The sequence below is a fragment of the Primulina tabacum genome, chromosome 15 (assembly GCF_025594145.1).
Source record: "Primulina tabacum isolate GXHZ01 chromosome 15, ASM2559414v2, whole genome shotgun sequence".
NCBI lineage: Eukaryota > Viridiplantae > Streptophyta > Magnoliopsida > Lamiales > Gesneriaceae > Primulina > Primulina tabacum.
Window position 1 is genome coordinate 17051552 of NC_134564.1, and position 72089 is coordinate 17123640.

Below are 72089 nucleotides of genomic sequence, written 5' to 3' on the forward strand. Positions count from 1 at the left end.
AGCGCACCACTCCGCACAGAACACAGAACCTGCGCACCCTCACATGCAACTCTCGGGTAGGAGTCCTTGTCAACAAGGACTCCTCCCAGCCCACTTAGCTCGAGCCCTAGCATGGCTAGGGCTCTTCCCTTGACCCTCCCACGGCCCTGGCTAGCTCTGGAACCAATCCATCACCAAGCCCAGCCGTCAAGACCCCAAAACTGAACCCATACTTCCCATGACAGCATGTTGCTTTTCCAATTGTTTCCGATTTGTGTGTGATGTTTAGGTGGTGTCTTAGGAGTCTAAATTCATGTAAAACAATGATTGATCAATACCTATATCATGGCAGCCCTTAAACCATACACAAACATGATTTGAGAATCAAAAACTTTGCTTAAAATTTCATGTGATGTACAAAAACGAAAATACATCAAAGTGTCACTTGTTTTCCATGTTTTTCATGCATAAAAATATAATATGGTGTGATGATGTTTTGAAGGAAAGAATAGGCGTGCCTTTGCGTATTTAACGCACGATTAATCGTTAACGATGGCGAAGAACGGGGCAAGATCTTGGCTTGAATTCTCCTTAAGCTTTCTCGATTTTCTTCTTCAAATTGATGATGTTGTGAGCCGTGTGATGGGGTGAGTTTTTCTTTTCAGAAAAGTGGCGTGTGGTTTGATACGTAGGGTTTGGGGGTGATTAGCTTGTTATATATTAATAAAATCATTAGTTAAGCTTATGCCTATTAAGCTCATAATTTATGCCCATCAGTCTTAATTAGGATTTAATTAAAATATTAAAATAGTTTTGGTAAAAAATAAGTTTGTGAATTTATTAGCCGGGTTGTCAGAAAGTTCGTATTTTTATTGAAAAACAAACACCGATAAAATTTACGTCACGGCATATAAAATCATCTCAAAACTCCTTATTTTCAAAAATATGAAAAACCAACACCCATATTTTAAATAATTAAAACAATTATTTATTAAAAAAATTTTACGTTTTTCAGCCCTCGGTCTCCGTTCTTCGATCGCAACTTGAATAATCCTTAAAAATACAGTTTTATGCATAATGACAATTAAATCATATTTAGCATATAGTCATGCTTGACACATAGTCAAATTAAATCAATTAATGACTTATTTTCATATTTCTAGATTTGCATGCAGTTGGATTACGTCATCTTAATTTTGGACCTTACAATCATATTCTTAAAGAATTTACATAAATTTTATATGTTTCAACAATATTCTTGAAGAATATTGATTCAATATAAATTATAAATGTATTGTTGTTTTGATTCAAGTTTTCTTATTATATCTTGGCTTGCTTGTTTATGATTTATATTATTTAAATTTTGATGATTTAACTAGTCGCTAAATATTGTGTGAATACATGTATTTGATAGATTTATGACAGATTTTGAGTCCAATCACAATACTATGATTGATATTAATTGGACAAAACAATTTTTACTATTTTTTTATATATGTCTTTTCTTCATTTTGAAATTGAAATTGACAGTCCCATTAGTGGAAGAGTTATCAGCCAATAACGTGGTCAGAGACATCGATCTCGAACTTCAAGGCCACCTAGTGTATGCCGATCTGATCGTGTTGCCGATACCAGAATTTGATAACATCTTGGGAATGGACCGGTTGACGAAGAACAGAGTTCTTATTGACTTTCAGAAAAGGTCAGTTTTGGTAAGATCGTTGGGCATGGAGCGGTTTCTCTTTGAGCCAGATAGGTGGAGGAGTTTCCTTCGCATGATCTCGTGCATGCAGGCACGAAGACTTATTCATAAGGGTTGCCAGGATTTCTTGGCCAGCATTATTTCCGCACCTGAGGTGCCCACTCCATCTATAGCGGATGTACCAGTAGTCATAGATTTTCCAAACGTCTTTCCAAATGACGTCACAGGCCTTCCACCAGAGAGAGAGGTGGAGTTTTCCAACGACCTTTTGCCAGACACCGTGCCAATCTCAAAGGCACCGTACCGGTTAGTTCCAGCTGAGATGTTAGAACTCAAACAGCAGATTCAGGAGCTTCTAGATAAAGAATTCATCCACCCTAGTTTCTCGACGTAAAGAAGAAAGATGGGAGCATGAAGATGTGTATCGACTACCGAGAATTGAACAAGCTAACGATCAAGAATAAATACCCATTTCCAAGGGTCGAGGACTTGTTTGATCAGTTGCAGGGAGCGACAATGTTCTCTAAGATAGATTTACGATCAGGTTATCATCAGCTGAAGGTAAAAGATGCAGATGTTCATAAGACAGCCTTCAGAACCATGTATGGGCACTACGAGTTCTTAGTAATGCCGTTTGGACTAAAAGATGCTCCAGCTATATTAATGGACCTCATGGATCGAGTATTTCAGCCGTACCTAGATCAGTTCGTCATAGTATTCATTGATGACATTTTCCTCTACTCGATGAGCCATGAGGAGCACAGTCAACACTTGGGTACAGATTTGCAGGTCTTGCAGAGTCGCAAGTTGTTTGTAAAATTCAGTAAGTGTAAATTCTGGTTGGAGAAGGTAGCGTTTTTGGGGCATATAATATCAAGCAGTGGTGTCGAGGTGGATCCAACTAAGGTGGCAGCAGTTAAGGAATGGGTTGAGCCGAAGAATGCGTTAGAGATCCACAGTTTTCTAGGCTTAGCACGCTACTACAGGAAATTCATTTAGGGGTTTTCTTCGATAGCAGTGCCACTCACCTCATTGACCAAGAAGAATGCCAAATTTTTGTGGAGTGATGATTGCCAGAAGAGCTTTGATACTTTGAAACAAGCTCTTATCATAGCGCCAGTCTTAGCCATGCCAGCAGGGCAAGGAAATTTTGTGCTATACACCGATGCTTCTAAGCTCGGTTTAGGAGAAGTTTTGATGCAGCATGATCGGGTTATAGCTTATGCCTCCAGACAGTTGAAGTGCACGAGAAGAACTACCCGACTCATGATCTTGAGTTAGCTGCCGTTGTCTTTGCATTGAAGATATGGAAACATTATTTGTACGGCGAGAAATGCCAGATATTTACTGATCACAAGAGTCTCAAATATTTTTTCATGCAGAAAGAGTTAAATATGAGGCAAAGACGATGGTTGAAATTAGTGAAAGACTACGATTGCGAAATTAGCTACCACTCGGGGAAAGCTAATATTGTGGCAGATGCCTTGAGCAGGAAAGTTGCAGTCGTAGCACAGTTGTCAGTGAAGATATCTCTTCGGTCAGAGATTCAGAGATTTGGGTTAGAGGTTTATCCCAAGGGTAGGGCTCCTAAGCTGTCTAAACTGACAGTCCAATCTTCCTTGTTTGACCAAATCCGTAGAGGTCAGCCTTCAGATGAGCAGTTACAGAAATAGAGACTGAAGAATGAAGCCAAGGGCAATGTACTCTACACAATGTCTGATGACATAGTGATATACAGAGGAAGGTTGTGGGTGCCTAGTGTTGATTCGATCAGAGAGGATATTTTGATAGAGGCACATACATCTCCGTACTCTATCCATCCAGGAGGTACCAAGATGTACAAGGATTTTCAAATTTTGTATCGGTGGCCAAGTATGAAGCGAGACATCCGTCGATTTGTGTCTGAATGCCTCACTTGTCAACAAGTGAAAGCAGAGCATCAGAGGCCAGCAGGAATGCTTAAGCCGCTCCCTATCCCCGAGTGGAAATGGGAGAATATCACCATGGACTTCGTTGTTGGTTTGCCGAGGTTAGTCAGATGATCCAATGCCATTTGGGTTATAGTGGATCGACTTACTAAGTCAGCGTATTTCTTACCGGTGAAGACGACTTTCTCCATGACTCAGTATGCTCAGCTCTATATCAGGGAGATAGTTCGGTTGCACGGGATTCTGATTTCCATTGTGTCCGACAGAGACCCAAGATTCACATCGTATTTTTGGAAGAGTTTACATGCAGCCATGGAGACGAAGTTGCTATTCAGTACTGCATTTCACCCTCAGACAGATGGTCAATCTGAGCGAGTGATCCAGATTTTGGAGGATTCGTTGAGAGTTAGCGTGATCAATTTCCGTGGGAATTGGGAATCAAAGTTACCTCTATTGGAGTTTACCTACCACAACATCTTCCAATCGTCTATAGGTATGGCTCCCTATGAGGCACTGTATGGGAGGAAGTGCAGATCTCCGATTCATTGAGATGAAGTTAGTGAGAGATCAGAACTTGGTCCAGAGATTGTTTAGCAGACTGCAGATGTGGTGGTCGAGATTCGAGATAGGATGAAGATCGCCCAGAGTCGCCAAAAGAGTTATGCTGACAAGAGGAGGAGAGATCTTGAGTTTGCAATAGGTGATTACGTTTTCGTAAAGATAGCACCTATGAAGGGTGTTATGAGATTTGGGAAGAGAGGCAAGCTCAGTCCGAGATTTATTCGACCATTCGAGATTCTTGACAGAGTTGGGACACTAGCCTATGGTGTAGCCCTTCCGCCGAATCTTGCTGGTGTACACAATATGTTCCACGTCTCGATGGTGAGGAAATACCTAGCGAATCCTTCGTATGTTTTGAGCTATGAGCCGTTACAGCTTGCTCTAGATCTGTCGTAGGAGGAAAGACCTGTCCAAATCCTAGACAGACAGGAACGAAGACTTTGGAATAAAGTAAGCAAGCTGGTCAAAGTCCGGTAGCAAAATCAATCAGTGGAGGAGGCCACTTGGGAGACCAAGGCAGATATGAGAAACCGCTACCCGGAGTTGGTTGGTAAGACTTAATTTCGAGAACGAAATTTATTTAAGTGGGGAGGAATTGTAGAGCCCAAATTTAGTACACGTAAAACTCTTACATTTATTTAAATTGTTTATTTAAGTTAAATTCATTTTTAGCGATGCATGATTTATTCAAATGCATTATTTTAAATTATTTATGTTTATGTGATGCACGTTAAATCGTTTTCTCGAGTTTCATGTTTCAGGCGATTATGCGATGCGGGATCGAGGAAAATAGACCGCCGACGATTTCGATTTTTGGAGATTTTAAAATGTATTATTTTATTTTAAGTTAGGATTGGGGTATTTTAAATGATTTATTTAGTTTTTGCATTTTAAAGCCTAAATTATTTATTTAATGATTTCAGGATTTTAAAACTTTTCAAGTTTAACAAGTGTGCATTTTATTTTAAATTAAGTGATTTTATTAGAGGTGAGTACGGAGTTGGTATTTTAATTACCCTGTTAATTATGTAATTAAGAAATTTTTATTTCCCCTAATTATTTACTCAAACACACACGCACACACACATATACACACAAATATCGCCTAACTCACACACACACTTCATTGGCCTTCAATTAATTTTCTTTGAACAATAAAACCTAGGGTTCTTATTGCTTTCAGCATCAGCCACCTTCCCTTGTCAAAGTTCTGTAGATTCACGTTGGTTTCTTCAAGAAAATCGAGCCACAAATCGTTCCGGATCAACCCTCGCATCTTTCCCGCTTCGGTATCGTCGTTTCGGTAATTTCAAAGATCAAAAGGCATGTATATTCTTTCGTTTATGCATCGATCTCGTTATAATACATGTTCTTATGTTTATTATGTGTAAAAATTCATGAATGTTGTGCAAAGTTTGAGCGAAAAATTGGTTGGATCGATTTTGAAACGATTTTAGATCTGAAAACTCGAATTTTGCTGTCATTTCGATTTTTACGAAAATTCGGTCGACTTTCTGGAAAAAGTTTCAAAATATAAAACGTAGTAATTTTTTATATCTTTGATTTGACAATAAATTCGTAATTTTTGGAGAAGAAACGAGTGGGTTATTATCGTTTTCGTGGGACTTATCAAACTACAATTTTCTGAAAATGTGTTTTTGACGTGTTCTTGAAGTTTATTTGTTGCAGGCTTCGTTGGGAACCGTTGGGTGATCGCTGATGCATTTAAGTATTGTGAGTATGATGTTGGGATGATTTTTGGTGCTTCGTTTTGTGTCGATAGGCAATTGGTTGCATTAGAAGTCGTAGGAAGCATTTTGGTGTCAAAATAGCGTGTTCACGGTTTGAGTTGCGTTGTACGATTTGTATCGTTGTTTGAGGCTTCCTGGGAGTTTAAATCATTGTCATAGAATCCTAGGATGGGTCTCGAGGTGTTGGTTCACGGTCCGCACGTTCGAGTTAGGAGGATTAAGCCACAAGTGTAGTGATTTCCGTTGGTTTACCATTTTCAGAGTCTACACGGACCCGGAGCCGCACCCTGACACGGGATTCGTGCCTTTGTTAAATCCGTAGGTTAAGTTTGCCGAGGCTACAGGACCTAGACCCGGATGTGTACACGGGGTCCATGTTTTCCATGTTTGGAAAAATATAGGGATTGTTTTGGGGTTCGATGTCATGGTTTAGTACGATAATTAAACGAGATCGAGTTCCGAGAGATTTAGAACGTCATAAGAAATTTGTCATTTTTGAGTGTGAGCATGATTAATATGTCTAATTTATGAAAGATAAGTGCTTGAACTCATATTAGTATGTGCAGCAGTGGCCCCAAGCGAGATCCAACGAATGCCTCAACGCCATGTAAGTATGTTCGACGTGCAAAATGACAAAATATTTTATTTTTGAGGTATGCTAAATGTCTTGTGACCAATTATGAACGGTTTTGGAAGTCGGTGAACGTGGCCGAGTACCTTTCCACCCCGGTAAAGCATGACCGGGTTTAGATCAGGATTGAAAAGCGGTAAAACATGACCAGAGATCAATCCACCCGATAAAGCATGATCGGGGATCTCATGTATGTGGTAGTGGATTTTCCCTGCCATCCCAGTACTGTGGTTTAGTCTGATCAAGTGCATTTATGTATGAATCACTTGCTTTGAAACATATCTCTACGCAAAATGATAATGTTATGCATGTTCAAGTATGTATAATACAAGTATGTTTATGAAAAGTTTTATGATGATGACACGTCTATGATTACGTTATTATGTTCAAGTTTCAAGTATGTACGCTCTACTTTAAAGATGCATGTGGTTTTATTACGTATTACATATTATATCCAGTTTATACGTGTTGACTCTTTAGACTCACTAGACTTGAACGATGCAGGTGAGGAAGACTTTGAGGAGACGTGGGGTAGGGACCAATGAACCGACTGCGACTCTGCAGAAGGCTAAACCCGAGGACCGTCCATGTTTTAAGACTTTATGCATGTTCAAATACATGATTTTCATGAGTTGTGTTGACGATGTTTAAACGTTCCCTTTTTGCAAACTTTGATGGTAGTTGTTTTATTCCAAATATTTTAGACGGTCAAATATTTGTTAACACAATTTGATGATACGATTTATTTAAGAAAATTTTTATTTTTCTGCCAATTTTAAAATAGTTTAAAATTACAGCTCTTTACATGAAGAGTTCAACTGATGAAGAGCCTAGCTGACTAGTTCAACTGAAAGAGTGAAATCAGTTCAACTGACGAGTCAATTGATTTCACCAGCCCAACTGAAGATCAGTTCCGATGACCAGTTTAGAGCATCAGTTAGAACCAATCAATTTCAGAACACGACAAGCTTATTCAATGGAATTCAACTGTGCACAAAGGTACAGAAGCTATTGTCTAGTAAAAAGAGAATAATAGACGTTGCATCAATGTTTAAAGCCAAAACGTTCCAGAATGGCTGTCGGAAAGTACAGACATATTTCGAGGAACAGATTCAAAATGCAATGGATACAATAATTGAGTTTCACTGTACGATCAAACTTCGCGCCTATAAATAGAAGATGAAGATCAGTGAATAAAAAAGAACAATAAGAGTGTGTGAAGAAGAAGGGCACGGTTAAAGTCTTATCAACTTACAAGAAGAAATCAGCCCAGTTGTGAGGGAACACTTCAACGTGTTATCAGCTTAGTATAGAAGCTCTTTTCCCTCAGTTTGTGAGTACACCTTCGTGTTCTATTCAATGCTTAGTTCTCACACGCACACATACTATCACTCACATATATCAGAGAGTAGAGCTTAAAAGATCAGTTGAGTGAGTCTTGCAAAAGACGTAAAACTTGTGTATGTAGTCTTTGACACATACACGTTAAACAATTGTTGGCTGGAAGGTGCTACCTTCAGTCTAGGCTATGAGTTCAGTTTGGAAGTAGGGTAAGTCCTAGTTTGAGTGGATTTGTTCAAGGCATTGTATAAATCAAAGTCTTCTAGTGGATCCTACCCGAGGTGGTAGAAAGGACGACGTAGGAGCAGTTTAAGTATTTGAATATCCATAAACATATCTTGTGTATTTAACTGCTTAAATTTTGTTTTAAACTGATTTGATAAGTTCAGATGATATCAGTTCAGTTCTCATCATAACTGAACTGATAGAAGCTCGAACCGATTCCCCTTAAATCAGTTAACAAGTTTACACAAGCTAAAAGTCTTTAAAATGTATCAGTTTTCTTAATGAAAGATTACTTCGAGTATTTTCTGCTTGGTTTGTAACCAAACTCGATTTAATTTATCGGTGATTTCATTCTTAGAACATGAGCTATTGCAGCTCATTGAGAATATTGTGTTTAAAGCACCTTCAAAGGTGCCTGAACTGATCCATCAATTGGTATCATAGCTAACATTGTAGTCACTTCTCTCGACTCCGCTTGTTGTTATTTTAGCAGCTTACAGGTCTTTAGTTCAAATGACAGCAGAATAGCTAAACTGATCAGTGGACAAGATTTCAGTTGCAAGCCTACCTGTTCAACTGATCAACAGAAGAAACCCAACTACCAGCTGAAACTGATGATTTAAGTGGAGCTTAATCATCAGAAGTGTCGCCGCTTCATTGCCATATCAGATCATAAGAGATGATTAATGCGGTTCAGCAATCAGTTGAGTCCAGTTTGCATCAGCTAGACCAATTAGCCAGCACAGGAGTCAAGTTCAAAGCAGCTAGCTTTTCATCTGGCAAAGGAACTTGAGACTATGCAGTATTTCAAGCATTCAAGGCGACCAGTAGTTGGTACATTTAGTTCTACTTTGTGTAAACTGATTGATAACTGATGTTGTTTAAAATTCAGCTAAGTGTAGTAGCATTTTTCCCTTACATAATTGGTGCGCTTAATTATAATACAAGGGAAGTTTATTCGTTTAAATAAACATCTTGTTATCCCGTTAGTTTAAGTATACCTGAACTGACATTTCCAGTTTTTGTGTAGCCTTAACTGCTTGCATGATAATTGCTGCTGAAAATATTTTAAAATCGCATGACTGTTTATATTTTTAAAGGGGAGTTTTTTATTTTTAAAATGTAGTTTTTTAGGAAGGATTTTTTAATTCAGTTGTTGAGGGGGAGTTTTTCTTTAAAAATTCCCTTGAGCTGAAAAATGTTTTAAACTCGTTTTTAATTCAGTTCTTAAGGGGGAGCATTCTTATCCCTTGAACTGGAATTTTTTTAATTGTTTTTTATTCTCACAAAGGGGGAGAAATCACTTAAATTTTAAAATTTTAAATCGCTTTAGTTGCTCAAGTTTTGTGATCATCAAGAAGGGGGAGATTGTTGGAACATTTCATGTTCACTATCTTGCTTGATTTTGATGTTAACAAAACTTGTTATTTTGTTACTAATGAACTTATGTAAGTGTGCAGTTAGCTGAACGTAACTGAAACTGTCAAAGAATGCAAATTAAAAGTACCAACTGATTAATCGAACTGAACCAGTTAAACTGCTGAATTGTAAACCAGTTCAACTGATTGTCCAGCTGATAGGTGGTTCAGCAGAAGACCTTCATAAGCCTGGCCAGCTGATGAAGAGTTCAACTGATGAAGAGCACATATGACCAGTTCAACTGAAAGAGTGAAACTAGTTCAACTGAAAAGTCAACTAATTTACCCAGCCCAACTGAAGATCAGTTCAGATGACCAGTTCAGAGCATCAGTTAGAAGCAATCAGTTTCAGAACACGACAAGCTCATTCAATGGAATCCAGCTGTGCACAAAGGTACAAAAGCTATTGTCCAGTCAAAGGATAATAATAGACGTTACATCAATGTTTAAACCTAAAGCATTTCAAAATGGCTGTCGGAAAGTACAGATGCATTTCGAGGAAAATATTCAAAATGCAACGGAGACAACAATTGAGTCTCACTATACGATCAAACTTCACACCTATAAATAGAATATGAAGTTATGTGAAGACAAAAGAACAATAAGAGTGTGTGAAGAATAAGGGCACACTTAAAGTCTTATCAACTTACAAGAAGCAATCAGCCCAGTTATGAGGGAGCACTTCAATGTGTTACCAGCTTAGTGTAGAATCTTTTTTCCCTCAGTGTGTGAGAACACATTTGTGTTGTATTCAATGTTCAGTTCTCACATACGCACACACTATCACTCACATATATCAGAGATTATAGCTTAAAAGATCAGTTGAGTGAGTCTTGCACAAAGACGTAAAACTTGTATATGTAGTCTTTGACACATAGACGTTAAACAAGTGTTGGCTGGAAGGTTCTGCCTTCAGTATAGGCTAGGAGTTCAGTTAGGAAGTAGGGTCGGTCCTAAGCTGAGTGGATTTGTACAAGAAATTGTATAAATCAAAGTCTTCTAGTGGATCCTACCCGAGGTGGTAGAAGGGGTTACGTAAGAGTAGTTGATGTCTCCGAACATCCATAAACATATCTTGTGTATTTAACTGCTTAACTTTTGTTTTAAACTGATTTGATCAGTTTAGCTGATATCAATTTAGTTCAGGCAGTTAACCAGTTTACACAATGTAAAGTCTTTAAAATGTATCAGTTTTCTGAACGAAGGATTACTTCGAGTATTTTCCGCTTGGTTTGTAACCAAACTCGATTTAATTCATCGGTGATTTCATTCTTAGAACACGAGATATTACAGCTCATTGAGAATATTGTGTTTGAAGCACCTTCAAAGGTGCCTGAAGCGATCCATCAACATGTATCGTGAGTAAGCATCAATGAAATGAAGTATTTCGGAGTTTGCATGTTCATATCTGGACAACAAATATTTGAATGTATGATTTCTAATATTTCTGTATTCCTCTTGGCACCTTTTTAGACTTATTGGTCTGTTTACCCTTTATGCAGTCCACACATGTCTCAAAATCACTAAAATATAAAGTACTGTGTACTCCATCATTTACTAATCTTTTAATCCTCTCTATATAGATGTGTCACAATCCATGTGCCACAATGTAGAGGAATCTTCATTTATAACACATCTTTTAATACATCTTTGAACATGCATAGTTGTGTTATTATTTTGTAAAGAAATAGAGAAAAGACCATCAATCATTGTGCCATTTCCAACAATATTTTATTTATAAAATACATTTATTGATTTATCCAAAAACAGAAAGGAATAAACAAGGAGTACAAGATTTGAAACCGAAATTAGATTTCTACAAAAACTAAAAACATAAAATATCTTTTTCAATTTTAAAATAAAACCACTATCTAGTATAAGGTAGAAAGTCATAATATCCACCACATGCAAAGACATCTTGTTTCCTAAATAGATGTTCCACTCATTTCCTTGAGGTTCCCTTAGGCTTTGTATACCCTGCAAGGTATTTGTAAGATAGATTGTAGAACCAGAATCAATCCAACATGTGTTATAAATCATATCAACCATATTAGATTCATAACAGATAAATGAAATAGGAATACATTTCTTTTCAAGTCGATCCTTAAATTTATTGCAATCATTCTTCATGTGTCCCGTCTTTTTACAGAAGAAACACTTGGATTCTTTCTTGATGTCAGGTTGGGGTGGAATTATTCCTTTCCCTTTTTCATTAACTTTGGCTTGCTTCTTATACTTTATTTTGTAGTCATAAAAATACTATCACTCTTTTTCATTAACAACATTTCTTCCTCTTGAACGCACATGGTCATTAATTCATTTATTGACCACTTATCTTTATGCGTGTTGTAGAAAATTTTGAAGGGTCCATATTATTGTGGAAGAGTGCATAAAATGTAGTGCACAAGAAAAATTTCAGACATTTCCACTTCAAATGTCTTGAGTCGAGCCGCTATATCTCTCATTTTCATGATGTTCTCTTGCACATCTCTCACACTGGTGAGCCTTAATGAAAAGAATTCCATAATTAAGGTGCTGGCAAGTGCCTTATCTGAAGATTAAAACTGTTCATCAATAGCCTTCAGTAATTCTTTGTGTTGGAAACTAAATTTCGGAAGTTCGAAAAACAGAGTAATTAAAGATTGAACTAACTGATCAAGAAGACTGAGTATAACTGATCCAAATATAACTGAAAATTATTGCGCAGACAAGGCAACTGAACTAAACTAACTGAAATGTGTAATTGATTGGATAATCAGTTGGAACTGATCAGTCTTACTGCAATCAGTTGTGAGATATCAACTAGTTCCAGCGTCTGTGTCAAACTGATAGTTCGACACGTAATCAGTTAAAAAATGTAACTATATACTTGAAACAGTACAAAAGCAGGCTGTAACATGTAATGGGAACGCCGCATATCAACAATGCTACAGTGTATGACTGTCAGAAGGATATTGACGTGGCAAACAACGGATAGAAAGATTCAAACACATTCATTGTTACCGTTGGAAGCAGCTGATAAAGATATAGACACATAGAACCAAGTTGCTATTCTGTTTAAATTCTCACTAAGCTTTCTGTTCATACTCAAAGATTTCAAAAGTCCACAATTAGCATATATATTCATAGCATTCAAAGGCTATACATTGAGCTTACAAGAACAAACATAATCGTTGTATTATTCGATCTTAAAAAGATCAGTTGTGCTAAGTAGTTTCAGATCAGTTGAGAACTAATAAAATCTATTGAAACTAAGAGTTTCAGTTTGGCATTGTTAAGTCCAAAACTGAAGGGGGTCTGTACAAGTCTTGTATTGATCAAAGTCTTTTATGGCATATCCTATCTTATGGATAGAGGTAGTGACGTAGGAGTGATTGAAATCTCCGAACATCCATAAATATTGAGTCTCTAAATCTCAGTTATATTCTATCTTTCAGTCAGTTTATTTCCGCACTTTCATAAGTTAACTGATTGATATTGACATAACAAGATTCTCGAGTTTAGTTTTTCACCAAACTAACTCATCATTTGAAAAAGGTGTTTTAATTGTCAAGTGTTTATTCAACCCCCCTTCTAAACACACTTTCACCTACCAACCGATCCTATCAAGTGGTATCAGAGCAGTTGAATCTTGTTCCTGAATATTCTTATCTACAAAATATGATCATCATGTCTTCTTTCAACAAAATTCCAATGTTCTCAAGAGAAGAGTTCAACGACTGGAAGATTAGAATGCAGACTCATCTAGCTACACAAGATGATGACATGTGGTATGTCATTACTGATGGACCCATGAGAATACTGAAAGCCAATACTGCTCTGGCCATAACTGATGGTGCACCCCATCACATTGAAAATCCAAGAGAAGAATGGACAACAGAGGACAAAAGAAAAGCAAATTTGAACAATGTGGCCAAAGATATCTTGTACCAAACGTTGGATAAAATCACTTTCAGCAAAATAAATATGTGCAAAACTGCAAAAGAAATCTGGGAGAAGCTGATCCAACTCTGCGAAGGAAATGAGCAAACCAAAGAGAATAAACTCTCAGTTGCTGTTAAAAAATTTGACAACATCAAAATGAAGATTGGTGAATATATGCACGAATATGATGAAAGAATCAGTGACATAATGAACGAACTGAATGCACTTAGAAAGGTGTATTCAAATAAAGAAGTTGCACTGAAAGTTGTTCGAGGTCTTCCCAAAGAAAGGGATGTTAAGACCATGGCCATGCGAGAATCAAAGGACCTAAATAAGGTCGAACTTCACGACCTATTTGCTGATCTAAAATCTTACGAGTTTGAGCTACAACCGAGAGAAGGAGGATCTTCCACACCAGCAGCTACAACAGCTCTTAGTGCTGTCAAACTGAAACCAAATGGTTCAGTTAAGAAAACTGCTGATCAATTAAGCAATGATGCAATGTCATTATTTGTCAAAAAATTTGGAAGATTAATGAGAAGAAATCAAGGTTCCTTTCAAAGACAATATCAGAAGAACAACACCAAGGAAGAACCAAATGCTTGCTACAACTGTGGAAAAATTGGACACTTCATTGCTGACTGTCCTAAGATAGTCGAGTATCAGCTGAGAAGGGAAAAAAATCTCATGAGCACAAGAGAAGAACCAAAGATGATAAGAGATCATTCAGAAAGAAACACGAAGTTCTTTTAGCTGAGGAATGTAAATCCAAATGGCTGAACCTGACAGTGATGAATCAGAACCTGAGAGCTTGAGCAGCTCCAGTGATGATGAGGAAGTCAAGTGTCTGATGGCTAATGACATAGAACTAGAATCAACTAGTGAGCAGGAATTTTATTTTAGTTCAACTGACTTTACACGCGATGAACTTATTTCTACATTGCATGACATAGTCATCGAGTATCACAAGCTAGCTCTCTCAGTTGAGAAGGATAAAGCAAAGCATACTGATCCCAACGACGATAAAACTGAAACTGATGAATCAGTTGAACTGTTGAGTCTTAAACGGGAGATTGCTGAGATGAATGCTGAAAGAAGCAAGAATCAATCTATGATTCAGCAATTAATGCTTGAGAATTCAAAGCAAACTAAGCTTATTCAGGCATGAAATAAATCATCAGTTGCACTAACTGAAATACAAGATATGCAAAAATCAGTTACCGATAAAATTGTTTTTGGCTTTATCAATCATGATGAAACTTCTATCAGTGATACTCAGCCAAAACTAAATATATGCAAAGGGAAATACATTCACTTCGTCAAATCGGCTGTGGTACAAGAACAACCTAAGTCAAGTAGACTAGTTGAACAACCTCTTGAAAATAAGATCAAAGTTAAAAGGTATGGAATTGGTTATAGCCCTAAAACTTCAACTCATTCGTGTAGATGGCAACCTAAAAGGTTCAGCAATAAACACCTGATTTCTCAAAATGGCTATTTCAATTACCATAAATGTAAGCCAGTTCAGAAAAGATATCTGATGAACAACCAGTTGAATAAGGCTAAAGCACATATTGTTTCATCTGCACACAACTCACACAAGCTGGGAAAAACCATTTGAACACAACAATTGAAAAGTCAGTTTGACTGATCCAAGCCTGGGTTCCTAAAGGACTAATCAGTTTAGGACCCAAATAGATATAGGTACCAAAATTATTCATTGTGTGTGATTGCAGGTGACAGGTACAAACAAAGAATCAATCTGGTATCTGGACAGTGGTTGCTCGCGGCATATGACAGAGGATGCAAATTTTCCCAACTGATCAATTACACTGGTCCAAAAATCAGTTTTGGAGACAACTCCTATGGTAAAACCGTGGGTAAGGGTAAACTTATCCATGATAACTTTATTATTAAAGATATTTTACTAATTGAGAATTTGAAGTATAACTTGATAAGAATCAGTCAGTTATGCGAGAACAATTTCTCAGTTCAATTCAGCAAACACACGTGCACAGTTAGAAATTCAACTGATGAGATTATCTTAACTGGAAATCATTGTTGAAACACTTACAAAGTAAGTTGAACTGATCAACATAATGCACCAGTTTGTTTTATAGCTTCTAAAACTTCTAAGAACTGGTTATGGCATAAAAGGTTGAACCACCTCAACTTTAAGTCTATTGCTTATCTGAGTAACCATAATCTTATAACTGGTTTGTCCAAAATAGATTTTATCAAAGGATAAAATTTGTTCAGCATGTCATTTTGGTAAACAAATAAGATCTTCATTTAAAAACAAGGGAGTAAATCATCCTCAAGATGCTTAGAACTGCTGCATATGGACATTTTTGGTCTTATACCAGTCATGAGTTTAGGGGGAATGAAATACACCTTGGTGATCGTTGACGATTTTTCAAGATTTACTTGGGTTATCTTTTTAAAATCAAAATACCAAAGTGCTGCACAACTGATTATACTTTTCAAAAGATTATTAAATGAAAAATCAGTTGGTATTGATAGAATACTGTCTGATCGAGGGACTGAACTCATGAATCAAACTCTTTCACAATTTTTATAGAACATTGGGATCAAGCATGAGCTCTCAGCAGCTAGAACACCTCAGCAAAATGGTGTAGCTGAGAGAAGAAATCGAACCCTTAAAGAAGCTGCTAGAACAATGCTTGCTGATTCTGGTATTTCTCAAAGGTTTTGTGCAGAAGTAGTAAATATAACGTGTTACACACAGAACAGATCAATTATTAATAAAAATCATTTGAAAACACCATATGAGATCTGCATGGACGTAAAAGTATGATATCTTATTTTAAAATATTCGGCTGCAAATGTTTTATTCTCGATAATGGGAAAAATCATTTAAAAGCTTTGATGCTAAATCTGTAGAGGGAATATTTCTTGGTTATTCATCAGTTAGTAAAGCTTTCAGAGTATTTAACAAATGCACTTTGAATGTCAAAGAGTCAATTCATGTGGTATTTGATGAAACTGTACTAACTGATAAACCAACTGATCCAGTTGAGCTAGTTGATCGCTTTACAGATATAAGTTTGGAGGATGATAGTGAAGAAGAAAATCACATCAATCAAAATATCCTTCAAACACCAGAACCAGAAGTGCTGGATCAATCAATTAACAAGAAAGTGTTCCAGATAATTAGTTGGTAGAGCAAAATGATAATACTCAAATACCAACTAAGCAGCAGCAATTGAAATGAAGAAAAAATTCAGTTGCCAACTGAAACAGTTGTTGAATTTGTAGGAAATCTGTACTTATGAGAAGAGAACAATCTGGAATGGTTGACACTCTGTGCATTCTTCAATGCATTCAGCTTTATATGTTATGACACTAATGTAATGTTGATCACCTGTTTTATGATATGCTTAAAATCATCATCTTCATCATCAAAGTCTTACTTTCAATGTAGTTGGGATTGGTTTTATTCTGTGCTAGAAATGAGGAATCAATACACTTACAGACAACAAATCGTTGTATGAAACTTTGAATGATATTTTGTAGCAGGTGGTTCGTGAAACCATGTAATCAGCACCCCTGTGTTCCGTTAGGTCAAACTTCCTTGTTTTTTATGGCCAAGCCCTTGTACCAACTCATGAATCTTGCTATAAACTCTGAAGTTGAGAAAAAGAGTGATCAGCGAGACACTGAGCCTTACATTGATACAGAGGTATCAGCAATTATATTTTCCAGTTGAAAAGTAGAGCATTTATAGCGGTATAAAGCTTGTGACTGGACAATTTGGGTTCTTAAAATCAATTTTGGTTGGTGTATATGCAATAATGGAATGCAGATAGATCGAATGACTTTGGACAAAAGTAAATAATCACATTGCCTAAAGCCACACCATGAATAAACTGAGTGCAAGTATGCCACATAAAGAAGTGAAATTTATCATTCCTCATTTCTATGTAGACTTGATGAAATAAGTGTCAGATCAAGCATGTGGTAAACATTTTATCGATTGTATTATAGAATATAATATGATCAAACCCTTAGGACAAAAGCATCATCATGCTACGTATTTGGTTCTCTGTAAAAGGGGAATCGAGTTCTATTTTTCTCTTTACAGTTTCTTCTTTCCCATCCCTGGTTTTCATATATCTTGAAAAGAGTGGTGGTTTCCTTTATTCCTGGAGTTGGAATATTAGGCATTTAACATTGAACCCCAAACCCATGATTCTGAAACTTGTAGAACAAGGTTTTGACACACATCTTTTTTTTATTATCTTTTTCATCGAGCATCTTCTTTTCAGCATTATCCTTCCCAAGAATACTTGCAAAGATTTTATAGTTCCTCATAGATATGGTTTATGTAGTTTTTTAGTTTGGTATTTTTCTGTAAATTTGTTTGTCTGTTATTTCTCATTTTCTGTTTCATAAACTGAGATTCATAATTTAGGAACCTAGTACATTATAGTCCTAAAAAGAGACTATCTCCAATTTCATTGATGTTTTATTATATGGGTACGACCAATATATCTAGATTGAGATGTGGCGATATAAATGAAACTCTTGGATACTTGAAAGAAATGATAATGTGACATGCCATATTTATGTTGGCATTTATGTTTGTTCTCATGAACTTTCTGATACTTAACTTTGGTCGTGACATTTGTAAAATGGGAAGTAATAGAATCCAGCAACAGTGTTCTCAGGTATGGTCTCATCTTTCTTAATCTTGGGTAATAAATATTTTCTACGGAAGGGAAGATCCAGTAATAAATGTTTGTCATATTGATCTCAAGAAATTTCTAATTTTTTGCATCTTGTAATAAATTATTTAGGAAGTTTTGTCCGTCATTAAACTCTATTTATTTTTTTATTTTTTTTGCAAAAAAGTTCTTACGTTATTGAGTGCTGAAGGGATTGCCCCTTGAACATACCATCACATGTTTCATGTGATAATTTCTTACCTTCGATCCTCATGAACTGTTGGACATTTTTTCTTGGATCATTATGCCTCTTACCTCCCTCTTCTTGATGGTTTTCTGGGGCCAGGTACCTTTTAATATCTTGATTTTTCTGGCAATTAGGAATCTGATTAGCCAGTCATTCTGTGATATCTATATTATGACACACAGGTTATAGGATCATGCAAAGAGAAAACTAATTGATTTATCAAGGATTTACCTGATAATCATTGTATAGATTGTTAAATTGTTCCTCTAACTGATCAGGAAGATTCTTTTTAAGTTCTTCGACTATATTCTGCGTAACAAAAAATAGTTTAATACTATTTAAATCATGTATAGTAAATATAAAACCTATATTGTCCTTACTTGGAATAAGTACTCTGGATCTACATTATGCTCTATCAGATTTTGAAGTTCTCCACGGATATTATATAGCCTACGGAGCAGATGGACTCTTAATGTTAGATTTAAGTTTCTTAAGATTGAATCAGTTGTTTACGTATGTGATAATACTTACTGCTTTGGACTTTGCTCTTCTATAACATTTCGTGCAATATCAACGATTTTATCTTCCCAACCAGTTTTAATACTTTGATCTTCCTTCAAGGGAGAACTGCTCATTGAAGTCATAAGGTATGGCATGTGCAACCAGAATCAATTTGTGTGATGTCAAATGGAAAAAACTGTGATTGAAATGTGTTGTGTACATCAATCGTTGAACATACTTGAACTGCCAAGTAGCTTCAAATGAGCGTATAGCTTGTCTTAGGTTGTTCTTGGAATTTTTAGTCATCTGGTTTGCCAACTTTTGAGGTAATTTTATCCCTTCTTGTTTCGCTATAAATGCCAGAACTGCAAGAATCTGTTAAAGACAAGGAATTGTAAGACGAAAGACTTTGAAACTTCTAATTTATGAATCTAATGGGGAATCTGGGATTTTAAAGAACAAGACAGCTACCTCTTCATCAGAAGGTTCGAGGAGTTGAACCAATGTGCAGATTGGCTTTATGGGATAGAGCTTTGCAGAATCTCGGCAGCAAAAGAATACCTTGTTGCATCCTTTGAACTTCTCTAACATCCACTTGATATATGACAGGGCATCAGTAGATAGCTTGTCTGCGTCATTTAGAATTATTGCTGCAACAGTTATATGAACAACATGATATGTTGGATTAATCTTTGAGAGGATATGATTATATTCACATAAAATATTGCAATACCTATGCAGTTCTCACGATCGTGCTGCGAAGTTGGGATAGGCAACTTCTGATTTTTTTCTTTGATAAGTTCAGCAATGACATGCTTTTCATAACCTTTAAGTTCAGAAAGGTTGACTTCAATATGTTGAGATGATACCTTTAAGTTAACGAGGATACTGCTCACTGCTTCTCCCTGTGAAATTAGTAAAAGAGGGAGATAGGTTGATTTTGATGAGCACTTGAGGTGCATCCTACTTTCTTTCATTCATCAATACAGGCTGGTTAAGTGAGTGTGAGGATCACAGGTATCTGGTACACCTTTGTACAATGAGAAGCTTGTGCAGTGCATGTAGAACTCACGAGCGGTATAATCTTTCCTAAGTTCCCAGGTATACCTTACTTTAAGGAGCAATTACAATAGAATGACCATGATTTCTTATGCTCAGGATTAGAGGTGTTGCGGTACTAGTTACTGTTACTATTACAGGTATGTTTTATTTGGATTAATGGATTTCAAATCCATGCAAATGTATTTTTTTGTTTCAGAGAAGCAAGATATGAACTTCGAATCTACATTTTACATGTTTATATAATATTTCATGTTAGTTATGATTAGTTTCAAATTCACCCAATAATGATATCATTTGAAATCTATTATACTATTCTATCTAATTTTTGTAACTAATGTGTAAATAAGTAAGGTATGAATTTAATATTTGATCTATTGTTTCATTGTTATCAATAACTAAAATCGAAGTTCATGAATTTCAAATCAATCTCCTCAAATTATTTAGTTCATGCTCATTTGTTATGAATGTGAATCGTGTGCGTGAACTGTTCCTATATGCAAGTTGAGAATATATGTGGCTTTCATTCCCTGCTTTACTTATTTACTTGACCCTTAATGATCAGCTATACAACAGAAAAAGTATCTATACATATCCTTAAAATCCTACAGTTCTTTCTTTTGTGAATAATAGTTTCATGCTTTCTCCACCTTATTTTTTGTGGGAACAATCGCCTGTTTAATTAGGTGTCCTATACAATTTCCACATGCATGATTTTATTGGTTACATTGTTGGTGTATTTGTAACTGCAATTAGTAGAAGTAAAAACTCCTTCATTATGAGAAGAATCATGTTTACCTATTGAGTAATTTGTATCCAGATGCTGGTGTTGAAGTAGATGCACAGTAATATATAGCTTTTGGAATTATATGAACAAGTGGTGAGTTGCAAAAATTGGCATATGAATTTACCTTCAAATGAAATTCCTTGCATTCTTGTCTTGCCTGTGGATGATAAATACAGAAGATAAAATTTTTAAAAGAAAATAATCTTAAGCAAAAATCTGCAGGTTGCACTTGTATTCTCAAAAAAATGAAAATGATTAACTTGACGATGAGTTCCAGGCTACGTTATCTGGAACATTATTTTTGCTGTTATTATAAGATCCTTGTTAGATTGCTTGATCTTGTTATTCCATGATTTTTATTCTACTGGAGTGTGAATCCGTGTAAAGATTATGGAACTGAATTCATTATGATAATTTTGCAATTGTACCTGTACTTTTTCTGGTCCAAAAGCTTCTCTAAGGAAGGCCCAAATCATTGTTCTCTTTCCCACGCCTGGGTTTCCCTCAAATATGAAATGGCTACATTCTTCTTTTTTATTGCTCCAGTTCCTCACTGTGGTCTGAAGGCTTCGTGCTGTCTCTCTATTGCATAGAAAATCTTGCAACCATAATGGCCTATATCTGTCTGCCCACACATGTTTTCTTTCATTTTCTGTTTTTTCAATCTCATTCGTGAATCCTTCACTAACTGAGGTCTGAGATAGTGGTGCATCTGGGAATGGTATCGAATTCTGTAATGATGCTTGTGCTGGTGGTAACAGTGTTGAGGGAAATGGTTGTGCAGTCGGTAGTATTGTTTGTGGTTGTGGATACGGCAATGATTCTTGCGGTTGTGCAGTGGGTGGCGGCAATGACAGCATGGACGGTTCAAAATCTCTCTCCCTCAATGGCTTCTCCTTTTCTGGTGAACATATATTCTCTTCACTCTTCCTGGTAGGAAAACTGACTTTTTTCCTCCCAGATTCCTTATCATTCGTAGAAACCTTGGTCTTTATTTTTGCTAATATCTCTCCTGTTTCTTTGAGTTTCATGTATGATGATGAAGTCCTGGTACGAGCATCCTGAGAGCTTTTGGTCCACGTAGAACTCAATGACGAAGAGCTCTTCTCATACTTTATCGAGGTAAAGCAAGATGAACCCCATTCTTGCACCTTCACAACAAAACTCGATTTGGAACCAGAACTGATGAAACTGCCAGCATGGCTTTCTCTCCCAGGGCTCAACCCCGACAATTTTTCTCTATTTATAACAAGTGAAAAGTCGGTCAAGCCCTTGTAATACGGACTGCTGGTACTGTACCTTGCTTCTGCATTTCTCCTATTAAACTCCAGGAGACTCTCCTCTGTTAGTTGAGGATTCTTGGCTTTTCTTGTGATTAAGTCGCTCAATTTCTTTGGCCAGACGATTATTGGCGAGCCAGTAGAACGAGTGGTTCGAACTGAATTACTCGTGTGAGAGGGAGATTGTGGGCTGCCAATATCTGGTGCAGATATGGAACGTGGAATCGAGGGACTAGGCATCGGATGCTTGAAGGTGAAAGGATTCCTTTTCTTATGGGATTTGGAGCAGAAAATTTTACCGGCATGTTGTGTCCTATCTGAATGTGAAGGCAAATTTCCATTCTAAGCTATAATTTTATATTTCTTGGCGTTGGATTTGAGGATGAAAATCAAGAAATTGACGTCAAATTCTATGCATCTAGAACGCCTTTGCTAGCAGTTCAAATGGTTGGAAGATTAACAATATTGTTCCCTTTGGTGCTGGCATCAGCTCATTCATAAGGTGAACTTTGTACTTGCCAGTTTTTAATGAGGTTTTATGTTCTGGCCATTGAAAGCGATTAAGTCATTTTCTTCATATAAAGTTTAAGTTATTATTACGAAAATAATCGGTTCGTAAATTTTTCGAATTTTTGAAATCAGATTTTGGAGTTTCCGTCAGGGTTCGTTTTCTGTTAGCTGCAAGTCTAGGACAGTAACAATTTAATGTATTTTGGATTAATAATCATTTGTGATAGTCGGATTCAAAAAACCTATAATTTATTTGCTCAATTCGGAGGTCTAAAAGATTGATAATTGGAGTAGCATGGTATTACGTAACCCTTTCACTTTAATATGTTTGATGCAATTATTACTTCAAAGTGTAAATGAGAACAAATGTATGTTTTCAAAAGGTGAAAGTTTCAAATACTTTTTATTCTATGATCACATTTTTATTTTTTTCAAATACTTTTTATTCTATGATCACATTTTTATTTTTAAAAAATATGCCTGATTATGAGTTTAAAAGGATATTTTTATTAATTAAAACTACAACGTAGCTTTCTTAACAATATTACTCACTATAGTACAAAATGCAAGTCATATTTTACAAATTTGTGGTTTATTAGTTTAGCTTCGTTTCATTTCTTTCCCAAGTCTATTATTTGTAAGTAGGTTCTCTTGTTGCAATATACCAAAGATTCAAAGGCATTTAAACAAATTCTCGAATTAAATTTTACCAAATTTTTTACTTCTCTTTACAAAAGGCAAAAAGTGGGTTTGAATAAAGAAATCACATATATATTTTTTATTATTAAATTTCAGGAATTCGATATGAACAAAGAATTTGAGGAAAAACAAAAAACAAATTCCTCGTAAGTATGGATATCCTTGTAGCTGTCATTACTGATTAAATTAGACGAATACAATAATCTAGCTGACGAAATTATTTTTAAAGTTTGGCCACTGGAATGATATGATCTGATATTCTTTTTAAGTTCAAATATTTGTTGTATGTATAGCGACCATAATGCTTTTAATAAATAAAAAATACATTGTCTTCTATATAATTCCTTTAAAAATAAAAATTGCCTCTACAAGATATAATAAGTTAGCCATTAATTAAATTCGAAGTTCATCATCAATGCTAAGCTCAAACTAGTTAAATAGATATAGTTTTCAACCTTAAAATTAAATATACTTACATAATATTTAGTAAGTTTACTTTAAAAGATTTAAATACATTTCAGATTCTTCTATGATCAACATATGAAATGCTGTTTCATTTTAGTTTTTCCTTTTGGGAGGTCCCTTTAATATATTATTGTTTATTCTAATTTTAAAATACCATATTTTATTCAGGTTATTATGATGAAGCAATCGAATAGATCAGAATATTGAGATGTACAATCGATTTGCTATAATTAATTTTTTTATCATTAAATTATATAGCATAAAGTAAGATTCGAAATTCATTTCCGTAAAAATCATCATAATGTTTGACCATTACTGGGTTTTTTTTAAAAATAATTTAATTTTTAAAATTTATTTCAAAAATAATTTTTTTTAAAAAAAGATGTGCAACAATACTTCAATCCGTGCTTACGAAGCACGGAATGGATTAAGTCTTTCCGGAGGTAGAACTTACGGACTATGATATCTCAATTGAATGTTGTTCATTTTCCTCAACATCATTATGTGGTCATGTACAAGTGCTGTGGACCAACATTAAGCAAATTTGTAAAACTGTGTATGTTCGACCAAGACGGGGTCTGAAAATCCTGCTGACCAAACAAACCAAAGTCAGTCATATCTGAAAAACTTATTTCTTGATGAATTTATTGTCTGTTATTTTCTCTGTCTTCAATACAACAAAAATAGTTTTTTGCAGCGCGCAAATTCTCTTTCCGCATCGCACATTGCACGCTACAAAAATGCAAGCCGTTGAAAGTTCAAGATTATCCGCGGCGTACATGTGCACGCTGTTGATACTATTATCTGCGGCTTGCATTTGTATGCCGTTAATACAATTATCCGCGGCGTGCAATGTACGTCGTTGAAGTTAATACCAAAATTTCGGCATAGCGACGGTTTTTAAACCATCGCTGATTCCATTTCAGCGACGGTTCAAGTTAGCGACGGTTTATGAACCGCCTCTGATTCAATTTTAGCGACGATTTTTGAACCGTCGCCGATTCAAATATAGCTACGGTTTTTTATATATTTTATCGCTAAAATATTCCGTCGCTGATGGAGTGCGGACGTGGAGCATCGTCCGTGCTTACGAAGCACGCACTGCTCCACGTTGCAAATCTTTATTTTATATAAAATTATTTTTAAAATTAATTTTAAAAATTAAATTATTTTTTTAAAAAAAACCCCATTTACTATGTCAAATGTGACGTCAGAAGATATAAAGAATTAATGAAATTTAAAGAATTCGATCCTCACTCCCGAAAAATTTCAAAAACCAAGATTGGCTTGGTTAGCAGACTAACCGCACAGGAGCTAGTGATATATATATATATATATATATATATAGTAGTTTTAAAATTATAAAAAAACAATGCAGATAATAATATTTTAAACAATAAAAGATGGCTAGATATCGCACAAGCTTTTGAAAGCCTACATCCGAGCGTAAGCTTGTGGTCAATCAAGTTCGAGCTTGATTTAGGCTAGATCAAGCCAACTCGACATGCAAAATCCAAAATACGATAATGTAACCCAACAGCATGCAAATCTAGAGAAAATGACTAATTAAATTGTTTTAATAGAACAAAATACTTATGATTCGCATTATCACATGTTTAAAAATAGGGTTTTATGTTAGAATGCATAAAATTGTCTCAAAGATACGCGATCGAGGAACGGAAACCGGGGACCATATAAGAGAAAATATTTTTATTAAATAATTAGTTTTAATTGTTTAATGTGTAGTGTATTTTAAATGGAATTTTCGAAAATGATGTGTTTTGATGTGCTTTTATACGCCAAGTCGTATTTTTAAACGATATTCGATTTTCGAGAAAATATGAACTTTTCGAGAACTCGGCTATTATTTTCACAAAATTTCCTTAACAAAATATTTGAATATTACTTAATGGGCCTATTATACTGGGTTAATGGGCCTAAACTTATACCATGTGGTTTAAATAAAATAAAAGGCTCTAAACCCTACCCATCAACCCCATACCACACGCCCCCTCACCCTCAAACGCACTAGAACTCTTCCTAGCAGCAAGACACACGCACACACGATAAATATTGAAAGGGAAGGTCACGGTTTTGAAGAAAAATCCTATGCTAATTTTTCTTCAAAACCGTGACCTTCCCTTTCAATATTTATCGTGTGTGCGTGTGTCTTGCTGCTAGCAAGGATTTTTTCTTCGTCGAAGTCCTCGCATCACCAAGTTGTTTTCTTGCGTAATAAACGCAAAGACACACCTTAATCTCTTTTTCTCATATATCACATCATACTATGTGTTTGATATATATTTGCATGAAAAATATGATGTTATTACCTTGCTATACCAAAAACTCATGATTTTATGATCCAAAACTCATATTAATATTGCACCAAGGGACTGTCATGGTAGGATCTTTACGTTTTTCCAAGGGTTTTAGAGTCCATAAGGGCACGATCAAGGGCGGCACATAACTCTGATTTCATGTTCTGGATTATGATGTTAAATAAGTGTTTTTAGCAAACTTCATTCACGATCTTTTTATTGCAATTATTTTGGGATGAACAATTTATTTCAAATCGAAATTTGAGAGTTTATTTCTTATGTAAGAAAATTTTTATTTTTCCGCAAATTTCAAGTAGTTCAAAATACGGTACGTTACAATTGTAGTGGTTTGATGATTGACATAATGCACGACTATATGTGTTGTTGTATATGAAACGGCATGTTGAGTGTGATTGTGATACATGCATTGCATATGGGAGAATTACAAGTCGACTGTATTCCTATGTCGTGCAGCAATTATATCTTATTCCTAATGAACTATGGTTGTACACTTGTGTGGAAATTTTTGTGGTGTTAACTAGGTCTAAGAAGGTAAGGAATTTAATTTTCATGATGCTTAATGAGATTTTATTATTTTAATTTTGTATCATTTATTATTTATCATCTGGAACAATACATGAATACATAGAAAAGGCGACCGTGAAATTGGGATTTCCAGTGCGGTTGGAGCGAGCAAATGATAGCACCTACAATCTAGTGTTGAAAGGTATGAATGTTGATAATTTAATTCTTTTTGTTACTAACTACTTTTGTTTTTGCGTAGATAGCCAAATTTGAGGACAAATCTTTTGGAAGAAAGGGGAGTATCATATGAATCTGGCCGGGCATGACGTGCTAAATCTTGCGATTCGAAGCTTCAAAGAATTCGACATGCATAGCAATGAAGTTAGAAGATATTTTAATGTTATTCAAGTGCTAAATCATGAAGAGGAGACCAAATCAAAACCCGGACCCGAGAGCCCTGTGCTAGGGCGGCCAAACATTGCCGCCCCAACGCCAAAGACAGTGTCATGTGCCATGTTTTCCTGAACCCTCCGCGCTAGGGCGGCCAAACATTACTGCCTCAGCGCCAAAAACCCTGTCCCGCACGACTAGTCCAAAAGAGTCCATGCTAGGCCAGCCAAACTTTACCGCCCCAACGCGCCGTCCGTGTGAAGGAATCCTAGTTTAGAGTCCTGATTGTTTAGGTAAATTAGATTTTCATATCTTTTATGATCTTTAAACAATATATGGACGAAAATTGGTCTTTGTAAACAATAGAAACTATATAAATTGAGCATGAATTATGAGCCTTAATTATGCAAAAAAGATAATTAAATCCAAATAAGAATTTTAAGGCTTAAAATTTGAGAAAATCGAGAATAAGGGCATGCATTGTATTTTAAAAAATCTATGGGGACCGAATTGCAAAATTCAAACTTAAGGGGCTTAATTGCACATAACCGAAATTTTTAAAGGCTAATCCGAATATTTGAAGAGTCCAATGACTGAAATTGATATAAACCGAAAATTATAGAATGATTATGGAATTTTTGAAAATTCAGGGACTGAAATACAAATTTTAAAGAGTTTAGGTGTTGTTTTGTAAATCTTGGGTAATTAGGGGTTGTTTTTGCGATTTCCGAAATCCTAAGGGTTAAAACAATAAATTCCAAAAGTTTAGGGCTTAATTTGATGGAATTCGAATTTTTTGGGGCTAAAAGGCAAAATTCGAAAGTTTTAGGGATGAAAATGCTATTTTTGAAATTTAAGGGGTTACACTACATATTTTTAGAGATACTAGTGTCCAAGCATTTGATTTTTCAAAAATTTTGGGAAAATAATGATAGAAATTCCTTGAGCTTCAACACGAATAGATTTAACGGCGTATTCGTCGCAGGAAGGATATTCATTATAGGTGTAGCTACCTAAGCATTGCTGGATTCAAGAGCTACACACTCATTCATATCCGAGACATTCGTCAAGCGACTAAATACTATACCCAAGGATATGGGATTGGGCTTCAAAGTTTCTATTCCTTCCGGTGATCAAATGGTCATTTCGAGCATTGTGAAGAATTTGGAGCTTCGTTTGCAAAAAGATGTGGTTCGGACAGATCTTATCGTACTCCCAATGCCTGAATTCGACATCATTCTTGGCATGGATTGACTATCATTGAAATGGAACTTCTATAGATTTTCGGTAGAGGTCAGTGTATATTCTATCACCCAGCGGGAAATCTTTTATCTTTGAGGTAGCAAGGAACAAGCAAATGACGCACATCATCTCCTGCATCAGTGCGAGGAAACTTATTAAGCGAGGCTGTTGAGGTCATCAGAGACTTTCCTAGTGTCTTTCTTGAGGACGTTTCTGGCATTCTACTGGACCGAGAAGTGGAATTTGCTATTGAGTTGATGTCGGGCATTGTGCCAATTTCTAAGGCACCCTATCGTCTAGCACCAACATTGATGAAAGAGCTAAATGATCAAATTCAGGAATTGATAGACAATGGTTTTATTCTCCCTAGTTGTTCTCCGTGGGGCGCACTGGTATGATTTGTGAAGAAAAAGGATGAAAGTATGCGGCTCCGCATTGATTATCGAGAGCTGAATAGAGTCACCATCAAGAATAAATATCACTTGCCTAGAATCGAAGACTTATTTGATCAATTGCAAGAAAAATCGATTTTCTCGAAGATAGATCTTCATTCGGGTTACCATCAGTTGAAAGTGAAAGAGTCCGATGTTCATAAGACGGCTTTTAGGACTCGATATGGACAATATGAGTTTATGGTCATGCCATTTGGGTTTACCAATGTGCCAGTGATCTTCATGGCTCTCATGAATCGCGTATTTCAGCCATATCTTGATCAATTCATCATAGTCTTCATTGATGACATTCTGATTTACTCAAAGAGCCGAGAGGAGCATAGTCAGCACTTGAGGACGACTCTAGGATTGTTGCAAGATAGAAAGTTATACGCTAAGTTCAGCAAGTGCGAGTTTTGGCTCGAGAGAGTGGCGTTCTTAGGCCACATTATTTCTAGAGATGGAGTTGAAGTTGATCCAAGCAAAGTCGAGCCAGTTAGAGAGTGGCCAGTACCAAAGAGCGTACTCGAAATCTGTAGTTTCTTGGGTCTAGCTGGCTACTATCGGATGTTCATTCAATGATTCTCATATATTGCGGTACCCTTGACCGCGCTGACGAAGAAAAATGCAAAATTTGTTTGGGAACCGAACGTCAAGAGGGTTTCGAGAAGCTAAAGCAAGCCTTGACTTCAACACCAGTTCTGTCAATGTCATTAGGGCAAGGAGAATATGTTCCTTATACGGACGATTCAAAACTTGGTTTGGGCTCAGTTTTGATGCAAAATGATCGAGTTATAACTTATGCATCTAGACAGTTGAAGGTTCATGAAAAGAATTACCCGACTCATGACCTCGAGCTTGCAGCCTTAGTATTTGCGTTGAAGATTTGGAGACATTACTTATATGGGAAGAAGTGCAACATTTTCACCGACTATAAAAGCTTGAAGTACTTCTTCACCCAAAAAGAGTTGAATATGAAGCAACGAAGACGGTTAGAGTTGGTAAAGGACTACGACTGCAATATTAGCTACCATCCGAGAAAAGCTAATGTAGTAGTGGACGCATTGAGTCGAAAGACAGCGGTCATTACTCAATTATCAATTCAGAGACCATTACAGTCTGAGATTCAGCGATTCGAGCTCGTAGTTTATGCTAGTGGCAAGGCCCCCAATCATGCTACTATGACAGTTCAGTCGACTCCGAGGGATAGAATTCGAGAAGGTCAGTCTTCTGAAGAGCAATTACAAAAATGGAGACTGAGAAATAAAGCTAAGGGTCAAAAGCTGTATTATAAGGAGGATGACATAGTTCGATATTGAGATCGACTATGGGTTCCTAGTGGCGATTTACTGTGAGAGATTATTATGAAGGAAGCTCACAATACGCCATACTCCATTCATCCTGGAAGCACGAAGATGTACAAGGATCTTCAGTTGTTGTATCAGTGGCTGGGCATGAAACGAGACATCTTGCGTTTTGTGTCTGAGTGTTTGACATGCCAGCAAGTGAAGGCTGAGCATCAGAGGCCAGCAAGAAAGCTTAAGCCACTTCTTATTCCTGAGTGGAAATGAGAAAATATTACTATGGACTTTGTTGTGAGACTGCCGAGGACTATCAAGGGATACAATGCCATATGGGTGATATTTAACGTCTTACGAAATCAACGCACTTTCTACCTATCAAGACGACATTCACCATCACACAGTATGCAGAGCTGTATATCGGAGGGATAGTCTGACTGCATGGAAATCAAGTGTCTATCGTTTCTGACCGAGATCCGAAGTTCAAATCATCTTCTGGAAGAGTCTACATGCAGCGATGGGGACGAAGTTGTTATTTCGTACAACATTTCATCCTCAAACCGATGGTCAGTCTAAAAGGGTGATTCAAATCTTGGAGGATCTACTCCGAGTTTGTGTGATTGATTTTCAAGGAAGTTGAGAACCAAAATTATCTCTAGTGAAGTTCACCTATAACAATAGTTACCAATCGTCTATAGGAATGGCTTCATACGAGGCACTTTACGGAATGAAGTTTAGATCACCTATACATCGGGACAAGGTTGGTGAAAGAGGGGAATTTGGTACGAACTTTATCAAGCAAACAGCGGAGCTAGTAGTCAAAATCCGAGATAGGACGAAGACTGCACAAAGCCGACAAAAAAGCTACGTCGACAAGCGACGAAGAGAGCAAGAGTTTGCCGTAGGCGACCACGTATTTGTGAAAATAGCACCTATGAAGGGTGTTATGAGATTTGGAAAGAAAAACAAGCTCAGTCCGAGGTTCATAGGACCATTTGAGATTTTGAAAGGATTGGAACACTAGCCTATATAGTAGCGATGCCATCAATGCTAGCAGGAGTACACAATGTGTTCCATATCTCGATACTGCGAAAGTAAATGTCGAACCCTTCACATGTACTGAATTATAAGCCTTTGCAGCTGACTCCAAATATGTCAAACGAGGAAAGACCTATACAAATTTTGGGTAGGCAAGAAAGAAAGCTTCGAAACAAGGTTATTCAAATGGTCAAAGTCAAGTGGGTAAACCACTCGAAGGAAGAAGCTACTTGCGAAACCGAGAGGGACATGAGGAGTCGCTACCCAAAGTTATTCGGCAAGTTCTAATTTCGAAGACGAAATTTCATTAAAGGGATTGAGGAATTGTAATGTCCAAAATACGATAACGTAATCCAACAGCATTCAAATTTAGGAAGAATGAAAATGACTAATTAAATGGTTTTAATGACACGAATTAATTATGATGTGCATGATCACATGTTTAAAAATAAGGTTTTCTGTTAGAATGCATAAAACTGAGTTTTAAAGGTTATTCGAGACGCGATCGAGTAAGAGAAATTGGAGACCATATAAGAGAAAATATTTTTATTAAATAATTAGTTTTAATTGTTTAATGTGTGGTGTATTTTAAATAGAATTTTCAAAAATGGGGTGTTTTGAGTGGCTTTTATACACCGAGTCGTATTTTGAAACGGTATTCGATTTTCGACGAAAATATGACTTTTCGAGAAATCGGCTATTATTTTCACAAAATTTCCTTATCAAAATATTTTAATTATTACTTAATGGGCATATCATACTTGGTTAATGGGCCTAAACTTATACCATGTGTTTAATTAAAATAAAAGGCCCTAAAACCTACTCATCAACCCCATACCACACGCCCCCTGGCCCTCAAACGCACTAGGACTCTCCCTAGCAGCAAGACACACGCACACACGAGAAATATTGAAAGGGAAGGTCACGGTTTTGAAGAAAAATCAACATAGGGTCTTTTATTCGTCGACATCCTCGCATCGCCAAGTTGTTTTTGTACATAATAAACGCAAAGGCACACCTTAATCTCTTTTTTTCTCATCTATCACATCATATTATGTGTTTGATGTATATTTTCATGAAAAATATGTTGCCTTGTAACTATTTTCGTTTTATTACCTTGCTATACCAAAAACTCATGATTTTATGATCCAAAACTCATATTAATATTGCACCTAAGGGCTGCCATGGTATGAGCTTTATCAGGGTCGTTTTTCCAAGGGTTTTAGAGCCATAAGGGCAAGATCAAGGGCTGGACATAACAGGTAGCATGAGGAACGAAAATAGAGTCCTTGGGGGCAAGGTTTGGCTTGGAGTCCTTGATGGCCACGACTTCTAGCTGTTGTTATGGTGTGACCAGGTGACCTAAGGAGGCTGTAGGATGGTTCAAGAGGGGGCTGCATGATGCGAGGTTCGAAGGGCTAGGTGATCACGTGAGGGAAGGGGGAGTCGCGCATGCCTTGGGGAGGGTGTTTGAGGGGCTGTGGGTTTTAGGCTTCTCAAGCTAGGTCCAGTAGGGTCCATATGGATCCAGTAGGGTCCTATGGTGGTCAACTAGGGGCTGGTTGTGGTGGATAAGGGTTAGGGCCGAGGGTTGCATTAGATGGCTAGCATTTTCAAGTTAGGGCAAGGAAAATTCAGTGGCTGGTTTAGGCTTGTCCAATGGTTTAATTGGCTTGAACTGGGTTGTATATGATTTAGTTAGGTGTTAATAAGCTTTGGTTCAAGTTTCATAAATTTTGATTAAGTTTTTCGAGTCCATTGAGTCAAAACCGGGATATACTTTAAGTTTAAAAACGAATTGAGGAATTAATCGAGAAGCTAAATTTTACGTCTAAGAAATATTTATGGGTGTGTTTTAAGGTGATATGTTAAGTTTGGAATAATTTTGGTCGTCGTTTTAAGGTCTAAGGAAAAAGTTGGAAAGTTAGGGTTTTAGGGGCAAAACGGTCATTTTTCACCTGAAAAACGTTGACGTCCTAGCAGTACCCTGAATGCTGTAATAAATGTTAAAACATTATTATAATATTTATGGAATTTTATGATGATGTTTTAATATTAAAAGACATGTTGCATAATTGGTTTAAAAGAAAAATGATTTATATATGGATGAATTACTATAAGTTATGGAAATATGAAATATTGAAGGAGGTGAATTGATTGTGACTAATACGATGATATGTAAGGCTAAGGCTCAGTTGACGGGTGAGACTGTCGTTGATGTCCCCGCCGCCCGGTACCGTGGTAATACGTAGATGGATCCATCGACTTACAGCCAATACGAAAGTCACAATTGAAGATCTGGATTCAATAAAAAGGGAAACGTATATGTATGATGAAAGAAAATATGATATGATATGTTGAAAGGGAAATATTAAAGTTTATGTTCATGAAAAGCTATTTTATTAAAAGTATTTTCATTGATGCTTATAAGTGTATATGTATTACTTGCTATCATGATTAAGGTTTGCTGAGTTAATAGACTAACTAGGTGTGATCGATGCAGGTGAGCATGAGATTGATGTTAATGAAGGTCTTGATGGTTGATCTTGCTGGACTGAAGGTGCATACAACCCGAAGACTGTCGCTAGTTTGTCTAAAATAAAATAAGTTCATGATTTATGATACTTAAAGATTTTTATGACTTATGATGCATTTGAGAGGTTTTTGAGAGTATGTTAAGAGTTTAGTATATTTTGGAAATAATGTTAGTTTATGTTGGTTGACGTGTAAGGTCCAAAATTAAGACGACGTAATCCAACTGCATGCGAATCTAGGAAACCATCGGCTATTCTAGTAAGAAAACCATCGGCTATTCTAGTAAGAAAATTGATAAAATTTACGTCCCGGCGTATAAAATCACTTCTAAACCCCCTATTTTCAAAAATATGAAAAGCATCGCCATATTTTAAATAATTAAAAATAATCATTTAATAAAAACATTTGACATTTTTCAGCCCTCGGTCCCCGTTTCTCGATCGTCACTTTGAATATTCCTAAAAATACAATTTTATGCATGATGACAATAAAAATCTCATTTAACATATGAACAAGTATGTCACATAATTAATTAGCAATTAAAATCAATTATTACTTATTTTATATGCTAGGACTCCACCCGAGAACCATGCACAAGTTGGTGCAGGGTTTACGCACAGGTCCAGGGGATGAGGGGCTCAACTCAGGGTCACGGGCTGGGCTAGGGTGGCTCATTAGGGTCCTAGCGTGGTGCACAATAAGTTTGTTCAGGGGCTGGGGCGTTGGCTTAGGGTCTAGACACCAAAATCGTAGAGTCCATGAAAGCTGAAAGTCTCGGCCAGCATGGGGTTACTTAGGAAGCTGTCGTTTTTGTGGTTTGGGCTGGTTTCTTGGTGAGGTTAGAGTCCAGTAGGGTACTCCAACATGTTGGCCAGGTTCTGGTTCGTTATGGTCCGAGGGTAACTCGATAAAATTAAGGGATGGCTCGGAGTCGAAGTTTAGGTGTCGAATAGGGTGTTTTAAATAATGAAAAATTGGAAAACGGCTCACGGGGGTCGAGTCGTGGTCCATAAGGGCTAAAATAATATAAAAAGACTAAATTTAGAATTTACGAATTTTATATTGAAGTTTGGGATTTTTCGGGATTAAAACACCGTTAAAACAATTATTTAACGATAAATGAAAAAGTCTAAGTTTTAAGACAAATAAAATTATGGGAAAATTAAATTAGGCTTAAATAATTATTTGGGACATGTTAGAGTCATGAAATCAAGATAAAAGTCAAAAACGTAAAATGTCGAGTCTATGGGTAAAACAGTCTTTTTACACCTAAAAATTAGTAAAGGTCATGGCAGTGCCCTAAATGCTATTTTTATGATATTATGGTTATTTTTAAATGTTTATGAAATGTTCATGATTAAATTATGATTTTTAAATGTTTAAGGGATTTTATGATTTAAGCAAGACATTTAAAAGACATGTTGCATGCTTGGTTTCAAAAACAAAATATAATGTTATGCATGATTTTTATAAAGTGGTGAGAATGTAAATGTTGAAGGAAGTGAAGTGATTGTGACTAATTCGTTAATGATGGCGATGTCGTGAGGGTGATGGTCCCAGTGGGAGCCCGACGATCGTGTTTCCATTATTGCGAATATGAGGTTATGAGGATATGAGGTTTGAGTTAAGAATGGAAATATCGTGAGGGGAGAAGGCCCCAGAGGGAGCCCATTTATGGAAAAGGCCCCAGAGGGAGCCCCGACGATCGTATTTCTATTCGATCATGATAGGCCAGGGCCCAGTTGACCGGTGAGAGTGTTGCTGGTGTCCCCCGCCGCCCTAGTACTGTGGTTACATGTAGATGGATCCCATCGACTTTTGAGGTTTGAGAAAAGTCACAATTAACGATATGAATTCAACAAAGGAAAAGGAAAAGAAAAATGTTTATGTTATGCCATGTTGAGGAAAAAGGAAATGTTAAGGTTTATGTTATGCATGTCATGAAAATGTTTATACTTAAAGTTGACGCATCATTATGATAATGTTCCTATTTAAAGTTCATGCATCATAAAAGGTTCACGAAAATGTTCATGTTTGAAGTTTATGCATCTTCATGAAAACGATATTTTAAGTACAAATATTTTTCACTGTTATATGTTGACTGTATTACGTATTACTTGCTATAAAGATGATGGTGTGTTGAGTCTTTAGACTCACTAGGTGTGATGGATGCAGGTGAGTTTGAGGGAGGACTTGACGGGTGATTTGACTGGACTGAAGGCGCACACAACCCGAGGACCAGCGCTTCTACTTTTTTCGCATTATGACTTTTGACTCATGCTTTATGATTAAAGATTTTTAAGATTATTTATTTATGCATTTGAGTGATTTTTGAGAGGTTTAGTATGGGCTATTCTTTTCAAATTATTGCTTTTTAGGTTTGGTAAAATATGCGACGATTTTATTTTATCACTATTGCACTTGGTTTTTCAAAATGCTAGTTGGTTAATGTTTAATTTTAAAGGGTATAATATTTTCATGTGAGAAAGGTACATGGCCGAAAATTGAGTGTTAAAAAAAAATTCTAGTACTTTTAAATCAATAAAAAGGACAGGACGTTTCATGACGTTTTACGACTTTATGCTTTGAATTACTTTTTTTGGATTTTCAAATAATAGTTGGCTGGTTTATTTTTAAATGGTGCAAAATATTCATATTTTAAATGCTTAGTGTTTCGGCCAAATGAATTAGAAAGAAAAAAAACTTCTAGCACTTTTTAAGAAAAACGAGTAGTGGACGTTTCACGACAAGCTAATGAAGACTTTTAACACCCCAACTATGACAAATGGTGAGTGCAAAAATGAGGAGTTGCCATCTTCTCAAGGATTCATGAAGATGGACACTGTGTTACAGAGAGTGTTCAAAGGATCTTGATTTTCATAGGCTGACGCTTTCCAGCTCAGCTCAAAGAACCTCATTTTCGCCCAAACAAGCATAAAACTAAGTTAAATGGCACGTTATACATCAGTTCCAACATTTTCTTGTAACAGCAAGACAGGAATTAATGCAAACAACATAGACCTGAAATCAAGACCTTATGTTATGCTTCATATCTTTCGCAACAGAAGAAACAGCTTCTGGTCGACTTTAAACTTGTGCACCTTCAGGGGATCGCCTCTCAGCAGCAATTGAAGGCCTCCAAATGAAACATAGACAGCCCTGTCACAAATTAAAGATCAGATTGATTGCTCAATGAACAAGAGCTGAACAAATCATAATGCCGATGAAAAAGCAAAGCAGCTGGGTGTTAATGTATAATTTGTTTCATGTAATGCTTGGGTTGAAGGATTAGGTTATTTTCATTAGAAATACTCAATTTTTAAGCTATAGTTATGAATACAGAAAGTATCCTGAGAAATATATAATTATAAATTTCCTATTTAAAATAAGAATATGAAATTCATGACTCCTGTTAAATAAAAAGCACTTGAAATTTTTTTAATATGAGAAACAAAAATTAAAGTTACGAAATACACGTCAAGATCCTTCGATTCAAAGACAACTCAATAAAAAATGAAGCAATTTGGTATCTGACTTCCAACCTCTCACTTAAACATCTGATAGAATAATATGGCAAATCGAAATTTTCTAGCAACACAAGAACTTATTTTGAACAAAGAGGTGCTACAACATACACTTTAGCATCAGTGTTTCCATCATCAGTCTTTACTTGAACTTCTGACATTTTATACAGAAGGCCATGCATCACATACTCAAATTTGTCTGCAAGTGATTTTTGTTTGCCCTGCAAATGGACGATATGACCATAAATGAAAGCAAGAGGCTTGAACAACAACAATGCCCTTGACGATGTTGAGAAATTGTTACTTTAGAATGAATCCAAACAAAGTCCAAGAATAATGTAACAAGAACCACTCTGGATCGCAACTCCTTAAATTTACAGAAAAAGAAAACAAACAAAGGATCACCAAATAAATCAGAAGCCTTGTAACAAACTCTTCTGCCCAGATGTTCGAACGCACAAAATTGATAATTCTGAAGAACCGTCTATTGATGTATATGTTCCCAACTCGAAAATTCGGTAAAACAGTTCTACAAACCAACCACATTTACCATCACGAACAAGAATGCAGCATTCATCCAGCAGATGACAAAATATAAAAGAAATCTGTTCAGATACATTATCTTCGCAGAACTAATATGGTGAAAATATAGAATTTCCTCAACTTTTCCAATCGAGACAGAGTGAGAATCGAACAAGAGTACCTCAGGAAAGTAGCCTGTAACAGCCGAACCATCCATCAACAGAGTGTTAGTTATCACCATTCGGTATTTCTCACCCGGGAGCATAGGATATATTTCTTTGTTCACATCTCTCTAGATAAAACTCCTCAATTTCACTTCTTGCGATGATACGCGAAACTGAAAAATCATTCAAACACATTAGCTAAAACCCAAAGATTTTCTTGTTCCAACATAATTTTTGACAACTTTATGTTCTGCTTTTTATCCTAGCAACTGCAGTAATATATAAAAATCTCATTAACTGAAACAAAATACCACAATCAAAAGTGAAGGTAGAGAATGAGAGAGAAAGCAAAGTTTTCACTACCCTTGTCATATACAACTTGACTATCCACTTTATGGACCTTGATTATCTCGTCAAAGTAAAACTCCGCCATTGCTCTGCAACCTGTAATGCATATCGAAAACGAAGCACAGAAAATTACAACATTTGAAGAGAATATTCTGAATTTTTTCATACGATTTCTTGGAAATAATTAATGTTACTTACAGATGGAAGAGTCTTGCGAGAGAGGGAGGTTCTGAGGTTTAGGGTTTTTAAAGTTTCCCACTTCAAGCTTCGAAAAATCACGGGTGAAGAAGGAATATTTTATTTTATTTTATTTAAAAAAAAGACTTTTAGTGGGGTCGGGTTCCAATGTGATTTTTCCATAATAATAAATTAATAAATTATAACCTGATTTTATTTTTTTAAGAAAAACCCAGTTAACAGCCTAAAGAGTGCTGAAAATATTTTCTCCGGTTTATCTGATTTTCGTTGATTTTCAAGTTATTGCATTGTGTTCGAAGGTTTACCTAGTGTAGATCCGAAGAGGGATTTAAATCAATGAACAATAGTCGAAGTTCATTCCATCATAAAGAGGGATTTCAATCAATGAACCAACAGTCCCAATCTAGCCGTGAGGAACAACATTACATTCCACATTTGAGAAAGGTGAGGAAAAGATAACAGAGGATGCATGCAAACCTTGAAAAATATATATGTCAGAATGTGAAAGCCTGATTTGCTTCGAGGCGATCAAAAAGGAAAAGAAACTAAAGGACTAATGCAAATACTAGAAACATAGCAGGATGGATATTTCGCGCTGCATGCTTTCAAGCAACATCATATTAGTAATCCGATTAGTTTTGAAAATAGATTGCTTGAATACGGTGAAGCTAAATGCATTGCATACTTGTTGGAACACAAGACATATAAGATCATTAGTTTGAAGGTCGAATCCAACGAATTAAAGAAATCATTGAAGGAGGAAAAACAAATATTCTAGAATATCCAAATCCAGAATGTGAGATTCTACTCTTTGGAGAACCTTCACTTTATCGTTCACCGACTGAAAGCATAATAAAAAATCTTAAAAACTCTATTAATATATATGATGCTGCTCGAGAAAATTGTGTGAGCTGGATGGGTAATTTCACGAGCAGAGATATATTTTTTCCCTGTGGGTGTTGCTGAATGGGTAGAATGAGCTCGAGCTGGATAGTGTACACACTTGAAAACAACATATTTTAGTGGAGCAGTAGAAGGGTTTTCGACATGAGCACTCCGATGCTCAAGCTAGTCAAATATCCACGCAAAGAAAAGAAAGTGCTTTTAAGAAAATATAGAGCGGGTGTTTTTGAGAATGGAAGTGAACCTCTCGATTTTATATTTTTTGGGGTATTATAGGGTACCAGATTCGATGAACACTTCGAGATGCTCGGGTATTGGCTGCAATATAGGGACATGGCCCACATCTTGGCTTCCGAATTATCTGAGATCATGGAAGGGAAAATGCCCCTTGATTATCGATGGATAAGTTCTATGATTAATTGACTTAGTCTTCTTATGTTGCCCGATTGAGGCAATGGGGCTGGACTTGTATAAGTTGGAAATGGTCTGATAGGTTTCCTGGGTTTATATGTGCCCATGGTGGTTTAAACAAGGTTCTCTTTCTTTATTCGGGCTGGCTTCCACCTAGTCTGCTCTTGGATTCGTGGTACCACTTCTAGGTTGATGCGTGCCCATGGTGGTTTGAACAGGGTGCTTTTTTTTACCCGGGCTGGATTCCACCCAATATTCTTCTCTTGGCTTCCCGGGACCAGCTCTGGTTATCTGTCTTTCTTTCCCCGCTTGAGTCCAAGGACGACTTGGGCCCTTTCTGGAATATCACCACTCCCTCCTTAAATATCCAGGCTGGAGTCCTACTCGCTTTCCCGAGTGGTCGGACATAAACTAGTGCAGGAAAACATTTATATTTCGAATTTTAGGTAGGCTAAGGCTGACGGAAGAGTGACATCAGCCCTAGAAATTTGAAAGATGGGGGTCATGTCAGACATCGCTTCACCTACCCGACCCTCGTTTTTTTTCCGACAAACTCGTTTCCTCAATTACAGCCACTACTTACTCTTCTCCATTCTCGTAAGTTTTCTTTTCATTTTCAGCATGTCTAATTCTACCCCTTCTATTTTTGGTGACAATGCTCATGGTTCATCAGAGTTAGAGTCTGCCACGTTGCAGTCCAACTCCAACCCCTCCATGTCCCCAGCTATCCTTTCTAGCACCACTTTTAAAAAAAATCAGTTCCTGCCCTTCCCTCCAAAAGTTCAAAAAACCCAAAATTTCCAAGGTTGCCTGGCCTTCTAGTGTGCGGGAGAAGGGAAAAGAAAAAGCTACCCCCAAAACCTTGATCGAGGCTCCCGGTGGTCCATGGTTCTCTACCTTGTCTAGTACCCTGCGCTCCGCAGATGACAAAGAAATTTGTGTCCTCAGGTCTATCCCTTCCACTTTTCTCTATCATTATTCCCTGGTCCCTTGGACCGAGCTGAGCAACCCCATAGGGCTATTGCACCTTCTTCCGGGACCAAGTCCATAGCGGTCTCCAGTTTCCCATTCCTCCTTTCTATCTCGAGGTGATCCACTTTCTCAGGGTTCCCATGAACCAACTTCACCCTAACTCTTTCCGCATAATGGTCTGTTAGAGTAGGTACCCGTCGAGCCAAGTGTTGGTCGAGGGTTCATGTTTAAACTCTATGTATAAATAATCTTTATTTTAATAATATTTGAATGCTTTGACACATCTTTATCTGTATACCCATGCTAGATGCATAGATAAAGTCCTTGAATATACAAATAGTAAAAATAATATGAGATGCTCATATGATGAGTGTCATTAAACTCATATTTGGAATATTGTATATTCTAAATAGTTCCTAGTCGATTCAGCCGCCATTAAGAAAGATAAAGGCCGCTTGAGTTTGAGACTAGTATCAGCGATATATGTGAGTACCATATTTTATTGGTAGGGAACATTGTGATGTCCGAGCATGTAGATAGATTCTCCTTGTAGAGTGCACTGAACAATCCTGCATAAAGGACTTTCCATGTGGTTCTCACTTATCGAGTGGAAACGTCATAGTTTATGATTGTACTACCATTAGTCCTTATGACCCGAGACAACGTTGAGACTCTATATGCTAGCATAGCACTTTGACTTGTTTACTGACTCATATGGGGTCATCAGATGGCAAGGTTGGGTGTTTTGTCGAAAGATATATGAGTCATTTGTATTCGAGGATTCATATCTTACCTTCGGGTATGGATATCCTATGTGATATCATGTGTTTGTAGTTTGAAATCTCTGATTAGAGTGTTGGTGGTAATTAAGAAAGGGGTTTCTTAGATTACACCATCGATGCAACTACGACGAGAGACATAGTATCCATTCTTTGACAGCTCTCGATATACCAATAGTTGTCGAATTGGTCCAGATATATGAGATGACGGGATTTTACTGTATGCTAACCTTGATGAAATGGTTTCTTGCAGGCACCATCATTTGATACCTAGGGAATCATGTAAGCGATGCTGCTAGACATTTAACATGATTGATTGGGTACTATCAGACTTGAGTTCTGACGTTCTTATTATAAAAGAGTTGATAATTAAGAATGGAGCAACTGGAGTATGCTCATATAAAGACATGTTTAGTCCTGAATCACATTGAGATGTGAACCCACTGCTAGTCGTATCAATGAACCATTGAGGGTCAAATTATATTAATTCAAGTGTTGAATATTCATAAACATTATTATGGACTAAATTAAATTAATTCAAGTGTTGGGGCGATTAATCATCCTTGTTAGTTTACTGTTTATAATATATGCATGATATATTATAAATAATGAACAACGCGGTGATGTGAACTACGTGGAACTCTCATTATTTCGGCTCATATTATTGAAGGAACTCATGGCGACCGTCCATTAAGGTTCAATATCGATGGGTAAGGCTTGACACGTAAAGATGAACCACGTCATATTATTGTGTCCTAAACGTGAGACAAAAATTTACGTAAAGGGTTGTATAGAGATGTAATTGGAAACTACCATTTAGGAATTATGATTGGATGATATTATTTGGGATCATAATTTGCTAATTGGACATTACGTACCTACTGAGGAAAGGAGTTTCTCGTTTTCACTGGAGGATAGTGGAAAATGTCAAAACAGTGGAAGTAAAAATTTATGAAGTAAAAGTTCATACTTTATATTTAACTAAATATTTTAAAAATAGTCAATAACATTTATTTGTTTTTACTTTTCATTACAAATTTGACAATGTCTTCGATTCGCAACCCGTTATCTGCAATACTCGACAAACAAATTTTAACCGGACCTAATTATCTCAATTGGCTAAGAAACCTAAAAATCGTCTTGAATTCGGAAAGGATAGCATATACACTGACTGATTCGTCCCCTGTTGGGGCTCCGACTAGCTACTCCTGAGGAATTGTAGACTTACAAGGATTGGTGTGACCATGACTTGAAAGCCAAGTGTTATATACAGGCTTCTATGAATGATGAGCTGCAGAGGCTTTTTGAGGATCCAAAGAGTGACGCTGACATTCATTTGCACCTGAAGGAGATCTTTGGTGAGAAAACATGGCCTCTTAGGCATGCTATCGTCAAGGAACCAATCACTTTACGCATGCGAGATAGGGCCTCGGTCCATTAACATGGCCTAAAGATGATTGGGCTTGTGGACAAGCTCGTTGGCATGGATCTTACGTTGCCATCGGAGTTGACCACTGACGTGTTGCTCTTGTCACTGCCTAGCTCATTTGATCCTTTTATGGTGAATTTCAACATGAACATACTGGAGCCTACCCTTGAGGAGTTGGTGAATATACTTGTTACCTTTAAGTCCACCATCAAGAAAGAGAAGTCGGTTCTTTATGTGGGTTCTTCATCTGGTACGAAGACTGGTCCACATGGGAAGGGAAATAAGAGTTCTTTCCAATGTCCGAATAAGAATGTGCCCTTGAAGAGGCAAGGTCCGAGTTCCGCTGTGGCAGCCATACTAGTTAAAGCTGACAAGACTGTTGATATCTGTCAAGAACCATGTTTCATTGGTAGGGGACATTGTGATGTCCGAGCATGCAGATAGATGCTCCTTCTAGAGTGCACTGAAAAACCCTCCATAAAGGACTTTCCAAGTGGTTCTCACTTATCGAGTGGAAACGTCCTAGTTTATGGTTATATACCATTAGTCCTTATGACCTGGTACAACATTGAGACTCTATATGCTAGCATTGAACTTTGACTTATTTACCGACTCATATGGAGTTATCAGGTGGCAAGGTTGGATGTTTTGTCAAAACATATAGGAGTCAATGCATTGTAGTCGGGGATTCAGCGCTTACCTTCTGGTATGGATATCCTATATGATCTCATGTGTATGTAGTTTGAAATCTCTGATCAAAATGTTGGTGGTAATTAAGAAAGGGGTTTTTTATATTACACTATCGATGCAACTACGACATGACATATAGTATCGATTCTCTGACAGCACTCGATATACCAATAGTTGTAGAATCGGTTGAGATATATGAGATGAAGGGACCGTATTGTACGCTAACCATAATGAAATGGTTCTTGCACGCACTATCATTTGATACCTAGGGAATCGTGTAAGCGATGATGCTAGACGTTTAACACGATTGGTTGGGTACTATCAGACTTTAGTTCTAACGTTCTTATTATCAAGGAGTTGATAATTAAGAATGGAGCAACTGGAGTATGCTCATATAAGGATATGTTTAGTCCTGAATCACATTGAGATGTGAACCCACTGCTAGTCGTATCAATAAACCATTGAGGGCTACACAAGTACCAGCTTTTTATATCCCATTGGGAAGAAAAATAGTTCAATGTATTGAACGGCTTATAAAGGAGTTTATAAGCGCAAAGAAAAATAGAAGTATGAATTCTATAGGAGGATTATGAGGAATGTGACTTTAAATTGTGGAAGTGTTCCTAAATTAAAAGATGGCTCAAATAAATAATGTATTTGAGAATTGTGATTTTCATAAACATTATTATGGACTAAATTAAATTAATTTAAGTGTTGAATTAATTCAAATAATTAAATTAATTCAAGTGTTGAGTTAACTAAATAATTTTGGATCTTGTAGAGCCCAAATGGAAATAATAATTCAACTAGTGGGCTTGAGTAAATTCAAGTAAGATTTTATTTATCTCAAATGTGTTTGAGATATTAAAAATTAGTCAATGGGCTTTGTAAATGTTACAAACCAAAATTGCATGCATGGGGAGGTGAAAGGTTGGAAGCCAACTTTTGAGTTAAAGGCAAGCACGCCTTTGCAAAGCACTTTTTTTCTTTTTCATGCACCAAAAAAACTCTTCCTTCTCTCCTCTATATATGAAGTGGCCGAAATTCTCTCACATTTATTCTTCAACTTTTCTTCTTCATTTTGATGATGAAAGCTTACATTTCTCAATGAAAAATACTTGTGATTGATAGGTAAGTTGTTTAACAACTTAGTTTGAGCCAACATCAATCCTTGTGATTGATAGGTAAATCTCTAAAAACACCATATGTTTGTGTTTATTTTCGTATTTGCTACACACTAAATGGGGTGCTCGATTTTTGCTATTGAAGATATGATTTTCGAAATTTCCATTGCGTATCTGGGCACCATAATAGATCCCCTTTCATGATCGTGATCTTTGTGCTATTTAAAATGCATAACTTCCTGATCAATCCCCTCATTCTCTATTATTAATTTGTCTTTCGCTTTAATGAGTGTGAATTTTCCCTAACTTCCCGATTGAATAATCGGTTTCTTGATGATATCCCTTCTTTCTTGAAGGGTTGGAAAGGCCGGTACTTTTACATCTGACTTCCTTCCGTTCTTTCCTGTTGGATCTGCTTTCTATCCAAACAACCTGCCCAACTCGAGCTTCCTGTGATTATAAGACCTAGGATCCCTATGTCCTGAGTCAGGAGCTCGTGGAAGGGCATAAATTTTCCTCCTCTACCCTGATCTTGGAGGAGAATCTTATTTCCTATGGGTTGGGCATCCGGGCTGAAGATCCCATGGGCCGGGATATTGATGACTTTGATGCCCTGGATGCTCAACCTGATATGCTTTCCTTTCATGCGTACGTTTTTTTCTTATGGGTCTTTATCATATCTAACCCTGACCCTTGCAGAAAACCCAGAAATGAAGCAGGCCTTAGCCCAAAAATGTGTTGCAGTTAAGACGGGTGAGGAGAAAAAATTGGCATCCCGAAAGGCTGTTGTCGTGAAGAAAACCCGGCCAAGAAAGCTGTCGAGGAGGAGAAAAAAGTTGTTGAGGCCCGGGATACTAAATCTCCGGATGGCTAGAGGGGACTACATGAGAGACAATAATCGTGTCCCGGATGGAGGAATTTGACCAGGGTCCCGAAGGCAGAGGAACACATCCCTCATTGTCCCCGAAAGAGGAAAGCCGTTGCTGACCCCGAGCTATTATCATCAGTGATACTGAGGAGAGGGTCCCGGAAGCTACCCGAGCAGCTGGCCCATCCTCTTTAAAGTTGAATGTTCCAGGGCCATATCTATCAAGTCCTCTGACGACTCGAGGGAACATTTTCTTGGATGGGGTTTCTTCCATGGGGTCCGGCTGGTGAAGATTCTGACTTCACCGGTCCAGCAGGCCCATTTTCTTAGCCTGGGCTCCGACCATAAGTTCCTTGAGAGCACCACCTGAGCTTTCTTTGTAAGTCATTTTTCCTTTTATTCCCTTTTCTTTCCTTAACAAAAATTTTATATTGGGCCAGGGCCTCCAGGGAATTTTATTTCCAACTCTAGGGCGATTATCCAGGACTCGTGTTATGCATGGAAAAATAGTATACATGCTAAGGACGACCTCGGATGTTGCCTATCAACAAATGCGCGTCGACAAAGATGATTTAGAGACGACCTAGATAGAAGCAGAAAACTCTCGTGGCCTCGTACTCTCGGGCTTAAATAAGATGTCGGGACCACATACCTCTCGGACTTAGATAAGATGCAGGGAAACATTTTACTTTAGCCTAATTAATGAGCATTAATGCAACTGAAGCGTCAACTACTCGTTTTTCTTTAAAATATAATAGAAATTGTTTTTCCTTCCTACTATACTCGACCGAAATATACATAAATATATTTTTAAAGTACTTTTGCATCATTTAAAATATACCATATATTAAACAATTAAAAATAATCATTTAATAAAATTATTTTCTCTTATATGGTCCTTGATCTCCGTTCTTCGATCGCGTCTCGAATAACATTTAAACACACAATTTTATGCATTCTAATATAAAACTATATTTTAAACATGTAAACATGCCTATTATATTAATTTAATGCAATTAAAATAAAATGATTAAAATACACAAGAAATTTAATAACTTGCATGCATGTGGTTCACGTGGACCTTCAATTCTTCGGGACGTTACAATCTACCCTCCTTAAATTGAATTTCGTCCCCGAAATTCGCTTATTGATAGACGTGGTTTTTACATGTTTTATTGCATTAGTTTGTGTGTGTTTGCATTGTACATGCGTACATTTCATTTACATTTTGTTCATTTTAGAGTAAACATTTGCATTTGATCATGTCTCACTTTTGTGTGACAAATTTGCAGGAAAAATGACCGGAAAACCGAATCTGGAGCAAAGTGCGCAAGTCAAAAAGAAAATGGCAGAAAGGCTGGCGCTCGGGCGGTAGAAAATTACCGGCCGGGCGCGAGAGGTGAATAGCTAAGATGATGTCCAGAAAGTATGGCTCTCGGGCGGTAATTTTCTACCGCCCGGGCGCGAGATTTATTTTCCGAAGAACCAAATTACAGAAGACTCGGCGCTCGGGCGGTAATTTTCTACCGCCCGAGCGCGAATGCCGCGTTCCTCAAGAAAGATTACAGAAGATGTGGCGCTCGAGCGGTAATTTTCTACCGCCCGAGCGCCACCTATTTTTGGCAAACATATCTTTTCCGATTACTTGCCTTTGTCTTGGGATGTGGAGGATATGGAAAGGATTGGTGGACGTTTTTCATTCATTCAGACATATTGGAGCAGCCGCCACAAGCTTGAAGAGGGTTTTTTGCGCTTGGATCGAAGATTCGAAGATTTCCGGGCGTCATTCCTTGCATTTTCGTCGAGCCTAGTATTTCTAATCTAGTTTTTATCATTCAAACATTGTTTTGTTTATTTTAATTATGAATTCTAGTAGCTAACTTCACATATTTGTTGGGATTTAAGGGGATCCTACCCCGAACTTTAATTGAAATTGATTCACATATCGATTTCTGATTTATTCTTGATTATACTATTGTTTTATCGTGTTGTTAGAGCGTAGCTAACTTTAACAACGTTTTTATATTGCGAGTGAGTTCGAGAGAATAAGTTGTGATAGGAACGAGTAGTATAATCCATGGATCTACAATTTACATAGATATATGAAATTGGATACGCGCCGATAGTTATAGTCCTAAGGGTCGAAAACTAGGGGATTTCATAGATCGACATGCAATTCGCTCTTGATAAATAATTAAAAATATTTAATTACTTCATTGAGTAGAATTAGTTTGGCATAGCTCGAGAGAGTGTGTTCAATTGAATAGGAAATCCTGTCGGAAGCATATAATTGTTATCAAACGAATTAATTAATTAACGAGGGGTAGGTGAACCGACATTCCCAACAAATTCATTTCTCATTGAATTTTTAATCAACCATTTTAGATATTATATTCCATTAATTCAATTCTTGAATAATCTTATTTGCATGTTTATTTGATCATAGTAGTAATAATCAATCAACCAATTTTTCGTTGCTAAAGATTTAATAACTGAAAATAATAATTGTCAAATACAGCCTTCAGTGGAACGATACTCGTACTTATGTACATTATACTATTACTTGACATCGTGCACTTGCGATTAATTTTGAGCATATAAAACCATATTTTTATTAAGGATTTCGCAGTGCAAGTTTTGCTCGATCAAGTTTTTGGCGCCGTTGCCGGGGACTGTTAATTCACAATTTTATTTTTAGTTATTTTCTTTAGCATTGTTTCATTTTATTAAAATAACACTCCATATTCTGTTACAGATATCTCGTCCAGTGCATGCCAAAGTCACTTGACGTGAAGCTTGAGCAGTTTGACCCTGAAATTGAAAGAACTTTCCGCAGGAGAAGACAGCAGCAGAGACTGAAAGAACTGATGGAGAGGCCCGAGAACGATCATGAGGAGGAACACCATAATGCTAGACATGTTGAGATGCCACGCCGCATACCGATGCTGGAGTATACCCAACCTTCTTTGGATGGAGCACACCCCAGCATTGTGAGGCCTATTGTGCGGGCAAACCACTTCGAAATCAAACCAGCTATAATTCAGATGATTCAGAACACAGTCCAGTTTGGAAGATCTGCAGTAGATGATCCAAACACGCACATCGCAGATTTTCTTGAAATTTGCGACAATTTTAAATTTAATGGAGTTTCTGATGATGCAGTTAGGTTGCGTTTATTTCCTTTCTCCCTACGTGATAAAGCTAAAGCATGGTTAAACTGTTTGCCTGTAGGTTCGATCACCACATGGGAGGATATGGCGAAGGCGTTTCTCATCAAATACTTTCCTCCATCTAAGACCATGAAGCTACGGGCAGACATCACCACATTTGCTCAATTCGAGCAGGAGTCTTTATATGAGGCATGGGAGCATTTCAAGGATCTATTACGAAGATGCCCTCATCACGAACTACCACTTGGGTTAGTTGTTCAAACATTTTACTATGGCTTTCTTACTCCTAATCGTACTAGATGCTGCTGCGTAGTGGAAACCTCTTGAGAAAAACTACTGAGGAAGGATACGAGTTATTGGAGGAGATGGCTGCTAGCAGCTATCATCCTCAATCTGAAAGGAACAACCAGCGAAAGAGTGCAGGAGTTCACCAGGTAACTGACCTTTCCGCTATTACTGCACAACTTGATATCTTGAACAGGAAACTGGATGGTTTGAATATGAGTGGCATGGCTATGCGTCTAAAAGATATATTTTGTGGAAAATGCGGAGGAGAACATTATGTTAAGGACTGTCAAGACAGTAGTCCTTTCTATGTGAATGAGGAGGCACCAGTGAATCAATTGGGGATTCAAAACCGTCCAAGGAATGATCCTTTTTCAAATACATACAATCCTGGATGGAGACAACACCCCAACTTCTCATGGGGTGGTCAAAATAGTCAGAATCGACCACAAGGAGGACAACCATATGGAAAACAACCGATGTACAGATCTGATCCTCCTAGAGAAGAGAAATCCAATTTGGAGCAGATGATGTCTAAGTTCATCTCATCTACCGAAACTAAACTCCTAAACCAGGAATGCATCGATAAAGGGGCTAGAAAATCAAATTGGACAGTTAGCGAAGATGATAGCAAGTAAAGAACTAGGCACCTTGCCAAGTAACACCAAAACCAATCCAAAAGAGCAAGTGAAGGCCATCGAGTTGAAGAGTGGAAAGATCTTAGAGGCCAGAGGAAAAGAAAAAACTCAAGAACAGGATGAACAGACTAAGTCATCAAAAGGTAAGTCTTCCAACTCAACACCAGCACCCACTGCAAAATCTAAAATTAATATTCCTCCACCTTTTCCTGCAGCATTAAAAAGGCAAAACTTGATGCACAATTCGGTAAGTTTCTTGAGGTATTCAAAAAATTGCATATCAATATTTCTTTTGCCGATGCTTTGATGCAAATGCCTAGTTATGCTAAATTTTTGAAAGACATATTAGCTAACAAGAGGAAGTTGGAGGATCACATGACGGTGAACTTAACGGAAAATTGCTCCGCTTTGGTGCAAAACAAAATCCCACCGAAACTAAAAGATCCAGCGAGTTTTTCTATTCCTTGCATGATTGGTGATGTTGTTTTTCACAAGGCTTTATGTGATCTTGGTGCAAGTATTAATCTTATGCTCTTATCTGTATTTAGGAAGCTCGGATTAGGAGAACCTAAACCAACAAGGATGTCCTTGCAACTAGCAGACATATCTGTCAAATACCTGTGAGGGGTCATAAAGGACGTCTTGGTAAAGGTGGACAAATTCATATTTCCTACAGATTTTGTGGTACTTGATATGGAGGAGGATGTGGAGATGCCCTTGATTTTGGGGAGACCGTTCCTTGCGACTGGAAAGGCCCTGATTGATGTTCAAAAAGGGAAGTTGAGATTGAGAGTGGGCGAGGAAGAGATTACTTTTGATGTTTTTAATGCACTTAAGCACACACTGCATTCTAATAGTTGTTATAGAATTGATGCTTTTGATGCTCTTGTGTCTAACTATGTGCAGGATGCTCTTAGGGACCCGTTGGAAGCAACTCTCACTACTGAATTGAGAGAAGATGAATTGGATGCAGAGAAAGCCGAAATAGTGGCATACCTCAATGCCAACCAGCCATGGAAGAGGCCAATAAGGATGAGATTAGAGGACTTGGGAGATCGAAGAGACTTGATCCCACAAAAGTCAAGCCTGGAGGAGCCACCGACACTCGAGCTAAAACCATTGCCCCCACACCTAAAGTACGTATACCTAGGTGAGAATAACACTTTACCTGTCATTATTTCTGCTGCTTTGATAGATGGGATGGAGGACAAACTGATGGAAGTTTTGAAAGCACACAAGAGTGCTTTTGCGTGGAAGGTGGCGGATATCAAAGGAATCAATCCATCAGTCTGCATGCACAAGATCTTGATGGAGGATAAGTACTCACCTCTTGTGCAACCTCAGAGAAGATTAAATCCAAAGATGCAAGAGGTAGTAAAAGCAGAAACTATCAAACTCCTTGATGTAGGTATTATCTATCCTATATCTGATAGTGCATGGGTAAGTCCTGTTCAGTGTGTGCCGAAAAAAGGTGGGATTACTGTGATCACAAATGAAAAAAAATGAATTAATACCCACTAGGACAATTACGGGATGGCGTGTGTGCATTGATTATAGGAAATTAAATGATGCTACCCGTAAAGATCACTTTCCACTGCCCTTCATTGATCAAATGCTTGAGAGGTTAGCGGGTCGCGAGTTCTATTGTTTTTTGGATGGGTATTCAGGGTATAACCAAATTATGATTGCGCCTGAGGACCAAGAGAAAACCACTTTCACTTGTCCTTATGGCACTTTTGCTTTTAGACGGATGCCCTTTGGTTTGTGTAATGCATCTGCTACATTTCAGCGCTGCATGACTGCTATATTCCATGATATGATTGAAACTTTTCTTGAAATTTTTATGGATGACTTCTCGATTTTTGGCTCTTCTTTTGATAACTGTTTGCAAAATTTGAAGGTGGTGTTGATGAGATGCGAGGCGACAAATTTAGTGCTGAATTGGGAAAAGTGTCATTTTATGGTACAAGAAGGCATAGTATTGGGGCACAAGATATCATCGCATGGGATCGAGGTGGATAAGGCCAAAGTGGAAGTTATCAAGAACTTGCCACCTCCGACATCCATAAAGGGAGTTAGAAGTTTTCTGGGCAACGCCGGTTTTTATCGGCGTTTTATCAAAGATTTTTCTAAAATTGCCAAACCTCTATCTTCCTTACTTATGAAAGATGTGCCCTTTAATTTTAATTCTGACTGCTTACAGGCATACGAGGATTTGAAGGAGCGCTTGGTAACGGCTCCTGTCTTGATGGCACCAGATTGGGATTTGCCCTTCGAGGCCATGTGCGACGCCAGTGATAATGCGGTTGGTGCTGTCCTCGGCCAAAGGCAAAACAAGGTATTTCATACAATTTACTACGCAAGTAAAACCCTTGATGAGGTTTAATTGAATTATGCAACAACTGAAAAGGAATTACTTGCAGTAGTATTTGCGCTTGACAAATTTCACTCGTACCTTGTTTTGTCAAAAGTAATTGTTTACACAGATCACTCGGCATTGAAATATTTACTTGCTAAAAAAGATGCAAAGCCACGCTTACTTCGGTGGATTCTATTGTTGCAAGAATTTGATTTAGAAATAAAAGATAAGAAGGGTGTCGAAAATGTAGTAGCGGATCACTTGTCTAGGTTGGAGCTGATTAGTAATGATTGTGTAGATCATTCTATAAATGATTGGTTTCCTGATGAGCAGCTATTTGAGGTGAGACACTGTCCTTGGTATGCAAATTTTGCTAATTTTCTTGTCACATGCACTTCACCACCCAATCTATCGTTTCATCAACGTAAGAAATTCTTTTCTGACGTGAAATTTATTTTTTGGAGGAACCATTTTTGTTTAAGATATGTGCAGATTCTATGATTAGAAGGTGTGTTGCAGATGAGGAATTTGGTCAAATACTTAACCATTGCCATGACCGTGAGGTAGGTGGTCATTTTGGACCAACCAAGACAGCATCCAAGGTACTTGAATGTGGCTTTTATTGGCCAACCCTTTTTAAGGATGCTCGTTCTTATGTGCTTACCTGTGATAAGTGCCAGCGGACAGATAACATCTCTAACCGTCATGAAATGCCTTTGAATAATATTATTGAGTGTGAGGTTTTTGATGTGTGGGGAATATACTTCATGGGACCGTTTCCCAGCTCTTTCACAAAAAAATATATTTTGGTGGCGGTCGATTATGTGTCTAAGTGGGTAGAGGCAGAAGCATATGCCACTAATGATGCTCAAGTGGTCCTAAAATTTTTAAAAGAAAAATATTTTTAACATGTTTGGGACACCACGAGCAATCATTAGCGATGGTGGCACCCATTTTCGCAACAAACTCTTTGAAAAACTTTTAAGCAAATATGGTGTCACACATAAGATATCTACTCCCTATCACCCCCAAACAAGTGGTCAAGTGGAAGTGTCTAACCGAGAAATCAAGCGGATTTTAGAAAAATTGGTAGGTGTCAGTCGAAAAGATTGGTCTGTAAGGTTAGATGATGCTCTTTGGGCATAAGGACTGCTTCAAAACACCTATAGGCACTACACCATATAGACTACTGTTTGGTAAAGCATGTCATTTACCTGTAGAGTTAGAGCATCGAGCATACTGGGCAACCAAAGCACTGAACTTTAACTTTACTGATGCAGGTGAACGACGTCTACTTCAATTGGACCAGTTGGAGGAATTTTGGAATCTGGCATATGATCTCGCACTATCGTATAAGGAAAAGACAAAGAGGGCGGATGACAGGCGAATCATTGAAAGGGAATTCAAGGAAGGTGAAAACGTCCTGCTCTACAACTCCCGATTACGACTATTCCCCGGAAAGTTGAAATCGCGATGGTCTGGTCCATTAGTGATTTCCAAAGTTTACCCATCGAGGGCTGTAGAATTGCAAGACGGAAAGGATGGGACATTTACGGTCAATGCCCAGCGAGTGAAGCACTACATGGGTGGCACAGTTGAGCCACAACTTGGGATCACCCGGTTCCAAGACAATCCGAATTGAACTGAACGACAGTCAAGCTCTCGACTATAAATTGAGAACTACCTCTCTCCCCCTTATCTTGCAATTAAATTCGATGTTTTGTTTATGTTAGTTATGTTTTATTTATTTTTATTGTTATTGTTTTGTCTTTATATTTAAAAAAAATGGAGGGGACAATTTTCCAGAGAGCTCGGCGCTCGAGCGGCAACTTTCTACCGCTCGAGCACGACCACTTATTTCAAAATCTCCAGAGAGCTCGGCGCTCGGGCGGTAATATGTCACCGCTCGAGCGCGAACACTCATTTTGCGAAACAAAATTCCAGAAAACCTGGCGCTCGAGCGGTAATTTTCTACCGCTCGAGCGCGTCTGCAGATAAAAACGCGAAATCCCCTTTCCCCTTTCTCATTCTGAAAATCCCCAAATCCCTCAAAACCCTCTCAGCGCCTTTTCGATTTTCTTGTGCAGGAACTTCAATCTCTACTCAAATTCCCGGCAAGGCGGAACAATCTTCATAGGAAAACAAGACTCACCTCTCTCCGGTCATCCACCATCTCCATCAACACCACCATGGCTCCCAAGAAACAACGAGGTAATCCCGGTTCCTCCTCTTCAGCTTCATCCTTTGATAGACATCGTTTTGTGAATGAGTCGGCACGGGCTCGATTTGAGCATGCTAAGGTGCATAGAAACCCCATTGCTGAAAGGGGATTTCGTCGTTTATTTGAGGATAGACACGTAGAGACTCTTGGGGCATTAAAGAGGCGAGGATGGGTAAAATTTGGCGAGCAACCTAAGGCGGCAGTGGTGTCTGTAGTTAGGGAATTCTATGCTAATTCCGGTGAACGAACTGATGGTAAAGCGTTTGTTAGAGGTCGGTTCGTGCCGTTTGATTCATTCACGATTAACTCCCTATTAGAAACGGCCGATGTTGACGACTCCGAATTCGAGGCATTAGTTGCGGACCCACGATGATCATCGAGACTTTGTGCCTTCCAGGGGTGACCTGGAAACCATTAGGGAGACCCCCGAGCTGCTTTGACGAAAAATATTTGCGGGCCGATATTGCCCTGTGGTATTTATTTTTGGCCAGAAGGATGATGCCAGTCTCCCACAAGAGTGAGGTGCAGAAAGAGCGGGCAGTTGTACTCTTTGCATTATCTCAGAACTACGCCATCAACGTGGGCAAGCTCCTACACTCTCAAATTATGATGAGCATAAATAACAGCCACATCGGCCTCTTCTTTCCTACCATCATATCCGAGTTGTGTGCCCAGGCGGGAGTTGTATTCCGTGATGATGAGGAGTGGTTGCAGCCGACGAAGGCTATTTGTGTAGATGACTTACAGCGAAAGAGGGCAAAGCGACACGTAGACTACCCCACTCAAGAGGAGGAGGCAGGTGGATCAAGCACCATCATCCCTCGTCGCCCACAACCCCGCAGGCGCACTCAGAACGACAAAATGGACGAGAGACTTGCCTTCATGGCTCACCAGGAGCAGTTCAACACCAACGTCACGACACATCTTTCCCATCTCGACTCCATGATGCGCACTATGCTCATCCACGGGGACGTAGATCCAGGGACCATACCACCATGTCCGCCGTTCATCCCCCCCTACCAGTTTCAGTATGACTATCTTCCGCAAGGGGATGCCACCAGAGTGCCACCACTGGAGCACGATGAAGAGGAGTCTTGATCAGGGGAGTTCACTGTTTCCCCTTCTTTGCATTTTTATTGTCTATTGCGTTATGTTTATTTCTTATTGTTGTTTCATTCGTGCATTTATTTTTGCATTTATTTTTGTGTCTCCATACGTGTTTGCATTTTTGTGTTTCATTTTTTGTGCAATAAGGGACATTGCACTCCTTTAGTATGAGGGGGTCGTTTTTCGTATTTGTCTTGCATGAGTGTCAGATGATGGTGAAACTAGTAAATTGGTAGCCAATGATGATTGTGGGATAAATGAATTGCATAATGCTTAGTCTTATCACTCGTTATGAATCCCCAGGTGAATTGAAATCGTTTTATGCACACATAGTGGATTTTAATAGTGGTGTCGATGACAGTTAAGTTCAAAATAATCTTTGAGGGGAACTGGAGAAACATAAGATGCGAGTAGAACTTGAATGAATATCTGTTGAAATGAGTGACTACCAATAACATGAACTCAAGTAGAAAATCAAAAGTATACCTCCAATATCCTTCATCCAATCGTGCATAGGACCTAAAAATTCGTCTCTAGGCCAGATAAATAAACATACCCTATATTCCAAGCCTAGGGAGTACGCATGAGAAAACTATGCGCCTGAAAAATAAAAATTAAAAAAAAAGAAGAGAAAAAAGGGGATGTAAGGTGTGGGGGAGCCAAAAAGGGATGAAATTCTATCCCAAGGCTAAAAAGATGGAGATGTAAGGAGTTGAGGAATGTCAGAGAAAATTTCTGACAAGGGCATAGTGAAAATGATCTACGTACTCCAAATCTTTCTGAACCACTTGAGCATTTATAGCTATTGACTCCCTACATTTTGTTATTCTACCATGAAACTCTACCGCTTTATGTGTTTACTGGTAGGTCCCGAATAGAAACAGAACTTAGGAGAGAGAAACTTGCGTTGACTTGTCGATTCGGCGACCCACATGATTTACGAATAATACTGTCTGAAACATAAGCTAGAAAAATCTACAGCACACACAACCATACTTTGTGGAATAATACCGATGTTTTGTGATGTTTTTAAGGGGTATTAATGGATGTGTGTTTTGACTAATTGGATGTGGTTCACAAACCCTATGAGGCAGGAGATGTCAGTTTGCTACTTTGCCATTAATCTAGTTATTTTAATACGTTCACTTTGTGTTTGTTTCATGTTTTAGTTGTAGTCTGTAACCTACTTTGCTTGAGGGCAAGCAAAAGGTTAGTATGAGGGGGTTGATAGACGTGGTTTTTACATGTTTTATTGCATTAGTTTGTGTGTGTTTGCATTGTGCATGCGTACATTTCATTTACATTTTGTTCATTTTAGAGTAAACATTTGCATTTTATCATGTCTCACTCGTGTGTGACAAATTTGCAGGAAAAATGACCGGAAAACCGAATCTGGAGCGAAGTGTGCAAGCCAAGAAGAAAATGGCAGAAAGGCTGGCGCTCGGGCGGTAGAAAATTACCGCCCGGGCGCGAGAGGTGAATAGCTAAGATGATGTCCATAAAGTATGGCGCTCGGGCGGTAATTTTCTACCGCCCAGGGCGCGAGATTTATTTTCTGAAGAACCAAATTACAGAAGACTCGGTGCTCGGGCGGTAATTTTCTACAGCCCGAGCGCGAATGCCGCATTCCTCAAGAAAGATTACAGAAGATGTGGCGCTCGAGCGGTAATTTTCTACCGCCCGAGCGCCACCTATTTTTGAAAAAAATATCTTTTCCGATTACTTGCCTCAGTCTTGGGATGTGGAGGATATGGAAAGGATTGGTGGACGATTTTCATTCATTCAGACATATTGGAGCAGCCGCCACAAGCTTGAAGAGGGTTTTTTGCGCTTGGATCAAAGATTCGAAGATTTCCGGGCGTCGTTCCTTGCATTTTCGTCAAGCCTAGTATTTCTAGTCTAGTTTTTATCATTCAAACATTATTTTTTTTATTTTAATTTTGAAATCTAGTAGCTAACTTCACATATTTGTTGGGATTTAAGGGAATCCTACCCCGAACTTTAATTTAAATTAATTCACATATCGATTTCTGATTTATTCTTGATTATACTATTTTTTTATCGTGTTGTTAGAGAGTAGCTAACTTTAACAACGTTTTTATATTGAGAGTGAGTTTGAGAGAATAACTTGTGATAGGAACGAGTAGTATAATCCGTGGATCTACAATTTACATAGATATATGAAATTGGATACGCGCCGATAGTTATAGTCCTAAGGGTCGAAAACTAGGGGATTTCATAGATCGACATGCAATTCGTTCTTGATAAATAATTAAAAACATTTAATTACTTCATTGAGTAGATTAGTTTGGCATAGCTCGAGAGAGTGTGTTCAATTGAATAGGAAATCCTGTCGGAAGCATATAATCATTATCGAACGAATTAATTAATTAACGAGGGGTAGGTGAACCGACATTCCCAACAAATTCATTTCTCATTGAATTTTTAATCAACCATGTCGAGGCCCGTATTTCGTATTTGAAAATTTGCGGAATAATTTAAAATTTTTCTTTAAAAGTAAGTAACTCGCCTCATTCATAAAATAAATTGATGAAAAGATTTAATGTTCAAAGTAGCAGCGGAAGTAAATATCTGTTTCAAACAACAACTTAAAATAATTCATCATGATAAAAAATGAGTTTGCATAAAATAATAAATAGACTGATAAATGAGGTCCACGGGTTCCTACTACTGCCGACCCAAGATGGCTTACTGGTCCCCGCCCTCGGTCCCGACCTCATCAGTACCTACAACAATCAAGTCTAGTGAGTCTAAAGACTCAGCATGCATATATCGTAGATAACAAGTAAATATCATAAAATTTCATGCCGTGTAAAGATATCATGTCGTAAAGCATAACGTGAAAATATCTTCTCATTAGTAATTATAAATACGTGCATAACTGAACTGAAAATCGTAAGTGAAATGTTTGCTCGATAGAGCCCTGTCATGAAATAGCATATAATAATTTTCTGTTGAGAATATGTTCTACGCAAGTGACCCATAACGTGAAATGAATCGTCTGATCAGACTAAACCACAGTATACTGCGCGGTAGAGATCATCACAGCCCTTGGACTGGATATCTGTACCCATACATGAACATGAACTGAACCGGTCACTGACCACCGAATGAAGTAATGATCCAATGAACGTGAGGTGGCCACAAGCAATATTGCATATATCCCAAAATGAACATTTTATATTTTTATGCACATAATATAACTAAATATCCTGTTTTATTTTACCGAATGGGTTGGATCGTTCTCAGGCTCGCTGCGACCTAATCTAACATGAAAAATATGCAAATTATTTAACTTGACTGAAACTTCGTAATTGAACCCAAAAACGAGACAATTACGACCAACGACTTAGTATTCAACCATGACTCTGCACCAACCCGAACCAACATCGAATCATCATTTAGTCATGATTAAAATCCACCTAAAATGTTGAAATAATGCTCCTAAAAATTGTACAAATCGAAATTTGGTGAATGGAGGCCAAAAACATGAAACGCTCTTTCGAGAGTCAATTTGGCACATTGCACCGTAAATTCTCGTACGACCTCTAAACTTAACTGAATCACAAACGGCCAAAAACATGACCTTCCTAACTCAATGAGGCACTGTCTAGTCCAAGGCCATAGGCTAAAAGCCAACCAAGAACTCAAACGAGCCTCTGAACCGAAGCACTAAGTTGTTGTCAAAAATTACAGCAGCAGCGCTCGTGCTTGCATGCTTCGTTTGCAAGGCTAATGGCCATTGGGGCTTGAACCACCGACCAGAACCTCTTACTAACATCCTAAGGTGTGGATTGAACCATGGCTAAGGGCCCTATGCCAGCCACAATCCAAACAACACCAAGAACGACTCAAAACTCCCACCCGAGAAGCCACGCTGCGCGTGTGGGGAGGATTGCTTCGCTTGCTGTCATGGACCATTCCTGTGGTCATTTGATTGACCATGGCATGATCTAGACATCATGAGGTATTGTATGAATCATGGCTAAGGGCTAAAAGCCAAACAAGATCCATACCCACCTCATTACCGAACACACAAGAAAATTTCAGAAGACAGAAACCGTGGGACGTTTCCGTTGTTTTGTTTTAAAATCGAGAGAACCGTGAACCAAGCCATGGAAGGGCATCTTGGTCACGTCCTAGACATGCCGAGGAGATATTCTAACCATGGCTACAGCCCCTAGGGCAGCCTAGATCAGAACCTTCATCTTAGTGCATGAACCATGCAAAAATCGAGACACAATGACATGGGGGAGGGGGGGGGAGTTGCTGTCAAAACGTGATGCAAGGGGGAAACGGGGCTGAAACCACTGGACATCTCCCTTCCTAACATACCCTATACCATGTCTAAAAGCAGCCTTGAGCCCCTGGAAATCGAGCCAACCCTACAACAACAAAAACAATAAAACCGTGAAGGCACAAGAGGAAGGCCGAAAATCTGTGGATGTTTCGAAAATGTTGCTGTCATAAATTTCGGTTTTCTTGCAGTTAAATCATGTATATGTGATGTTTAAAAATACCTATATGGCTTGATTGAAGAGTGAAAGAAAATATAAACATGCCTGGATTTGTTTTGAAAGAAAAACAAATGAAAACAACGATGCGGCGCGGCGGAGACGGAGTGTTCTTCACTTTCTTGTTTTCTTTCTTATTTCTCCTAGGAGACTCACGATTTTTCCTCTCTGAAACCTACTGAATTTCGGTGGAAATGGTAGGGAGGGAAGTCTAGGAAGATAAATGGGAGAAAATGAATCTTTCTATCTTTCTAGTTTGTGGGATAAGGAATGATTTGGTTATCCAGAGATTTTTGAAGGATAATTGAGGGTGCACTTGGTCGATTATTTGGTCTAGGAACAAGGGAGAAAATTTCTTAATTATTTAATTGTTGGTGATTTAAAAGTGGAGGAAATTATCTACCAAGAAAGATTATGGAAATGAATCAAGGAATGAGTTGTCAAATATTTTGAATCTAGAAAAGGAGGGGGCAGAAATTTAACTCTTAAATATGGGGTGGAATATTGCTTAATTATTAAGTATTGAGGATTTAAAGTTGAAGGGATTATTTACAATGAAAGGGATAAGGAAAGAAATCAAATAATGGTGAGTTGTAAATTCCATAACAAATCTTCCAAGGTGGCCGATTTTTCTAAGATAAATGGGGATGAAATATTGCTAAATAAACATGGTAGGAATATTGCTTAAATATTAATTAGTGGTAAATAAAATTTAGGGAATTATCTATCAAGAAGTGATAAGGAAAAGTATCCAAAATTGTGAGTTGACATATTAATTAAATCTTAAAGGGTAGTGGCCGAAAATTGCATGATAAATGGAGGAAAAAGTATTTCTTAATTATTAAATTTTAAATCTTTAATGTTTTATCTACCCATTAAATATTTTAGTGAATTAATAAATTAATTATTGAACCTAAATGAACTTATTTATTACTCACCTCAAATTACTTAAATAATTCCTTAAACATTCTTTTACATGAAATTAACTTATTATTTATCTAAAATAAATTCTAGGAATGTTTTCTTAATATTAAATTTTATCCCAATACTCCAACTCCAGTCCGGCCTCACTTATTTAACTGAAAAGATAAAACTAAACTTATGCGATTTAAAATAAATAATCATGACTAACAACTTTAATAATTCTTTAAATAATAAAGAAATCATTTTTAATTTAAATACTAAAAATTATGCATGGCTTATACGTAGTCTGATTTACGGATTCTACAACTCTCCCCCCCTTAAAAGAAATTTCGTCCTCGAAATTAGAACTTACCGAATAACTCGGGATACCGACTCCTCATCTCTGGCTCAGACTCCCACGTAGCTTCCTCCTCTGAATGGTTAAACCATTTGACTTTTACTCGCTTAACCAGCTTGTTCCGAAGCTTCTTCTTCTGTCTGTCTAGGATCTGCACTGGTCTCTCTTCATAAGACAGGTTCGGAGTAAGCTGCAACGGCTCAAAGTTCAAGACATGCGAAGGATTTGTCATATACTTCCTTAGCATAGAGACGTGGAACACATTGTGTACTCCGGCCAGATTCGACGGAAGATCAACACGATAAGCTAACGTCCCAACCCTGTCGAGGATCTCAAATGGTCCGATGAATCGCGGACTGAGCTTTCCTTTCTTCCCAAACCGCATGACGCCTTTCATAGGTGCTACCTTCACAAAAACATAGTCGCCAACGGCAAACTCTAGATTTCTCCTCCTCTGGTCCGCATAACTCTTTTGTCGACTCTGAGCAGTCCTCATCCTATCACGGATCTTGACTACTACATCGGCAGCCTGCTGAATAATCTCCGGACCCAATTCTGCTCTTTCCCCTACTCCATCCTAATGAATAGGAGATCTACACTTACGACCATACAGTGCTTCGTACGGAGCCATACCTATAGACGACTGAAAGCTGTTATTATAGGTGAACTCTACCAATGACATATTCGATTCCCAACTCCCAGAGAAATCCATAACACAAGCACGGAGAAGATCCTCCAAAATCTGAATAACTCGCTCTGACTGCCCATCTGTCTGAGGGTGGAAAGTTGTGCTAAATAACAACTTCGTACCCATAGTCGAATGCAAACTCTTCCAAAATGAGGAAGTGAATCTGGGGTCTCTGTCAGATACGATAGAAACTGGAATACCATGAAGTCGGACTATCTCCCGGATATACAACTCTGCATATTGAATCATGTTGAAAGTCGTCTTAATAGGCAATAAGTGCACTAATTTGGTAAGACGATCAACGATCACCTAGATAGCATTTGATCCTCTGACTGACTTAGGCAAACCGGTCAGGAAGTCCATGGTAACATTCTCTCACTTCCACCCGAGAATAGGAAGAGGCTTGAGCATACCTGCTGGTCTCTGGTGCTCCGCCTTCACAAGCTGACATGTCACACACTCGGATACAAAACGTCTGATATCCTTCTTCATTCCTGGCCACCAATACAACAACTGCAGATCTTTGTACATCTTCGTACTCCCAGAGTGAATAGAGTACGGCGACATGTGGGCCTTTGATAAAATATCTGCTCGAATAGAACCACTGCTAGGAACCCACATTCTGTCTCGGTATCTCACAATACCGTCGCTGACTGTATACAAGACACCGTCCTTGGCCTCATCTCTCTGCTTCCACTTTGCCAACTGCTCATCTGCTGACTGCCCACTGCGAATACGGTCTAGAAGAGAAGACTGAATCGTCAAAGTAGATAGACGGGGAACTCTACCTCGAGGATAAGTCTCTAGATCAAACCTCTGCATCTCAGACTGAAGAGGTCTCGAAATCGCCAAATGAGCCATCACTGCGACTTTCCTGCTCAAAGCGTCTACAACTACATTAGCTTTACCCGGGTGGTAGCTAATGTCACAGTCATAGTCCTTCACTAGCTCCAACCAACGCCTCTGACGCATATTCAGCTCTTTCTGCGTAAAGAAGTACTTGAGGCTCTTAGGGTCGGTAAAGATCTGGCACTTCTCTCCGTACAAATAATGCCTCCAAATCTTCAAGGCAAATACCACGGCTGCCAATTCTAGATCATGGGTAGGGTAATTCTTCTCATGGGTTTTCAACTGACGAGAAGCATATGCTATCACATTCCCATGCTGCATCAACATTGCGCCTAGATCGAGCTTCAAAGCATCGGTATACAAAACAAAGTCTCTGGGCCCTGACGGCATGGCCAATACTGGTGCTGAGATAAGAGATTGCTTCAGAGTATCAAAGCTCTTCTGACACTCATCGCTCCACACAAATTTCGCATTCTTCCTTGTCAACGACGTGAGTGGAACTGCGATAGAGGAGAATCCCTGAATAAACTTCCGATAATATCCTGCTAGCCCAAGGAAACTACGGATCTCTGATGCATTCTGCAGCACAACCCAATCTCTGACTGCTGCAACTTTCGCTGGGTCTACCTCCATACCGCTGCTAGAAACGATGTGGCATAAGAACGCCACCTTCTCTAACCAGAATTCGCATTTACTGAACTTTGCGAATAACTTGTGCTTTTGCAAGGTCTGCAAAACTGTGGTCAGATGTCTGTTGTGCTCCTCATGATTCTTCGAGTAGACGAGAATGTCGTCTATGAACACTACACAAACTGGTCAAGATACGGCTGAAATACGCGATTCATGAGATCCATGAAGATCGCTGGCGCATTCGTCAAACCGAACGGCATCACAAGGAACTCGTAGTGGCCATAACGAGTCCTAAAAGCAGTCTTGGAAACATCAGCATCTTTCACCCTCAACTGATGATAACCGGAATGCAGATCAATCTTGGAGAATACTGAAGCTCTCTGCAACTGATCAAATAAGTCCTCAATCCGCGGAATTGGGTACTTGTTCTTCACTGTAACCCTGTTCAACTCCCGGTAATCAATATAGAGCCTCATAGAACCATCATTCTTCTTCACAAATAAGACTGGCGCGCCCCCTAGTGAAAAACTCGGGCGAATGAACTCGTTGTCAAGAAGTTCCTGAATCTGCTTCTTGAGTTCTGCCATCTCTGTCGGTGCAAGTCGGTACGGTGCTTTTGAGATCGGTACTAGTACCTAGCATAAGCTCAATCGAAAACTCCATTCTCTCTTGGGTGGCATACCGGAGACGTCCTCAGGAAAAACGTCTAGAAAATCTCTAACAATGGGAACATCGGAGGCTGACTGACTGGGTGCCTCAGGAACGGATACAAAAGTCGCTAAAAACGCCCGACACCCTCTACGCATGAGCTTCCTAGCTTGGATACAAGGTATAATACTGCGGTAAAGGAAAGTACCTGTCTGGCTCGAATAAGAAAGTGCTGCCATCCCAGGCGGTCGGACTAGAACGGATCTCCGCTGGAAGTCAATCAAAACTCTGTTCTGCAATAGCCAGTCCATCCCGAGAATGATTTCAAACTCTGGCATCGGCAGTACGATAAGATCCGCATAAACAAGATTGCCATGAAGCTCTAGGTCTATGTCTCGGATCACATTGGTAGCTGTCATCTCCACTCCAGAATGCAAAACTACTGAATACGCCACATCTAACCCAACGGTCTTGACCTTGAGGAAGTTAGCAAAGACCTCCGAAATAAACGAGTGAGTAGCCCCTGAATCTATCAAGGCTTTCGTAGCGGAACCAGATATAAAAATTCTCCCTAAAAGATTGGAACACTAACTGAACCCAATAGTTACAAGAACTAAACTTATAGACATGCAAAGGCCAGGGTTCTTCTAAACTAAATTCCCGAAAATAACACTGATTAGAGCATGCAATCCTATCATCAATTCTATGTTCAAAATCTTAATCCAGATTCCCAAAACAATGAATTTCAAATATTAACTTAAAGCTTTAAGATACCTGTCATGAGCATGGTGTCTGGGTTTGTCTCCGCTGCATGGAGAGCAAAAACTCTGCCTTGGGTAGGCAGACTCCTCTGCGGGCACTGCTGCAGAAAGTGGTCTGGAATACCACATTTATAACACTTCCCTGAGCCATACATGCACGCTCCAGCATGGCGGCGTGTGAACTTAGGACAGACTGGGTGCTCAAAGTTCCTTGGGGCTGCACGTCCCTGCTGATGCTATTTCTGTCCTCTGTTCTTGGGTGGGCCATGGAAAGGCCTCTTGTTCTGATGCTGCTGCTGAGGAGGAGGACGGTGTGGCATCTAGACTGGGCGCTTGCCCTAACGGTCTCTCTCTATATCCTGCTGATCCTGCTCTGCAGCTAGAGCTCTGGAGACGATAACATCATAAGTAGTAGGGCCAGCCACCCTAACATCACGGCGCAAGATCAGCCGCAGACCATCTAGAAAGTGCCTCAACTTTGCTCCAGCATCATTCGCAATTAGGGGCACGAAAAGGCAACCCCTCTCAAACTTACGGATGAACTCCGTAACAGTCATATCTCCCTGCCTCAGGGTCATGAACTCCCTGGTCAATCTGGAACGCACCTCATCAGTAAAATATTTGGAGTAGAATACCTCCATGAAGCGCGTCCAACTCAGTGTAGCCAAGTTCAGGGCTACTGATGCTCCTTCCCACCATAAGCGGGCATCTCCTCCGAATAGATAGGTGGCACAACGAACTCTATCCGCATCTCCAAACTCCATAAACTCGAAGATAACCTCGAGGGAATTAATCCAGCCCTCGGCAATCATGGGATCTTTCGTCCCTGAAAACTCCTTCGGCCGCATCTTCATAAACCTCTCATAAGTAGCCTCGGGCTCTGTCGGCCTGGCTGCCACAGCATTGTTCCCCGCAAACTGTGCGAAGAACTGAGTCATCCTAGCTAGCATCTGGGCATTCATGTCAGGTGGAGGGGGTGGAGGTCCATTCCTCTCCTGCCTCTGATCCTCCCTGTCCTCCTAGTGAGGCTCATCATCTCTCGTACGCTCAAGGATGCGTCTAGGAGGCATACTGTTCCATACAGAACCCATACGTAATTAACATGCATAATCTCTATTATTTCTTTAAATTTAAATAAATACTGAATAATCAAAATCTGAACGTAAAATATTTCATGAAAACATGCTGTTAAAATATTTCATGCTGTAAACGAAATCCGTAAAAGTAAAACTTACAGACCGAAGACGTGACTTTGTGAGCTTCTCAAGGTCAGTAGTAGTACAACCCTTTACAAGAACATAGGCTCTGATACCAGCTGTCGAGGCCCGTATTTCGTATTTGAAAATTTGTGGAATAATTTAAAATTTTTCTTTAAAAGTAAATAACTCGCCACATTCATAAAATAAACTGATAAAAAGATTTAATGTTCAAAGTAGCAAAGGAAGTAAATATCTGTTTCAAAACAACAACTTAAAATAATTCATCATGATAAAAAATGAGTTTGCATAAAATAATAAATAGACTGATAAATGAGGTCCTCGGGTTCCTACTACTGCCGACCCAAGATGGCTCACTGGTCCCCGACTTCATCAGTACCTACAACAATCAAGTCTATTGAGTCTAAAGACTCAGCATGCATATATCGTAGATAACAAGTAAATATCATAAAATTTCATGCCGTGTAAAGATATCATGTCGTAAAGCATAACGTGAAAATATCTTCTCATGAGTAATTATAAATACGTGCATAACTGAACTGAAAATCGTAAGTGAAATTTTTGCTCGATAGAGCCCTGTCATGAAATAGCATATAATAATTTTCTGTTGAGAATATGTCCTACGCAAGTGGCCCATAACGTGAAATGAATCGTCTGATCAGACTAAACCACAGTATACTGGGCGGTAGAGATCATCACAGCCCTTGGACTGGATATCTGTACCCATACATGAACATGAACTGGATCGGTCAGTGACCACCGGATGAAGTAATAATCCCATGATAAGCTGCAATCCCATGAACGTGAGGTGGCCACAAGCAATATTGCATATATCTCAAAATGAACATTTTATATTTTTATGCACGTAATATAATTAAATATCCTGTTTTATTTTACGGAATGGGTTGGATAGTTCCTAGGCTCTCTGCGACCTAATCTAACATGAAAAATATGCAAACGATTTAACTTGACCGAAACTTCATAATTGAACCCAAAAACGAGACAATTACGACCAACGACTTAGTATTCAACCATGACTCTGCACCAACCCGAACCAACATCGAATCATCATTTAGTCATGATTAAAATACACGTAAAATGTTGAAATAATGCTCCTAAAAATTGTACAAATCGAAATTTGGTGAATGGAGTCCAAAAACATGAAACGCTCTTTCGAGAAGTCAATTTGGCACATTGCACTGTAAATTCTCGTACGACCTCTACACTTAACCGAATCGCAAACGGCCAAAAACATGACCTTCTTAACCTTATGAGGCACTGTCCAGTCCAAGGACATAGGCTAAAAGCCAAACAAGAACTCAAACAAGCCTCTGAACCGAATCACTAAGTTGCTGTCAAAAATTACAGCAGCAGCGCTCGTGCTTGCATGCTTCCTTTGCGAGGCTAATGGACATTGGGGCTTGAACCACCGACCAGAGCCTCTTACCAACATCCTAAGGTGTGGCTTGAACCATGGCTAAGGGCCCTAGGCCAGCCACAATCCAAACAACACCAAGAATGACTCGAAACTGCCACCCGAGAAGCCACGCTGCGCGTGTGGGGAGGATTGCTTCGCTTGCTGTCATGGACCATTCCTATGGCCATTTGATTGACCATGGCATGATCTAGACATCATGAGGTATTTTATGAATCATGGCTAAGGGCTAAAAGCTAACCAAGATCCATACCCACCTCATTACCGAACACACACTTACACAGAAAATTTCAGAAAACAGAAACCGTGGGACGTTTGCGTTGTTTGTTTTAAAACCGAGGGAACCGTGGAACCAAGCCATGGAAGGGCATCTTGGTCACGTCCTAGACATGCCGACGAGAGATTCTAACCATGGCTACAGCCCCTAGGGCAGCCTAGATCAGAACCTTCACCTTAGTGCATGAACCATGCAAAAATCGAGACACAATGACATGGGGAGGGGGGGAGTTGCTGTCAAAATGTTATGCAAGGGGGAAACGGGGCTGAAACCACTGGACATCTCCCTTCCTAACACACCCTATACCATGTCTAAAAGCAGCCTTGAGCCCCTGGTAATCGAGCCAACCCTGCAACAACAAAAACAATAAAACCGTGAAGGCACAAGAGGAAGACCGAAAATCTGTGCATGTTTCGAAAATGTTGCTGTCATAAATTTCGGTTTTCTTGCAGTTAAATCATGTACATGTGATGTTTAAAAATACCTATATGGCTTGATTGAAGAGTGAAAGAAAATATAAACATGCCTGGATTTGTTTTGAAAGAAAAACAAATGAAAACAACGACGCGGCGCGGCGGAGACGGAGTGTTCTTCACTTTCTTGTTTTCTTTCTTATTTCTCCTAGGAGACTCACTGATTTTTCCTCTCTGAAACCTACTGAATTTCGGTGGAAATGGTAGGGAGGGAAGTCTAGGAAGATAAATGGGAGAAAATGAATCTTTCTATCTTTCTAGTTTGTGGGATAAGGAATGATTTGGTTATCCAGAGATTTTTGAAGGATAATTGAGGGTGCACTTGGTCGATTATTTGGTCTAGGAACAAGGGAGAAAATTGCTTAATTATTTAATTGTTGGTGATTTAAAAGTGGGGGAAATTATCTACCAAGAAAGATTATGGAAATCAATCAAGGAATGAGTTGTCAAATATTTTGAATCTAGAAAAGGAGGGGGCCGAAATTTAACTCTTAAAAATGGGGTGGAATATTGCTTAATTATTAATTATTGAGGATTTAAATTTGAAGGGATTATTTACAATGAAAGGGATAAGGAAATGAATCAAATAATGGTGAGTTGTAAATTCCATAACAAATCTTCCAAGGTGGCCGATTTTTCGAAGATAAATGGGGATGAAATATTGCTAGATAAACATGGTAGTAATATTGCTTAAATATTAATTAGTGGTAAATAAAATTTAGGGAATTATCTATCAAGAAGGGATAAGGAAAAGTATCCAAAATAGTGAGTTGACAAATTAATTAAATCTTAAATGGTAGTGGCCGAAAATTTCATGATAAGTGGAGGGAAAAGTATGTCTTAATTATTAAATTTTAAATCTTTAGTGTTTTATCTACCCATTAAATATTTTAGTGAATTAATAAATTAATTATTGAACTTAAATGAACTTATTTATTACTCACCTCAAATTACTTAAATAATTCCTTAAACATTCTTTTACATGAAATTAACTTATTATTTATCTTAAATAAATTTTAGGAATGTTTTCTTAATATTAAATTTTATCTCAATACTCCAACTCCAGTCCGGCCTCACTTATTTAACTGAAAAGATAAAACTAAACTTATGCGATTTAAAATAAATAATCATGAATAAAAACTTTAATAATTCTTTAAATAATAAAGAAATCATTTTTAATTTAAATACTAGAAATTATGCATGGCTTATACGTAGTCTGATTTACAGGTTCTACAAACCATTTTAGATATTATATTCCATTAATCAATTCTTGAATAATCTTCTTTGCATGTTTATTTGATCATAGTAGTAATAATCAATCAACCAATTTTTCGTTGCTAAAGATTTATAACTGAAAATAATAATTGTCAAATACAGTCTTCAGTGGAACGATACTCGTACTCACGTACATTATACTATTACTTGACATCGTGCACTTGCGATTAATTTTGAGCATATAAAACCATATTTTTATTAAGGATTTCACAGTGCAAGTTTTGCTCGATCACTTATCCTCGATAAAAAAAATTCAAACTCTTAATTATAGTATCCCAATAATCCATGCTTCCGCTGTGCCACTCTGATAAAATAAGTTTTAGGTTGTCCTTATGTCCCCTCAATCCTAATTAAATTTGCCTTCAAGATCCTCATTTGCGAATCGCGACTTAAAATGACCTATGGTGACTTAGTTTTATTTTACTATAACCTCGATTTTTTACTTTTCTCACAGTTCTTAGTATTAGAAATTGTGGTCCAAACTTATCATATCTTACTTTCTTTATCATATACCCAAGATGTTCATCAACCTATTATATTTCAACATTAAAATCCCTAAAGCATCATTTCTTAAATTTATTGTACTAAAGGTATGTTAAGGATTTAAATCTAAATATTAGCATTTCTGCCAGTTCAACTTAAGAGATCTTACCACCAAAATTTACTAATTGACTTCTATCCTGGGTAATACACTTGGGCTGCGTTTGGTTTGGAGAATAGGATAATGAAATGATTAAGAGAGAAATGATAAGAAGAATGATTGAAGTAGAAATATAATATATAATGATAAAATAATATTATGTTTGGTATGATGGATAAGAATGTGATAATTAATAATTTTTTGGTGAATTGACAAAATTGCCCTTCCATTTGTGCGTCGGTGGGGGGCGGCGACGGGGGTGGCGGTCGGCCGGTGGTGGCGGCCGGTCGGTCGGAGGCGTCGGCGGTCGGCCGGAAGCGGTGGCGGCGGTCGATTGGAAGCGACGGGGGTGGTCGGCCGGAAGCGACGGCGGTGGTAGGCCGGAAGTGGCGACGGCGGTCGGCCGGAGGCGGTGGCGGCCGGCCGGAGGAGACGCCGGCGGTCGGCCGGAAGTGGCGCCGGCGGTCGCGGTGGTGGTCGGTCGGCCGGCGGCAGGGGTTGGCGGTGGTCGGTCGGTGGAAGGAAGTGGTGGTGAGTTTGGATTTAGGAGAATGGTAAAAATTGGAAAAATAGGATGGATTAAGAGTGGAATAAATAATCCTAGGGGGTGAGGAGGTATTATATTAACCTAATTATTTATAGGATAGATTGAGTTGGTTAAATAAAAATCGTACCAAACGCTTGATTAGGTGGGTTTAATAATCATAAACCTACCTAATCCCATGAACCAAACACAGTCTTGATATTTAAACCTTATCTCAACCCAATAATAATATTAATCTAAGGTCGTTGAATCGAACCTTTATTTTACGGTACCAAACTAACATAACTTAACTATTTACAAGTACATCCTAAATATAAAATTGTTGCAAATCTTAAATTTCGCCCAAAATTTTCATATAAACACATATCTCATAAACTTGTAATTCAAACTTACACAACCCAAATAGTCTTAAATAACACAACCCCAACACACATATCCATTTAATCTCAAGTTTCTTAATGACTTTCAAAACAAATCCTCAAGACATGGTGTCTATCTCACTTCTTACATGTAAGGTCTAGGAAATTCGAACTTCGTAACCGGACTGTAGAGATATCTAGGGTTTTTAATTTAAAATATGTTTTTAATGATTTTTATGCATTTAATGCATGATTATTGCATGGATAAGTGTTTATTTCATGGTTACTTTAAAGTTTCATGCATTAAGGTTTTAAGTTGCATTTCGTGCTCGAACGAGTAACGATGACCGGAGATAGTCGGAAAAAATATTTTTATTAAATAATTAAAATTAATTATTTAATATATGGTGTATTTAAGTATGATTTTTGAAAATGCGCCTTGGTTGGGTATTTTTACTCGCCGAGTCATATTTTTAACTGGTATGCAAATTTTAATGATTCAGAAGACTTTTTAAGGGTTCGAGAAATATTTTCAAAAACGTACATAAACGAAATATTTTTCGGGAGTGTTATTGGGCTTGGTGGGTTTGTTTTAATGCTTAATGGTCTCAAAACACTTTTAACCCTTTTAAATTTTAATTAATGACCCATTAGTGTGTTAATTTTCTACTTAAACTCTACCCCATCAAACCTTAACCCTAAACCTACCCCACGACTGCCCCTCCCTCTCATAGCGTCAATATTTCGAAAGAAAAAATACAGCAGGAATTCTCGATTTCCTCCATAGTTTTCAAGAAAAGCTTCTTTACCACCTCTCCGGTGCAAGCCCTACGCGCGTATCTTTAAGTTTTTGAGCACATAAACGTTAAGGCACGCCTTGTATCATTATTTTTCTCATCATTCATGCTATGTATGCTGATATATATGTAATTGCATGAGGAACTCTTTGATTTACCTTGTGGCATCGTTTTTGCAAATGTTTGACATGAAATATGCATTCTCTTGTTTCATACTCATGTTTTTGTGATTCTTGGTGCAAGGGGCTGCCGAGTAATGGTCCTAGGGGGCTTTACATGTTGAGGATTAAGGCGCCAAGGGGATGGAGTTGGTAGGGGTTCGAGATTTTTGTGAGAGCCGATTGTTTTCCTTGGGTGTATGTCTCGGCTATGGCTAGTTGGAGAGGTTAGGGTATTGCAGCTGTGCATGGCTCAATTCTAGCCAAGAAGCTGACCCTCTTGGGTCCATGACAAGGCTAGGAGAGGGCTATTAACGGCTTTTGGTGGTCTTGGAACCAACCGAAGGGGTTGGT

General features: G+C 38.1%; 2 protein-coding genes, 1 non-coding gene and 1 pseudogene across 3 annotated transcripts; all 4 read right to left on the reverse strand.

Annotated features, from left to right (window-relative positions):
- Nucleotides 1-8838: 8838 nt before the first annotated feature.
- LOC142525916 (replication factor C subunit 3-like) lies at nucleotides 8839-19858 on the reverse strand. The gene is made up of 8 exons (XM_075630201.1): nucleotides 19630-19858; nucleotides 19368-19546; nucleotides 19135-19271; nucleotides 18927-19022; nucleotides 18776-18845; nucleotides 18627-18704; nucleotides 18410-18518; nucleotides 8839-8894 (listed from the first exon to the last, which is right to left on the reverse strand). Exons 1-8 carry the CDS (start codon nucleotides 19856-19858, stop codon nucleotides 8839-8841), a joined length of 954 nt encoding a protein of 317 aa, XP_075486316.1.
- A 281-nt stretch (nucleotides 19859-20139) lies between these two features.
- LOC142526525 (uncharacterized) lies at nucleotides 20140-22628 on the reverse strand. The gene has a single exon (XM_075630986.1). It carries the CDS (start codon nucleotides 22260-22262, stop codon nucleotides 21099-21101), a length of 1164 nt encoding a protein of 387 aa, XP_075487101.1. The 5' UTR covers nucleotides 22263-22628; the 3' UTR covers nucleotides 20140-21098.
- Nucleotides 22629-36475: 13847 nt separating this feature from the next.
- LOC142527228 (DNA-directed RNA polymerases II, IV and V subunit 8B-like) lies at nucleotides 36476-38327 on the reverse strand (annotated as a pseudogene).
- A 10384-nt stretch (nucleotides 38328-48711) lies between these two features.
- On the reverse strand, nucleotides 48712-48817 carry LOC142528146 (small nucleolar RNA R71). The gene has a single exon (XR_012815628.1). It is a non-coding gene; the product is annotated as a small nucleolar RNA R71 (small nucleolar RNA).
- Between the last annotated feature and the right edge of the window lie 23272 nt (nucleotides 48818-72089).

Excerpts from the sequence above, each read along its gene's own strand:
- LOC142525916 (XM_075630201.1), bottom strand. The coding sequence starts at position 19,858 with ATGCACCTCAAGTGCTCATCAAAATCAACCTATCTCCCTCTTTTACTA. Across the intron at positions 18,846-18,926 it reads GAAGAGCAAAGTCCAAAGCA|GCTATATAATATCCGTGGAG; the intron begins GTAAGTATTATC and ends TCTGCTCCGTAG. Across the intron at positions 18,705-18,775 it reads ATCCAGAGTACTTATTCCAA|AATATAGTCGAAGAACTTAA; the intron begins GTAAGGACAATA and ends TTTGTTACGCAG.
- LOC142526525 (XM_075630986.1), bottom strand. The coding sequence starts at position 22,262 with ATGCCTAGTCCCTCGATTCCACGTTCCATATCTGCACCAGATATTGGC.